Raw genomic sequence first — 61,089 nt, 5'->3', positions numbered from 1 at the left:
TACAAAATAAACCACAATTCATTCATAATACTGTAAATGTGTCTGTTTCACATTTTCATTTTTTTCTGGCTTGTGTAAAATCGTTAAGAATAATATAAAACCAGTCTGCACACCACCAAGGTGAATTGATTTAGTCTTGACTCTTGGTTGACAGTATTGGGGGGATGCGTAATGTATTGACGCTCGAGTGCCAAATCAACACAAACAGATAAGAAAAGGTCTAAGGCATCAGGTGCCCAGTTTAGGAAAAAAAGGAAAGAAGAAGAGGAGAAACGCGCAAAAGATAAAGGTATGCAGCTATGTCATCTCTTTATGAGTATAATATACTGCTCAAAAAAATAAAGGGAACACTTAAACAACACATCCTAGATCTGAATGAAAGAAAACATCTTATTAAATACTTTTTTCTTTACATAGTTGAATGTGCTGACAACAAAATCACACAAAAATAATCAATGGAAATCCAATTTATCAACCCATGGAGGTCTGGATTTGGAGTCACACTCAAAATTAAAGTGGAAAAAGAACACTACAGGCTGATCCAACTTTGATGTAATGTCCTTAAAACAAGTCAAAATGAGGCTCAGTAGTGTGTGTGGCCTCCACGTGCCTGTATGACCTCCCTACAACGCCTGGGCATGCTCCTGATGAGGTGGCGGATGGCCTCCTGAGGGATCTCCTTCCAGACCTGGACTAAAGCATCCGCCAACTCCTGGACAGTCTGTGGTGCAACGTGGCGTTGGTGGATGGAGCGAGACATGATGTCCCAGATGTGCTCAATTGGATTCAGGTCTGGGGAACGGGCGGGCCAGTCCATAGCATCAATGCCTTCCTCTTGCAGGAACTGCTGACACACTCCAGCCACATGAGGTCTAGCATTGTCTTGCATTAGGAGGAACCAAGGGCCAACCGCACCAGCATATGGTCTCACAAGGGGTCTGAGGATCTCATCTCGGTACCTAATGGCAGTCAGGCTACCTCTGGCGAGCACATGGAGGGCTGTGCGGCCCCCCAAAGAAATGCCACCCTACACCATGACTGACCCACCGCCAAACCGGTCATGGTGGAGGATGTTGCAGGCAGCAGAACGTTCTCCACGGCGTCTCCAGACTCTGTCACGTGCTCAGTGTGAACCTGCTTTCATCTGTGAAGAGCACAGGGCGCCAGTGGCGAATTTGCCAATCTTGGTGTTCTCTGGCAAATGCCAAACGTCCTGCACGGTGTTGGGCTGTAAGCACAACCCCCACCTGAGGACGTCGGGCCCTCATACCACCCTCATGGAGTCTGTTTCTGACAGTTTGAGCAGACACATGCACATTTGTGGCCTGCTGGAGGTCATTTTGCAGGGCTCTGGCAGTGCTCCTCCTTGCACAAAGGCGGAGGTAGGGGTCCTGCTGCTGGGTTGTTGCCCTCCTTACGGCCTCCTCCACGTCTCCTGATGTACTGGCCTGTGTCCTGGTAGGGCCTCCATGCTCTGGACACTACGCTGACAGACACAGCAAACCTTCTTGCAACAGCTCACATTGATGTGCCATCCTGGATGAGCTGCACTACCTGAGCCACTTGTTTGGGTTGTAGACTCCGTCTCGTGCTACCACTAGAGTGAAAGCACCGCCAGCATTCAAAAGTGACCAAAACATCAGCCAGGAAGCATAGGAACTGAGAAGTGGTCTGTGGTCACCAACTGCAGAACCACTCCTTTATTGGGGGTGTCTTGCTAATTGCCTATAATTTCCACCTGTTGTCTATTCCATTTGCACAACAGCATGTGAAATTTATTGTCAATCAGTGTTGCTTCCAAAGTGGACAGTTTGATTTCACAGAAGTGTGATTGACTTGGAGTTACATTGTGTTGTTTAAGTGTTCCCTTTATTTTTTTGAGCAGTGTATATAGAACTGAATACTTTTAGACAAGTAGTATTTTATTGGGTGATTTTTACTTTTACAAATTTCTATAAAGGTATCTATACTTTTACTCAAGTATGACAATTTGGTACTTTTTCCACCTCTGCTGGGTTGAACCAGGGTCTGTAGTGACATGTCTTGCACTGAAATGCAGTGCCTTAGACTGCTGTGCCACTAGGGAGGCCCTAGATGAATGCAATAATTGGAAGTCACTCTGGATAAGAGCGTCTGCTAAATGACTGAAATGTAAATGTAAAATGTGTGGTAAAAATAAATAAAAATGTCCTGGGTGTGGGGAAAATAAAGTTTGTTATCACAATCAACATCACATTGGATCACTTTTATTGGGGTTCAGTTGTATTCTTTCTATTCAGCCTGCCATCCATATGGTGGCAGTAACGCATCACAGTTGGAATGTCAAACGCTGCTGAAAGTCCAAAGCAAAGAAGACTACGAAGAAGAACTAGAAACGAATCCATTTACACGCTCTGGAGGGGGGCCCTGAACGACTCGTCTTCATCCGTCAACGAAACGAACCAAGGAAATATTTTTTAACCTTTCTATCAACCTGAAGTCAATTTTAGAGTTGCGCTAGGCCCCCTCCCAAATATTGACTGAAAATAGTAGATTTCTAGATTGAATCATGGCGGATTCGAGCAACAGTGCTGCGGTGGCTGGAGCCACAGGCTCGAATACTGGTGCCGCCGGGGCTGTTGCGCCGGAGGGAGCGACTGGAGCTGCGGGGATAAAGCCCGTGTTGGAGGTGGTAAAGGGGCAGAACTTTGACGTTGGCCCCCGCTATGTCAACCTCTCGTACATCGGGGAAGGGGCCTATGGAATGGTTTGGTAAGAGAAAATACACGATGTTCGCCGTAAAAACGTTGACTTCAGTATAAAAAAAAACAAGCCAGCTAAGCTTCGTCTGAAGGCGTTGGCTAGCTCACTGCCTCCTCATATCGCCTATTAATTGACATAATAACAACCATCTGGCTGTAAACGCACAATTATGCGCATACCCTTGTTGTGTATTCAATTGCACTTAACGTTACCACTGGTAGTGATAAACTATTTCTACGTAGTTAACTGGCTAGTTAGCAACAGATTGCCAGCGTTTGGCTCACTTAGCTAGCTAGCTACATTAGTTAGGTTAGTAGGTAATTCGCTACTAGCTAGCTACGCACTGTGGTTTTAGTATGTCCTGATGCCCACATATTGTATCCCAGTAATGTTCACAATAGCATAAAATGCAAAATCTAGTTTATACGTCATTTTGTAGCAAACAACGCTAGCTATCTAGCTGGTTTGCAAACTAACTAGCTATATTATAACCGCAGCTCAGGCTAACTTGCTAGCTAACAAACGTTATCTTACAATTAGCCACCTAACTAGCTAAGTCGCTAATAGGCGTGGTTATTATGAGGCTGCCAAAATCTTTTTCAATACAGGAAGTGGGAGGAAGTGATTGCGCAGGTCTTTGTAATCTTGATACAGTATAAACAGTTCATCGTTCACACCGCGTGAGTCGTTTTTTGATTGGCCAACTGTTACTAGCTAGTTAGTTACCGGTAGCGAACTATATAGTTCGTTGGTTAGTTAACCAACCTCACTGACGATACCACTTGTTTTCTTGTAGAAAATGTCTCGCGAGGTTTTCTGTGCAATGTTGCACTGTGCACAAGGTGCGCGTGAGAATTGTTTACGCAAGATCAAAGATTGCGTTTAGCTCAATTGCAGATGTTTTCATTGGTCCTTTTATGGTAAATGAAATCACACTTCACAGCTCCAGCTATATGCAGTATCAACAGTTTATCTACCACCTAGATGAACTGTTGATACTGCATGTCATGTCAGCGAAGCAAGTTTTGACTTGCGTGTCATGGCAAGCACTTCTTGCCTTATCCAAGTTATCTAAACAATGGCAAGGTAAAGTGTTACACCATTATTTCATACTTGACATTTGTGACCAAATGCACAACTACCTAGGGCACACCATAGCATACACACCACACTCTGAATGTAATCAAAATGGTGTATAGACGGAATATTTATTTTAACTTGTACATTTCCATGACAGTTATATTTGCTAAGTTGTTAAATATAGCCAAACTTCAATAATTCAATATGAGCCTCTCTTCTGCAATGGTTCCTCTTAGTTGGTTGTCTCATTGTGCTCATGCTCAAGTGTCAGTCAGCACTGTCACTATTATAAAGAACTGCCATGTCATGCAATGTGCTGGGCTTATTGTGCTGGTTGTAACTGGAGCCCTCTCTTCCCCATCACTCTCTACCCCCCCCCTCTTCCATCTCTCTCCCTCTATCTTCTCTCTCCTCCACCCCACCCAGCTCGGCCCATGACGGCATGACGGATTCTCGCGTGGCCATTAAGAAGATCAGTCCGTTTGAGCACCAGACGTACTGTCAGCGCACCCTGAGGGAGATCAAGATCCTGCTGCGGTTCCGCCATGAGAACATCATCGGCATCAACGACATCCTGAGGGCCCGCCGCATCGAGTGCATGAGGGACGTGTATTCTTTCACCCAGAAAAGGAGGGGAAAGGGGGGATACCTAGTCAGTTGTACATCTGAATGCATTCAACTGAAATGTGTCTTGTGCATTTAACCCAACCCATCTGAATCAGAGACGGAGGCTAATGGGGAAACTGGCTGGCTCACTGTGCGTGATCTCTGCGCATTATTAGTGGTGGGGTAGGCTAAATAAATACAACAGAATAGGCCTAATTTAAATAATAGTGATAAAGGAACCGAAATATGCTGGGTAGAGCATGCCCAGAGCTCAACAGTACCCGACTCGAAATTGGATTGGGAGAGAAGGCCAATGCTCATTTATTTAAAAAAAAATAAAAAATGTTGCATCCTTTCCACTCTGTAAAATTACGCAAGCATGGTTCCTCGCTCTACTCAGCTCATGCTCTGGTGTGGTATTAAAAAAATATTCTGCTTGTCTCCAGTCATGTAAAATGACTTGCATGGAATGGGTTTATCAAAGGCAATTTTTTTTTCTCAGACCTGCAAATACCATGATAGATTTATGCAATGCATTTATTATAAAGTAGGTATTTTCACCCCTACCCTTGTCTGCGAACCCACAGCCTTCTGGCCAGCATCAAAATTGCTACGTTGCTATATAATGCTTACGAAACAAAACTCTTTCAAAAACTGCATATCTAAGGCTCTGGTCTGTCTTAGGAGTGAGGGTAAACGGTATGCATTTCCTCTGCTATCCACTTTGTTTAATTATTATTTGGGGTATAGGGGAGGGTCGGGTGCAAATATATTTTACTGAAGGGAGTGCCATCCATTTTAATTTCAGTGGTCCGATTTTCTCCAAGTATCCCTCATTATAAATAATGTTCAGTCCCTAAATGTTTTGCATGAGTGCAGTATTTCCTTGTTCCTAGGTTGATGTATTAACCTTTGTTTTCAATGTTATAATTCCATGCTATGGAAAATAAACAAATTCATTGGACCTGCGCCGACGTGAATGTTAGCAATACGGGGGGGGGATGCGCGATATTACAATGGGTGTGTGAAGGCCTTTATGCTTTCTAAAACTCCGCCAGAAATTCACACTTAATACATGGAATTGGTTACGGTCATGTTCAAATGGATATGTGGTTGTTGGCCCGTAGTGCCCGTAACTGTCATATACCTCCTCATCCTCGTTTGTCCCTTTGAATGGCGCCCCCTGCTGGTTCCCAGCTATTTAGGGCTGAACCTCATGGAGACAGACCTTTACAAGCTATGATCTAACAGAATTACATGGGTTATGGTTTGGTCCCTCTCTGTTCGTTAGGCTCCTTAGCCCCTTGTTTCCCAGCTACATAGTGCAGGACCTGATGGAGACAGACCTGTACAAGCTCCTGAAGACCCAGATGTTGAGCAACGACCATACCTGCTACTTCCTGTACCAGATCCTGAGAGGCCTGAAGTACATCCACTCTGCCAACGTGCTGCACCGTGACCTCAAGCCCTCCAACCTGCTCATCAACACTACCTGTGACCTCAAGGTAATAATAACCAGAATACTACTACTAACCCTATATCTATAATACTACTACTGCTAACCCCAACACTATAACTGTAGTAGTACTACTACTTACTCCAACTGTGACCTCAAGACAGTTAGCTACCCCCTATCCATCGATCTAAGATCAGGGCCAATATTTATAAAGCGTTTCAGAGTACAAGTGCTGTTCTATGGTCATTTTTGCCTTGTCAATTAATAGACAGGAGGCTCCTGACTCTAGATCAGCACTTTTTCTCTGAGACACTTATTAATATGCCCATGGTATCACCCAATCATAACCATTAGGGAGTCGGGAAATCTAACCGTGGACCAATGGTTAGGGTCCATTGTGTGAAGAAAATGATCTACTCTGTAACCAGAAGAGGGCTTAGTGGGGATTTGCTGGCGTGAACAGGCCCGTATTTATTCAGATGATTCTTTTGGAAAACGTTTTGTATGTGTTTCTGCATGCTTCTCTGCGTATTTTAACGACCCTCCTCTGTCAGATCTGTGACTTTGGGCTGGCACGGATAGCTGACCCAGAGCATGACCACACAGGCTTCCTGACAGAGTACGTGGCTACGCGCTGGTACAGGGCCCCTGAGATCATGCTCAACTCCAAGGTGTGTGTGGACTGTGCATTGATTCTATGTCTGTGGACCATGTTTTCTCTGTCAGGCCTACTCCTAGTTCTTTGATAGTACTAACACATGAATTCACATTCACACTAACTCCGTGTGTGTTGTTCAGGGCTACTCCAAGTCCATTGATATCTGGTCAGTGGGCTGCATCCTGGCTGAGATGCTGTCCAACAGGCCCATCTTCCCTGGGAAGCATTACCTGGACCAGCTCAACCACATACTGGGTGAGAGAGACATGTTGCGACCCAAATGGCAGCCTAATCCCTAGCTAGTGCACTTCTTTTGACCAGAGCCTTATGGGCCCTAGTCAAAAGTAGTGCACTATAAATGGAGTAGGGTGCGACACTCGCTCAAACTTTTGCATGAGTTGCTGTATGCTCTTTTCCGAAATACCCTTTGGAACTATCCTTGACTTTGGCTTCTGTCTGTGAGAAGGGTGGACATGGCGAAACTTACCTGAACTGGCCATATACACTGAACAAAAATATAAACTCCACATGCAACAATTTCAAAGATTCTGAGTTAACTTTTGTATATTGAAATCAGTCATTTGAAATGCATTCAGTAAGCCCTAATCTATGGATTTCACATGACTGGGAATACAGATATGCATATGTTGATACCTTACAAAAAAGGTAGGGGCATAGATCAGAAAACCAGTCAGTATCTGGTGTGATCACTGTTTGCCTCATGCAGTGTGACATCTCCTTTGCATAAAGTTGATGAGGCTGTTGATTGTGGCCTGTGGAATGTTGTCCCACTGCTCTTCAATGGCTGTGCGAAGTTGCTGGATATTGGCAGGAACTGGAACACGCTGTGAGCATCCCTAACATGCTCAGTGGGTGACATGTCTGGTGAGCGTGCAGGCCGTGGAAGAGCTGGGACATTTTCAGCTTGTGTTCGTTGTGTGTAGCTTATGCCTGTCCATACCATAACCCCACCGCCACCATGGAGCGCTCTGTTGACATCCGCAAACCGCTCGCCCACACGACGCCATAGACTCTGTCTGCTGTCAGCCCGGTACAGTTGAAACCGGGATTCATCGGTGAAGAGCACACTTTTCCAGCGTGCCAGTGGCCATCAAAGGTGAGCATTTTCCCGCTGAACTCGGTTACGACGCTGAACTGCAGTCAGGTCAAGACCCTAGTGAGGACGCTTGATGAGCTTCCCTGAGAAGGTTTCTGACAGTTTGTGCAGAAATTCTTTGGTTGTGCAAACCCATAGTTTCATTGGGTGGCTGGTTTCAGACGATCGTGCAGGTGAGGAAGCGGAATTTGAATATCCTGCTTCCACATGGTCTGCGCTTGTGAGGCCGGTTGGACGTACTGTCAAATTCTCTAAAACGTCACGGTAGAGAAATGAACATTAAACTCTCCGGTAACAGCTCTGGTGGACATTCCTGCAGTCAGCATGCCAGTTACACGTTCCCTCAACATGAGACATCTGTGGCGTTGTGTTGTGTGACAAAACGTCACATTTTAGTTTCCATTTTCAAAGTATTTCCAACTGTTTGCTACGTTGTGTCCTACTGAACAGGACCCAGGTGTAAAGTGTGTGATTGGTTGTGCAGGCATCCTTGGCTCTCCCACTCCAGATGACCTGAACTGCATCATCAACATGAAGGCCAGGAACTACCTGCAGTCTCTGCCTGAGAAACCCAAGATCCCTTGGAACAAGCTGTTCCCCAAGGCGGACAGCAAGGGTAGAACACACACACACACACACACATTATTACATTATAGTCATTTATCTTACCCAGAGTGACTTAGTGGATTCATCTTAGGGTCACTAGGTAAGACCGTCATAGTAAGTGAAACTTCCTCAACAATGCAACAATCAGCAAAGTCAGTGCAGTGTTTAGTGCAAGAAAGGCAAGTAAAACAGGATTGTTAGTTTATTTCACACATGCTCACATGCATGTGCGCACACATTCACATGTTAACACACACAAATTGCAGACATTCAGATTTCAAATACATTTGCAAGTATTACATGCTTGTATCCCAGCTTCACTAGCGGTCCCTGTTCTCCTAGTCAGGTGTGAGCTTTGGTACACCGTGTAGACTTCAACCTAGTTAAAATGGTGACATTAGGTGTCTCCTTCCCTTTCATGTGGTATTTATGGATAATCCATTGATTTTGGAAAGAACTATCCGTTTAAAGGTCATGAACAGTAAAAATCATGTTTTTCATGAGTTGTTTTGTGTATCACAAAATGATCTTGAGATTATTTTACTGCGACACTGCTCACTGCATCCAAGTTGATTGACGTGTTTCAAAGAGCTGTCAGTCAAGGTGAGTTCATGAATGTAAGCTCCACACTCACTCAGCCTTTTTTCAAACTTCCTGGTAGTTAGCCATGAGGGGAAGTTACATTTTTCTCAAATGTTGAGTATTTCTATCCAAAACAAATATAGGTGTTATTTTAGTTACTCAAAAGGCTTTTACATGGAATCAGAATGACTGTTCAAGACATTTTAACAACGCCCCGTCTCTCCCTCCTCTCCTCCCTCCAGCTCTGGACCTGCTGGGCCGCATGTTGACCTTTAACCCTATCAAGCGCATCACGGTAGAGGAGGCCCTGGCTCATCCCTATCTGGAGCAGTACTACGACCCCACTGACGAGGTATGACCGCAGCAGCCCACCCTCACATACAGTAGTGCCCTCACATACTCAGGTGCCCTGTCCAGAAACCATCAAAGTCCTTTTTCACATGAAATTCTTTACCCTGGTTTGGTTTCCTGAAGCATTTTGAGAATACAATAAAATGTGTTTTGCTTTCACAACACCTAAAAATAGACCACATTTTACGTGACTGGGCACAGTGCGCAATTTGACTAGGCTACTGATAGGCGTGTAACAGTTCACAAAACCCACACTAGCACGGTACTTGTCATATCCCACTCTGGGCTAATGTGATGGGCTGTCACTGCTAGGTAGCTCTCTGTAGCCCTGGCAGTCCGTCCACACAGTATGTAGGAAGTGCAACAAGGTTCGTTGGATCATTCATTGACAACTTCGACTTCAGCTTGCTTATATAGAGTAGGTACTACTTGTTTGCTGAAATGGGTGCGAGAGGGCGAAGTTCATGATGTGGCGCAAGCACTTTCAAAAGGTGCTGAAACACCCTATTCTTCTCAACCACTGAGAATGGACTCACATCCGTGGCTATAAACGAACCTGTCGCTCTTGTCATGTCTTTGGCCCGGTCAGAATCAGCTGCGAAGGGCTGTTTCAATGCAGAGGGGAGACCAAGGTGGGTCTCGTTTCCGTCTTGCTCCAGTGGTAGGAATACTGGGGTGATATCGGCCTGTCAAAATCAAATCCAATTTTATTGGTGTCATACACATTTAGCAGATGTTATTTCAGGTGGAGTGAAATGCCAGTGTTCCTAGCTCCAACAGTGCAGTAATATCTAACAATACACACATCTAAAAGTAAAATTATATATATAAATATATATATATATATGCGAGCTGTGGCAAGAAGGTTTGCTGTGTCTGTCAGCGTAGTGTCCAGAGCATGGAGGCGCTACCAGGAGACAGGCCAGTACATCAGGAGACGTGGAGGAGGCCGTAGGAGGGCAACAACCCAGCAGCAGGACCGCTACCTCCGCCTTTGTGCAAGGAGGAGCAGGAGAAGCACTGCCAGAGCCCTGCAAAATGACCTCCAGCAGGCCACAAATGTGCATGTGTCTGCTCAAACGGTCAGAAACAGACTCCATGAGGGTGGTATGAGGGCCCGACGTCCTCAGGTGGGGGTTGTGCTTACAGCCCAACACCGTGCAGGACGTTTGGCATTTGCCAGAGAACACCAAGATTGGCAAATTCGCCACTGGCGCCCTGTGCTCTTCACAGATGAAAGCAGGTTCACACTGAGCACGTGACAGACGTGACAGAGTCTGGAGACGCCGTGGAGAACGTTCTGCTGCCTGCAACATCCTCCAGCATGACCGGTTTGGCGGTGGGTCAGTCATGGTGTGGGGTGGCATTTCTTTGGGGGGCCACACAGCCCTCCATGTGCTCGCCAGAGGTAGCCTGACTGCCATTAGGTACCGAGATGAGATCCTCAGACCCCTTGTGAGACCATATGCTGGTGCGGTTGGCCCTGGCTTAGTACCAGTGGCTTAGTACCAGGCGGTGATACAGTCCGACAGGATGCTCTCAATGGTGCATCTGTAAAAGTTTTGTTAAGGTCTTAGGGGCCAAGCCAAATTTCTTCAGCCTCCTGATGTTGAAGAGGCGATGTTGCGCCTTCTTCACCACACTGTTTGAGGTGTTGGCAGCTGCATAAGCTATTGTATTTGAGCAGTGGCAACATACTCTCTCTGTCCATTTGCCGTTATAATCTACTGGGAAGCCAACATTTTCCCAAACTGGAGATTTTAAACGATGGAGAATCCTTCTGGTTTATCGACCCCACCACTCGCCATTGTACAAAATTAGGTTCCAGCTGCGCATCACAAAAGGACAGTTTGAAATGCACCAATTTAAGATTTTATTTTTGATTACAATGTTCACATAGGATCTAGTTGTTTCAACGGAATAGCCTGAAATATTTTTTTTCAGCTCAGATTTTCTCGAGGCATACAACGCAACGTAGGCATAGCCTACAGGCCTAGTGTTTTAATTGTATTTTCTTTAATTGACTTATTTGGGTTCGCAGTGCGGACCAAACCGAGGTCCCTGTACTGAACGGTTCGGTATGAGTATGTGTACCGTTGCACCCCTCGCTACTGATATTCCCTAGGGTTGTTAGTTTGACACAGAAGAAGAGGACGCATCAGTCACAAAATTAGATTTTCAGAGGGTAGAAAGTAATATGAGCAACAACAAAACAATGTGAATTGGCAATTCTTAACGTTTGAAACGATTTTCTGACCGTTGCATGCTGCTTTTGGATCGGTTTGGGGTCCGTGGACCGATGCAGTTGTATCTTAAACATTTGAATCAGGGACTGATGCGTATCGGTGAATTGTTACATCCCTACGGATCAGGGTATCAAACGCTCCAGGATCAGATGTGAAAGCGCCCTAAGGTGTTTGTTAGGAGTTGTTGTATACTGTTATTACACTTAACAAAATATACTAAACAAAAATATAAATGCAACATGCAACAATTTCAATGACTTCAGTGAGTTACAGTTCGTATAAGGAAATCAGCCAAATTAAGAATGTATTAGGCCCTAATCTATGGATTTCACATGACTGGGAATACAGATATGCATCTGACACCCTAAAGAGAAAGGAGAGAAAAAAAGTAGGAGGGTGGATCAGAAAACCAGTCAGTATCTGGTGTGATCACCGTTTGCCTCATGCAGTGTGACATCTCCTTTGCATAAAGTTGATGAGGCTGTTGATTGTGGCCTGTGGAATGTTGTCCCACTGCTCTTCAATGGCTGTGCGAAGTTGCTGGACTTTGGCAGGAACTGGAACACGCTGTGAGCATCCCTAACATGCTCAATGGGTGACATGTCTGGTGAGTATGCAGGCTGTGGAAGAACTGGGACATTTTCAGCTTCCAGGAATTGTGTACAGATACACAATTATCATGCTGAAACATGAGGTGATGGTGGCACATGAATGGCACGACAATGGGCCTCAGGATCTCGGCACGGTATCTCTGTGCATTCAAATTGCCATCGATAAAATGCAATTGTGATCGTAGCTTTTGCTTGCCCATACCAAAACCCCACCGCCAACATGGGGCTCTCAGTTCACACGTTAAAATCAGCAAACCGCTTGCCCATACAACGCCATACTGTCTGCCATCTGCCCGGTACAGATGAAACCGGGATTCATTGGCACGGTGGAAGAGCACACTTTTCCACCGTGCCAGTGGCCATCGAAGGTGAGCAGTTGCCCACTCAGTTACTACGCCGAACTGCAGTGAGGTCAAGACACGGTTGAGGACAATGAGCACACAGAGGAGCTTCCCTGAGACTGTTTCTGACAATTTGTGCAGAAATTCTTCCCTTGTGCAAACCCACAGTTTCATCAGCTGCCCGGTTGGCTGGTTTCAGATGATTCCGCTGGTGAAGAAACCGGCTGTGGAGGTACTGGGCTGGCATGGTTACACGTGGTCTGGAGTTGAGGCCGGTTGGACATACTGCCATATTCTCTAAAATGATGTTGGAGGTGGCTTGTGGTAGAGAAATTAACATTAAATTCTCTGGCAACAGCTCTGATGGACATTACTACAGTCAGCACGCCAATTGCATAATCCCTCAACTTGAGACATCTGTGGCATTGTGTTGTGACAACTACACATTTTACAGGGGCCTTTTATTGTCCACATCACAAGGTGCTCCTGTGTAATGATCATGCTGTTTAATCAGCTTCTTAATATGCGACACCTGTCAGGTGGATGGCTTATCTTGGCAAAGGAGAAATGCTCACTAATAGGGATGTAAACATTTGAAAGAAATAAGCTTTTTGTGAGTATGAAAAATTCTGGGATTTTTCATTTCAGGTCATGAAGCACGGGACCAACTTTGTATGTTGCGTTTTTTAATATTTTTGATCAGTGTAGTATTTTCATTGTGTGTAGCCTGTAGCAGAGGAGCCGTTCACCTTCACCATGGAGCTGGATGACCTGCCTAAGGAGAAGCTGAAGGAGCTCATCTTTGAGGAGACGTTCCGCTTCCAGGCCACCTACCAGGGCTCCTGAGACATAGAGGTACACACACATACATACACTCGCATCACTCCATAACAATTACTAGATCTTTGAAAAAGATAGGTGGGCATTCTGCAACACTTTTAGATGTGATTTTTTTGTCTTGTCATTTTCATCTCCTGTTCATATCTGTTTCAGCTTTGAAGACGAGTGACAAAGCCACACGGAGACTCCAAATGACAAGATACAAACAAAAAAAAACATATATACAGCATACAAAAAAAAGGACCAGAAACATGTACATTTTTAAGTATTTTATTTCGCGGGGAAGCTGTTTTTTTGGTGGGGGGGACTGTTGTCTACTTAAAGGAAAGATTCACCCATTTTGAATGTTATTGTTTTTGTGCATCTCAGCAACGTTCTATTGATTCCTGGGTTTTTTTCATGTGAAATTTGGATGGTGTGTCGTAGCATTGCGATAAAGTCGCTCTCACGACACTGGAAGTTAATAGGAATTCGACTTTTAGATCGCAAAAACGTCTATCATACATGTCATATTTGTCTCGAATGAGCCATTGATCATATTTTTTGCGATATTCCCACCTTGATAAATGTGTAATTAAATAGAGGGTCCACCACATCTCCTATTTGTCTGCCTCTTTAGTCCATGGTGCATTTCATGGTGCTATTGCTTATGTCATATTAGGTTAAACATGGTGTGAGAGTGCAATTTTACAACTAACTATTTCACATGCTGGTATTGACTCTGGTATTATTGTCTAGCTAGCTAGCTTGCCAGCCAGTCCATAGAGAGAGCATTGCATTGTGGGTTTTGTTGTCGAATTGAGCTGCAACAGATTTCCCACAAGATTTTCACATGTTGCTACCAACCTTATTATTAAAAAAAAAAAAAAATTTGTTCACAGAAATATTGTCCTCACGTTAGTGTTATTTAACACTGTAAATTATAGGAATTCATGGTTTTGGGTGGATATTTCCTTTAAGTACTACTGCGCTCATTTTAACCACCATCAGGAGACTCTTCTCTCTTTCTCTTCTTTTACTGCTTTCTGCGAGGAGTGTGTACTGTTTGAAAAGCAAGAACTTCATCTGACCAACTCCATTTACCACTCTCGTCCCTGTGAGCCTTTTCTCTTTTTTCCCTCTCTGTAAATGTGTGTTCTTTCCATCTCTTTCTCACTAGTCACAGTATATGTTACTGTATTAACCTACACCCTTAACTGTCCGTCTTGCTCCATGGAATTATTGTTTGAGAAAGAAATAGACAGGCGCTAGTTAGATGTGTACATATAAATGGTTTTTGTTTGAGTGATCTCGTGGAGGTTTGGTTTGTACACCGTTATTTGAATGTTTATGAACAGTCAGGAGTCGTATTTGTATGTTTTGAAGTTTATATTTGAGTTTTTTTTTTTTTTTTTTTTTTTTTTTGGAACATTGATTTCTAGACATTCTTTACTTGCGAAACAAACATCCTATGTTTTAACGGCATGTTGGTGGTTTTATATTTTGTTCTCGTTTTCTTTTTTTGTTTAGAAATATGTATGTTGTTAATCTAAATGAACACGCATTCATTCTTGAAATGTACCAAAGTGGCAAAGGTAGAGTGGGATGGAGGCATGGAGAGATGAGGAATGGCTTGAATCGTCTTTGTACTGTAACCCACAGCTGGTTTATCTCCATCCTCACTTATTCAAAGAGGACGTCAGAGTTTTCAGATAGAAATACATGGCCTAGAACAGTGATTCTCTGTGCTAGTCTCTGACTACCTAACATCGATCAGCAACATGCCACAGACCCTCACCGGTCCTAAAATGGGAGGTTAAAGAAAAACGGCAATCTTTTTTGAAGAGGGGTGCCTATAGTATTTTTCTCTTCTCCCAAAACAAAATGTCACCAAATTCAACTTTAAATCTGCCACCATATTAGAAAATTCTAATTTCTCCTCTCTGCCTATTTGCCATTCCCCTCTCTCTCCTCCCTTCATGTGTCTGTTATTGTTTCAGGGAGGACAGTGATTTGTAAATACTCTATTCAGTTATTTAGTTGTGGAGGGTGGCAGGCAGAATCAGCAGATGTATATGACTGATATTTAATTTACGCTTGTGTTAAACTGATAATGGTTGCCACGGTTATGGTGTCTACGGTAATTAGTGGCTGATTTTGCTCTTTGTTTCCTTCTAATGTGCCGTGTTTCATGGTGGGCTTCGCTCAGAGCTTAACGCATCGCTGTCACATTTTCCACTCACATCTAACAGTGGACCGCTTCATTTTGCCATAGCACATCCTTAGCACCTCAGAAGCTATAAGCCTCTATTCATGGTAGAAGTGGCCCTACTTTCAGATCTGGGATCAGTTTAGCCTCTTCTAATCCTTATGTTTGGCCATTTAGAGGAGGCGGAGAGTAAGTATGAGTCCAGGGCTGTGTTCAGTAAGTTTTTACATTCAATTGAACGGACACAATGCTGTTGGAACGCTATCAGCATGGCTACTGCCCTTTTAAAAACGCTGTTAGTTATGAGCAAACGTACCTGTCTGTTCAAGAATATTTTTGGGAAACGTGTCGGTCAGTACAAACCGTTCCACAACGTAGCAAATGTTAAAGCGAACTGAACGCACCGCTGATCGATCAGTGCATATGGGCAGTATCATCCATTCCACACACCCCAATTACCAGCCATGCTTTACTCAAAGGGCTTTCCCCCTCAGGTCCCACCCACCACCCTTTTATCTCGCTTTTGATTGGCCGAAACCTACCAAACCACATCCCAGGTTGGCTGCCATTTGCTTACTCATTTAATTTTTCTCTTATTTCCTGCTGTAAATAGTTTTTGTTTCCTCCTCCTCCCCCCTCCCTCCCCAATCATGGCTAGAAATGAAAGCAGATCTGATTTTTAAAGTGGAGGAGCATTGCTTGAGTGACATCTGTCAGTCATGTTGGGGGAAGAGGGGTTACTTGCGTCAATCATGTTTCTCAATCAGCGCACCTGCACTTTGCCACGCTAACCAAACTTTTTCCCCTTTTTTGTTTTTTATTTTATTTTTTTCAACTGTTTTAGTCTTAAGTCAAGACATCAGCCTACTCTTTTGCGCTTACTTCAATTTGTTCTTTCCTCCCTCTTTAATCTGCTTGCTTTTCTGGGCAGATTTTTCATGGAAGCTCACTGGAGCCCGTCACACTGAGTGTGTGCGTGTCGAAAGTGTCTTAACACACATTTTGCAGTGGACCACCCTGGTCCGCTCTGTTTCATTGTGTGTCTGTATAGTCTGTGGTTGAAACACAGCAGACACTACTCCAATCGGCAGTATGTATGTGTCCCTCTGCGTCTGTGTTTTTTAAAATCTTTTTGAAACGCACTCCAGAGGCTTTCCCGTTATTTCTATCTGCATGTTTGGATACTTGTGACCTGTCTGTGGTTCTCTGACCAAAAGCTGCTTTACTATCCCCCAACCCCTTTTTACCCCCCCCCCCACCAGCAACACGACCCAACTGACCGCCAGTCTCAACGGAGAACCATGCGAATGAACCAACGGGACCATGTTTGCAATACGCAATCACTCACTTTTTTTCACAGACACGCGCATACACACATCCTTGCACACAAACACACCACATATGCACGCACGCACACAATACATGAAGAAAAACAATGCATAGTCAGGCCGGTTTCTAAATAATGTCCTTTTTTAAATGGCTGTTCTTATTATTGCTATCGTTGTTAGTGGTGGTCTTTTTTTTTAACACAAGGGAGTTGTATCTTTTTCTTTTGTATTAATGTTTTTGTTTCTCTTATGGGTGTGCTATAACTGGCAGTGTTTTCACTCTTTCTGGAATCTATTTTTCCCCATTTATTCTTTTAAATGAAGATGAAATGCCATATGAGTAGGTTGTCAGAGATATGAGCTATTGAGGGTTATTGTCGATGTATATTCTATGGGTATTATGAATTAAACAATTAACAAAGAAACAGAATTATATACATATAATAAATAAAATTCCTGATACTGGTAAACTGTGTATTGATTTTCTTGATGTCTTATGGTCTGTCCTTCTTTGTGGTACTGAATGGCAGTGTGGACAGCGTTTTTATAGAAACGTCTTAGGATAATAGTGAGATTACCAGTAATATTAGCTGTTAATGTGTCACAACATGCTTGTAAGCGCAACCTCCTCCCTCTAGTTCTCCTGTTCCAAACCAAGTTGTCTGTCGTGTTGGACGACTATTCCTGCTCCTTTTCCCTCCTTGGCATGTCTCTGCATGGGTTCGATATTCTCCCACAGGTCTCAGCCTCTTTACTTCATCAAGGTTTGGGAATAGGTAAAGCAAGGCTAGACTTTAGTTTAATAGCTAATGCAGGATTGAGTGACCGACTGCATTTGATATACTGGTTGGTTGCAAAAGGTAAAGGGCACCAGACTGTAACTTTTTTATTTCTTTTTTTAATAGTACCTGCTTAAACTGGACCATGTCAGTTGAGGAAGGAATGCTATACTGGGGAGTGAACGATTCTTTCTCTAGCATACAGGCTATGCTGTTGCTTCTCTGATTTTATCTAGTTCAGTCACTTGTTTGCTACCCTTCAGCATTTCTATTGATGTAAACAACGCTGCGGTATACAGTATTCTGCTGAAAGTGCATTTACATAGCTTTTGACACCTATTCTTTGTTAAGTACACTGTGTGTTTGTTCCTGTGTCTGATGAGTTTACATACACATCCTTTGTTAAATAAAAGGTGCCTGACGGCATCGAAACCCGCCATGTAGCAACGCTTGCTCACACACCCTTTACCAGCCTATACTGTTAGCTCTCTCTCATATCTGTTGCTAGAGGTAGCACCCATTCTGTTATCATTACATTCATATACCCACCCATAAATGCATGTTATTTGAGGTTTGCTTTTAATGCATTTAATAGCCGCACTTCATGCAGGATAGTTCCGTCATTTACATGATCACACACACAGGGAAATGGGGAGTTTGTGTAACAAAAGGCAGTAAAGCCTGAGAGAAGAACAATATATGCCACAGGGAAGGGAAAGCGAGAGAGAGGTGAGATAGAGGCCAGCTCCTACTGGCACTAGTATTTCATTAACTGATTTTACAGTTTTGTGTGGGTCCCAGTTACACGGTGACAGGGAGAAAGAGCGAGCGGTAAAAGAGGGAGAGGGCGAAAGGAGGTTAGGTTGACTACAAACAACCCATGGAGGGAAGAGAGTAGTGTTAGGCGAGGTTATGAGTAATAGTTTTTCTAGGCATTCGAGTGAATGGAGTGGGACCTTGTGAGACTTCCTTCAACTGCCTCCTTTGGCTGTACCAGTTTTTCAAGTCCTGTTTTTTTCATTCTTCACAACATGTCACAACAATCTGTTCTAGGCTGACAGGTGACCAATGGACTGACGGAGGAGAGAAACTCAGTGATCAGAATAAGAGGAAGAGCGAAGACATTTGTGTGAAAGAGACAGTCGAGTGAAGTTTAGAATAGGAGCAGGTCAATTGAGTGTCTTTAGATGCGCTCGAAGAGGTTTTGGAGTGGTTCCTTCATTGGTTGTTAGTTACCAGTGTTATGTAGGAGCTCGGTGGGGGATAGCTGAAAAACATTCAAAGTATTTTATTACAACTTGCAGACGAAGGGGACTCAACTCTGGCAGGTTTTTTTCCATCAGTACTCAGCCTGACACTTGTAGGTGTCCTATTCATTTGTTAGTGTCTAGGAGGATCCAAGGGCCTCTGCCTTTTGGTACTGCGCCTAATTGCCTTCGGACACTTTTGAGGACTGTTTTTGGAGGAGAAATGAATATGGCCAGTTCCCTGTACTTTATCCTTCCGGCCCTAGGGGGCTACACCCTGACGTCACTCTACCTGTTGAAGAACCCTCAGATCCTCCACAAGAAGAAACGGGCTGCCTTCCACTGCACCCACATCTCACACAGAGGAGGTAAGGAAGGAACGGTGGAGGGATGTAGTAGTCACCTTGCTTCTTCACCTTTCCTCTGTAACCATTGATGTGAATGGGCTGGACTAGTGAATGTTGAATGTTTGGAGCCTGTGGTGTAGCTGCAAGCAGGAGTGCTGAGTGACTTTATTGATTTGACCCAGAGTCACACTGCATCTTGATAAATATGTGGTTCTGATTTGAGCTATCCCCATTTCAAGTCAGTGGGGATCATGGAAAAGCAGGCTATCGAGCGAGAGTCTTGGAGCTGGATCGGACACTGATATTCTCTGCTTTTCTTCTGATCTGTGTTGGCAGGAAGTGGCGAGAGGCTAGAGAGCACCATGGAGGCCTTCACACAGTAAGTGACCAACCCTAACCAAACCTGACTTCAGATCAGTTACAGCGCTTATCATAAGTATTCACCCCATTCAATTTCTTCACATTTTATTGTGTTACAAAGTGGTATTCAAATGGATTCAATGTGTTTGTTTTTTTCCAACGATATACACAAAATACATTTCTTCGTATTTTTTATTAAACGAGTCAATGCATGTTAAACACCTTTGACAGCAATTACAGATGTGATTCTTTTTGGGTAAGTCTCTAAGAGCTTTGCACACCTGGATTGTGAAACATTTGCCCATTATTCTTTAAAAAAAAGACTTCAAGCTCTGTCAATTTGGTTGTTGATCATTGCTAGACACAGACAGCCATTTTCATGTCTCGCCATAGATTTTCAAGCAGATTTAAGTCAAAACCGTAAATTGACCACTCAGGAACATTCACTCCTTGGAGGCTGCTAGGGGGAGGATGGCTCATAATAATGGCTGGAATGGAGTGACATCAACCACATGCAAACCACGTCTTTAATGTGTTTGATACCATTCCATTTACTCCATTCCAGATATTATTATGAGCCGTCCTCCCCTCAGCAGCCTTTGCGATTCACTATCTTCTAGGTTATTGTCCGGCTGAAAAGTGACTTTGTGTTTGGTGAAAAGCAGACTTTACAAGGTTTCCATTCAGTCGATACTCTCTGTACAACACAACTGAATGTGAGTCACTCACGACTTTCGATTGAAGAACTAAAATCACGCCTGACAAGGCCAATGAAATCAACGCCTCGCTGAAAACCCTTCAATTCTTCCGCTCTTCACCTCGATGTCAGCAGGAATGATTCATGCCAAAAACAAACTCCTTTGGAACATGAGACTTGACTTTTTGCCAACTAAACTGTCACTTTGTGGTAGCGGGTGCTCACCCGTTGTGTGCAAACCAGTTAGTTATTCTATGGATTGCTTGGCCTGGCTGTAGCAATGAGTAAGATGGCTTACATGACCAACACGATGAAGGCTAACAAGCTGGGTCGGGACCATGCCCAAATTCATACAAAATATATTCACGTTTTGTTGTCTTGTATGTCTCAGCTCTGTACATTCTCTGGCTGCCCTCGCTCAAATCAGTTTGTGTGTGGGCCTAGGGGACGGTTTCACTAAGCTGGCACTGTTCTGCTAGTCCAAGCCGCAGGTTCTCTTGACAATTCGTGTAGCGTTCTTGAGGGTCTTTAGTTGGAGCAAATGTCTTGTCTGCCTGGGTGTGGTGTATGCGGTAGCTGCCTGCACCCAACCCGGCTCCTATGAGCTCTGTCGCCGGTTACTGGAGGCTGCTCAAAGAGAGAGGGCGGCCAGGTTCGGTGGGTGCCCCCCGCCGCCTGTGTCTGCCTTGGCCAAGCACTGCTTGCCTCTCTTCCCAGAATCTTTTTTTTGATGAAGGGTCCGGTCCCACCCTGGTGATCCGGTCCTACGTAGACTTTCGAGACCGGGCTAGCTAAACATGCGCTGCATCGTGTGCTAGCCACATTGGCTAACTCACCGCTGCGAGCTAGCTATTACTAGTTATTCCTGACGTCCCATGGTGGAGTTGCTTGGGTAGCTCCTCTCGTTTGGTATATGTAGAGTTAAGACACTAGGCTATTCTAAACGGACCATGCTGCAGTCAGAGGCTAGCTAGCTTAGACTAAAAAGCTTCCTGCCTATCGTCGGCTAGGATGCATAACTTCTGGCGAGTGAAACTTAGTAGATTTCCCCAAGCACCTCCGATGAGGAGCAGCCCCTGAGCACTTGGCTCAGGTAACGCCCAGAACGATGGTCCTTGGCACGGGTGTGAGCGACCAGTGCGCCCCTCCACAAAAACATTGACAACAGTGCCCCCACGTTTGGTTACTGTCCAGACGAGGTACTACATCAGCCCTAGCAGGAGCCGCCTTTGCCCTTTAAGTGGTTGTTGGTAGCAGAGTCAGGGGAGTTAGCAGGGTTGGACACAACCATGCTATTATCCCACACAAAGTCTCTTTGGCTGTCAAAAGTGGTGGAAATTGAAAAATAGATGGCATTCAGATTGCATTTCACGGGAGGCTCGCTGTCTGCACCGACCAATGGTGCGCATACATAGTGTCACCCTGGATCATGCCAATAGGAATGTCAGGGTACAGGCTACAATTTGTTGTGGCTTCCCCACACTTCTGCAGCGTCTTCACTTCGACTGTTCCCGAGTCCTCAGCGCCTGTTTTGAGCGAGGAAATATCCTCCTGTCTCCAGAAGCAGGTATTCTGAGCGGTTCCTATGTTGAAGATCCAGTATTTCCTGGTTCCGAAAAGGGACGGGACTGTACATCCCATTCGAGACCTACATGCCCTCAGCAAGCACCTCAAAGTCTATATATTCTGATTGTTCACGAGCCGCCGGCTATTACAGCAGATTGGTTGGTATTACACACATTCATGCTACTGTCCCATATTCAGTCTCTAGGCTTCATAAGAAACCAGAAAAGAGCCATCTGACTCCATCTCAGTGCATTCCGTTTCTGGGTCTCGCGCTAGACTCACTTGCGGATCACACTTTTCTATCCCCATGGAGGGTGGCTGGGTTCCAGTTGATGCGGCCCTTCCAGTGCTGAGTGCTAGCCACTCATCTTGATGCTTCTCACAGCCTAAGCTGTTGCTTCGGGTGTCCCTGTTAGGCCAATGGATTCAGGCCCGGTGGTGGGACCCTCTGCTATTGTCAGGGCTGAGTTGTACCCGCAAGGTGTTCACGACAGACGCATCCCCCCGAGGGTGGGGTGCGCTATACGAAGGCAACTCGATTCGAGGGGTATGGACAGTGGTGCAGAGCGCACTGCATATCAATTACCTGGAGCTCCTAACAGTGGATCTGGCGCTCAGGTGCTCCCCCCCCCATTTTGTCTCTCTCTCTCCTAACCTTGGCTCGCTCCCTTAACCCTTAATGCTAGAAAGCTCTCGCTTTGGGCGACACATTTCCCCAGTTGCCTCATTTTGGGTGCAGATCTTTTATCCAGGTGGGACCCTATTTCTCAGGAGTGGAGGCTACACATCTGGGTGGTCTCCCAGATATGGGCAAATGTTCAGCAGGGCCGAGTAGATATTTAAGCATCTCAAGAAAATGTGCATTGTCGACTGTTTTTCCCTCATTGAGGGACCCGAGCTCCCCATTGGGAACAGGCACACTGATGCACCAGTGGCCTTGGACCCTCCTTTACGCATTTCCCCCAGTGGAGCTGATTCAGTCCACATTGGAGATTTTGCGCCTGGGGGGCTTGTCATTGGTTCTTGTGGCTCCCCGTTGACCCAAGCAACCTTGGTTTGTGCAGATCAGTGGCCTGTTGGGTGTGGTCCTGTGGCAACTCCCGCTGTGCAGGGGAGTTATTTAAAGAAAGTTGGGGATATTTGTACTGCGGTGAGTTGGGCATCACCACACAGTTTTGTGAGGTTTTATTGCTTGGATGTCACTGCTCCCAGTTTTGCCCACAGCGTGCTTACAGCTCGGAGAGGAGATGGTCATTAGGCAGCAATACCCAGACCATTGGGTGGTCTGCCATGGGACATTTCCTTTGGTATCCATTGGGCCCGGCTTGGGTTCGGATTCTAGTTCCCCATATTGTGTAGTACGGAGAGTATTGACTGAAAGGGAACTTAACGTTATAACTAATAACTACTGTTCTCTGAAGGAGGGAAGCGAGGTACAACACCTGTTTGGCCCTGTGCTGCCCGGTTCTGGGCTCGGTGAAGAGCGAAACTGAATTGAAACCAAAAATGTGAAAAAATTTCCATTGGAATATGGTTGTACTTTTAGATTATTGAAAGGGGCAAGTATAACGCAAACGTCTAGCAACTCAAAGGTTGTGTGTTCAAATCTCATCATGGACAACTTGATCATTTTAGATAATTAGCAACTTTGCAACTACTTAATTTTTGTTTCAGCTACTTTGCAACAACTTAGCATGTTAGCTAACCCTTCCCATAACCCTAACCTTAACCCTTTTAGATAGCCCTTCCCCTAAACCTAATCCTAACCTTAATCCTTTAATTTAACTCCTAACCCTAATCTTAACCCCTAAGTAAAGTTAGCATTAGCCACTTAGCTAATGCTAGCCACAACAAATAACAGTTGTAATTCATAACATGCCATATGAAATGTAACGTGTCATACGTACAGAATCATATGAAATGCTCTGAGACCAGGGTGCAAATACACAATTTGAAGCAACCACATATTTAGCGATATGGCTATATTATTGGCCATATAAGGGCAAAGCCTCGACACACAAACAACTTGTTTATTAATCAAAACCCAGCCCTTTCGTGCCAACTGCAGCAACTGTACCGATAATTATTGTTGTGAAAATATCAAAAATATTTCTGACACAGCCCTGAACCTACAGTGCTACGGCCAACGCTTAGATGGACCATTGCGTTAGGTTTGTTAAAATAGAGCCCCGTGTATCAATACACCCAGTCACTACAAAGATGCAGGTGCCCTTCCTAACCCAGTTGCCAGAGAGGAAGGAAACCGCTCAGGGATTTCACCATGAGGCCAATGGTGACTTTAAAATAGTTAGAGTTTAATGGCTATGATAGGAGAAAACTGAGGATGGATTAACAACATTGTAGTTACTCCACAATACTAACCTAATTAACAGAGTGAAAAGAAGGAAGCCTTTACATAATAAAAATATTCCAAAACATGCATCCTGTTTGCAACAAGGCAATAAAGTAATACTGCAAACAATGTGGCAAAGCTATATACTTTTTTGTCCTGAATATGTTTGTGGCAAATCCAATACAACACATTACTGAGTACCACTCTCCATATTTTCAAGCATAGCGGTGGCTGCATTATGTCATGGCTATGCTTGTAATCGTGAAGGACAGGGGAGATTTCCAGGATAAAAAAACATACAGAATGGAGCTAAGCAAAGGCAAAACTTGCTTCAGTCTACTTTCCACCAGACACTGGGAGATGAATTCACCTTTCAGCAAGACAATAACCTAAAACACAATGCCAAATCTACACTGGAGTTGCTTTCCAAGAAGACAGTGAATGTTCCTACTTGAAAATCTATGGCAAAACTTGAAAAAGGTTGTCCAACAATGATCAACAACAAATTTGACCGTTTTGAAGAATTTTGAAAATAATAATGGGCAAATGTTGCACGATCCAGGTGTGGAAAGCTCTTAGAGACTTACCCAGAAAGACTCACAGCTGTAATCAATGACAAAGGTTCTTCTACAGTGTATTATCCAATGGGTGGGTCTAATATCTTATGTTTCACTGAGTCATGGCTGAACGACGACACAGATAATATAGAGCTGGCTGGGTTTTCCATGCATCGGCAGGACAGAAAAACTACGAGAGGTGTGTCTATTTGTCAATAATAGCTGGTGCGCGATGTCTAATATTAAAGAAGTCTCGAGGTATTGCTTGCCTGAGGTAGAGTACCTCATGATAAGCTGTAGACCACAGTTTCTACAAAGAGAGTTTGCATCTATATTATTCGTAGCTGTCTATTTACCACCACAAAATGCTCATCCATAAACTGCGCTAATTTCTACCAGCATATCACATGTGCAACCAGAGGGGAAAAAACTGTAGAGCACCTTTACTCCACACACAGAGACGCATAAAAAGCTCTCTCTCTTCCTCCATTTGGCAAATCTGACCATAATGCTATCCTCCTGATTCCTGCTTACAAGCAAACACTAAAGCAGGAAGTACCATTGACTCACTTAATACGGAAGTGGTCAGATGATGCGGATGCTACGCTACAGGACTGTTTTGCTAGCACAGACTGGAATATGTTCCGGGATTCATCCAATGGCATTGAGGAGCATACCACCTCAGTCACCGGCTTCATCAATAAGTGCATCCACAACATCATCCCCACAGTGACCGTACATACATATCCCCACCAGAAGCCATGGATTACAGGCAAGATCCGCACTGAGCTAAAGGCTAGAGCTTCCGCTTTTAAGGAGCGGGACACTAATCCGGACTATTATAAGAAATCCCGCTATGCATTCAGACGAACCATCAAACAGCCAAAGCATCAATACAGGACTAAGATTGAGTCCTACTACACTGGCTCTGAAGCTCCTAGGATTTGGCAGGCCTTAAAAACTAGTACAGACTACAAAGGGAAACCCAGCCGCTAGCTGCCCAGTGACGAGAGCCTACCATACAAGCTAAATGCTTTTTATTCTCGCTTCGAGGCAAACAACCCCGGAGCATGCATGAGAGCACTAGCTGTTCTGGACAACTATGTGATCACGCTCTCTGAGCAAGACCTTTAAACAGGTCAACATTCACAAAGCCGCGGGGCCTGACGGATTATCTGGACATTTTCAACCTCTCCCTGATCGAGTCTGTAATACCTACATGTTTCAAGCAGACCACCATAGTCCCTGTGCCCAAGAAAGCCAAGGTAACCTGCCTTGATGGCCATTAAGTGCTTTGAAAGGCTGGTCATGGCTCACATCAACACCATCATCCCGGAAAACGTAGACCCACTCCAATTTGCATACCACCCACAACAGATCCACTGATGACGCAATCTCAATCGCACTCACCACTGCCCTTTACCACCTAGACAAAAGGAACACCTATGTGAGAATACTGTTCATCGACTACAGCTCAGCGTTCAACACCATAGTACCCACAAAGCTGGGACTAAACACCTCCCTCTGCAACTGGATCCTGGATTAAGGGTAGGCAACAACACATCTGTCATGAGTCCCCTCCTGTACTCCATGTTCACTCACGACTGTGTGGCCAAGTACAACTCCAACACCCCCGTTAAGTTTGCTGATCACACAACAGTGGTAGGCCTGATCACCAACAACGATGAGACAGCCTATAGGGAGGAGGTAAGATACCTGGCAGTGTGGAGCCAGGACAACAATCTCTCCCTCAATGTGAGCTGATCGTGGACTACAGGAAAAGGACAGCCGAAACAGGCCCCCATTAACATCAACGGGTTGTAGTGGAGTGGGTCGAGAGTTTCAAGTTCCTTGGTGTCCACATCACCAACAAACTATCATCGTCCAAACACACCAAGACAGTTGTGAAGAGGGCATGACAACACCTTTTCCCCCTCAGGAGAATGAAAAGATTTGGCATGGGTTACCAGATCCTCAAAAATGTTCTACAGCTGCACCACCAGGAGCATCTTGACCGGTTGCATCACCGCCTGGTATGGCAACTGCTCGGCATCCGACCGTAAGGCACTACAGAGGGTAGTGCGTACAGCCCAGTACATCCCTGGTGCCAAGCTTCCTGCCATCCAGGACCTATTTACTAGGTGGTGTCAGAGGAAGGCCCAAAAAATTGTCAAAGACTCCAGTCACCCAACTTTTGTTTCTACACTGATGCTACTCGCTGTTAATTATCTATGCATAGTCACTTTAACCCTACCTACATGTACAAATTACCTTGACTAACCTGTACCCCCACACATTGACTCGGTACCAGTACCCCCTGCATATAGCCTCATTATTGTTATTTTATTGTGTATTTCATTTTTTACTTTAGCATATTGTTACGAGAATTATGTTCTCAATGTTAACTTCAATTAAAATACTCAGTCTGCCACCCAGAATGTGTAAGATTCTGGTTGAATGAAACAGACGGAGGCCCAGCTTACAAGAATTAGAAGTGTTTATTCACGAGAACGTTCTGAAGTCCATTTTACATAGACATCATTTTTATAGTTCATTCCTTCCTTCCTTCCGCACACACATACACACAAACATTAAGGCCCCAGATCTCTTAACACTGTAGATCATTACCCAGCCGACAGTTTCATTCCTCTGAGATTAGGGAAACCTTGAGGAGGACTCCCTCTCATATCTTAAACCCTCAGAGTTCAAGCTAGGGCAGGTCAACCACAGTTTAACAGTTCTCGGTGTTCTTCTCTTATCCTAGTCCAACCTCGTTAGACTTATGCTTAACCCTTTAGTTACTCATTCTACATGCTATATAGACCATATCCCTAATAGTTAAGTCTCAGGGTAGAATTATTTAATCATTACATTCAAACATATAAATCCCTTTACACTTATTTAGTAAATATTTTCTTAATTCTATTTCTTGAACTGCATTGTTGGTTAAGGGCTTGTAAGTAAGCATTTCGCTGTAAGGTACATGTTGTATTCGGCGCATGTGACATAACATTTGATTTGAATCCTGAATGCTGATTGGTTAAAACCTCATTCAAGCCAGTGTCTATTCCACAAGTTACCACCGGTTAAATCTATGACGTTAAAATGCCTATTTACTCTGTTCCATCTGGCTGCGCAATCCACTGTCTCATCAACTGGGCCATGCAATTTATAAACTTGATCTCCACTATAAAAAGCATCTAGACATGATCTCACATTTCTTTTAGATTAACATTTTGTTTTCAACAAATACAAATTAATGGCAATAGAAAGCAACTTAAACAAATGCAAATTAAGCTAATTTGCTGTTATTCTGTCTGCACTGTTTGACATGACTGTAAATTAGCCGTACTTTGCTAGCTAGAATGCATGGGATAAGAATGTTGCCAGCCAGTATGGTTATGGAACATTTAGAACGAACGACTAGAACAATTTAGAACAAAAAGACTGAACAACTGGGTGGAGTCTCTGGCAACCAAACCAATAGAACGAATGACCAGCCGGCTTGGGTAGCAACCCTAGATTTGTGTCGGGACTATATCTTGTGGAAGGATCAAATAGTATGAATAAATTCATCACAATAAAAAATTTTATGAAAATATGCCAGTCATTATTTGAATATGTTGGTAACCGGTGTTTGGAGGATACATTGACACAGTTTGCCGGCCCTCGACAAACACCCATGCCAATATATCCTCTTCGAGGGCATTATCACTTCATTGACTCAGGGGTGTGAATACAGTACTTATGTAAATGTTTTGGCGGTGTTTCAAATCGGTGAGCAGCTGCTCGTGTGGCCATTGTCACAAAGCCACACCCGTCCCACTCACGTTAGAAGTTCAGAACTAGAAGGTGGAGGCTGTATAGAAATAATCAAACTCATATTAAAAATTAAACAAAATATTTCAGCCTAATCGAAATGTAGACTGTATCACACATTCCAGTGTTGGAACTATACTAATGTGCCAATGTCCACAATATAATGATGCCAGCTCGAATGCAGTTCCACCTAAGACACCTCAGCATTTCATCCCCTCCCCCCTCAGTGCAGTGGAGCAGGGTACAGGAATGCTGGAACTGGACTGTCACCTGACCCGGGATGGTCATGTGGTCGTGTCACATGATGAAAACCTCCTGAGGCAGACCGGCCATGATGTCACCATCTCCTCCCTAAACCTAGAGGTCAGAGGTCAAATGTATATTAAAACCATAGAAATACAATGTAAAACTCCCCTTGATTGTTGCTTGAACGCTCTTTATGTTACCTTAGCTACTCTGACCTGAGTGTGTATGTATTATAATGTGTGTACATGTAGGCCCTCCTTTATAATCTGTTCCATACAACTTAAGTGTTTATGAGCTTTTATAAGCGGTTCCATACAACTTAAGCCAGTAATGAGACAGTTAATTCATTTTGTACTATAAAATACTAATTGTGTTTCTTTTCAGGAGTTACCCTTGCAAAAGGACAGACTGGAGGTCACGTTTTATGCAGGTATCCACTGTAACACATACACACACACACACACACACACACACACACTACATGGCCAAAATTATGTGGACACTTGGTCGTCAAACATCTCATTCCAAAATCATAGGCATTAATATGGAGTTAGTCCCCCCTTTGCTGCTATAACAGCCTCCACTCTTCTGGGAAGGCTTTCCACAAGATGTTGGAACATTGCAGCGGGGACTTGTTCCCAATCAGCCACAAAAGCATTAGTGAGATTGGGCACTGAAGTTGGGCGATTCCAATTAATCCCAAAGGTGTTCAATGGGGTTGAGGTCAGGGCTTAATGCAGGCCAGTCAAGTTCTTCCACACCGATCTCGAAAAACCCTTTCTGTATGGACCTCGCTTTGTGCATGGGGGCATTGTTATGCTGAAACATGAAAGTGCCTTCCCCAAACTGTTGCCACAATGTTGGAAGCACAGAATCATCTAGAATGTCATTGTATGTGAAAGCGTTAAGATTTCCCTTCACTGGAACTAAGGGGCTTAGCTCGAACCATGAAACAGCCCCAGGCCATTATTCCTCCTCCACCAAACTTTACAGTTGGCACTATGCATTGGGGCAGGTAGCATTCTCCTGGCATCCGCCAAACCCAGATTTGTCCGTCGGACGGCCAGATGGTGAATTGTGATTCATCACAATTGCTCCAGAGTCCAATGGCGGTGAGCTTTACACCACTCCAGCCGACGCTTGGCATTGCGCATGGTGATCTTAGGCTTGTGTGTGGTTGCTCGGCCATGGAAACCCATTTCCCGACGAACAGTTATTGTACTGATGTTGCTTCCAGAAGCAGTTTGAAACTTGGTAGTGAGTGTTGCAACCGAGGACAGATGATTATTACGCACTACGCGCTTCAGCCCTCGGCGATCCCGTTCTGTGAGCTTGTGTGGCCTACCACTTGGTGGCTGTGCCATTGTTGCTCCTAGACGTTTCCACTTCACAATAACAGCACTTACAGTTGACCAAGGCAGCTCTAACAGGGCCGAAATTTGACGAACTGACTTGTTGGAAAGGTGGCATCCTTTGGCGGTGCCACATTGAAAGTCACTTCAGTACGGGCCATTTTACTGCCATTGTTTGTCAAAGGAGATTGCATGGCTGTGTGCTTGATTTTATACACCTGTCAGCAATGTGTGTGGCAGAAATAACCAAATCCACTTACATTTACATTACATTACATTTAAGTCATTTAGCAGACGCTCTTATCCAGAGCGACTTACAAATTGGTGCATTCACCTATAATATCCAGTAGAACAACCACTTTACAATAGTGCATCTAAATCTTTTAAAGGGGGGGTTAGAAGGATTACTTTATCCTATCCCAGGTATTCCTTAAAGAGGTGGGGTTTCAGGTGTCTCCGGAAGGTGGTGATTGACTCCGCTGTCCTGGCATCGTGAGGGAGCTTGTTCCACCATTGGGGTGCCAGAGCAGCGAACAGTTTTGACTGGGCTGAGCGGGAACTGTGCTTCCTCAGAGGTAGGGAGGCGAGCAGGCCAGAGGTGGATGAACGCAGTGCCCTTGTTTGGGTGTAGGGCCTGATCAGAGCCTGAAGGTACGGAGGTGCCGTTCCCCTCACAGCTCCGTAGGCAAGCACCATGGTCTTGTAGCGGATGCGAGCTTCAACTGGAAGCCAGTGGAGAGAGCGGAGGAGCGGGGTGACGTGAGAGAACTTGGGAAGGTTGAACACCAGACGGGCTGCGGCGTTCTGGATGAGTTGTAGGGGTTTGATGGCACAGGCAGGGAGCCCAGCCAACAGCGAGTTGCAGTAATCCAGACGGGAGATGACAAGTGCCTGGATTAGGACCTGCGCCGCTTCCTGTGTGAGGCAGGGTCGTACTCTGCGAATGTTGTAGAGCATGAACCTACAGGATCGGGTCACCGCCTTGATGTTAGTGGAGAACGACAGGGTGTTGTCCAGGATCACGCCAAGGTTCTTAGCACTCTGGGAGGAGGACACAAGGGAGTTGTCAACCGTGATGGCGAGATCATGGAACGGGCACTTATTTGAAGGGTGTCCACATACTTTTGGTGATGCAGTGTATGTCTCGATCAGACCAACAGCGTCATTGCATCAGTGCTGCATAATAATTTCAATAGTCTTTTTTCCCCATTATGTAATCCAATGTTATTTGTGTGTGAGGCAGGGTCGTACTCTGCGAATGTTGTAGAGCATGAACCTACAGGATCGGGTCACCGCATGAACCTACAGGATCGGGTCACCGCCTTGATGTTAGTGGAGAACGACAGGGTGTTGTCCAGGATCACGCCAAGGTTCTTAGCACTCTGGGAGGAGGACACAAGGGAGTTGTCAACCGTGATGGCGAGATCATGGAACGGGCACTTATTTGAAGGGTGTCCACATACTTTTGGTGATGCAGTGTATGTCTCGATCAGACCAACAGCGTCATTGCATCAGTGCTGCATAATAATTTCAATAGTCTTTTTTCCCCATTATGTAATCCAATGTTATTTGTGGCTATGTGTGCAGCTAAAAGTTCAACGTTCACCTTTTGCTACTATTTCTTTCAAGCCGAAGCATACAATTTTATGCATACCTTGCACCACACAGAACACACTGCAACTGCCCCTGCAACACAATGCTGCAAGGCAAACGCAGCATTCCATTGGAAATGAATGTACTTCTGGTGTACCAAAATGCAATAACGCTGTCGGTCTAATCGAGGTAATACACACACACAGATACACACATTCATCCACCATACTTCTCTGACAGAAGTGGGTCGATGGCATAGACAAATGCTCCTTGTGAGGTTTCGCATCAATGTGTGCGTATATGCATCCGTGTGTGTGTGGATTATGATGACACTCACTACCTCACCCTTCTCCCTCCCATCCTCTCCCTTTTTTCCTTCCGTTCCCACACCAGGCCACTACAGCACCGGTACAGACAGGAAGTTCACCCTGTTGGAGGAAGTGTTCAGGAAGTTTCCTAAGATGCCAGTCAACATCGAGATCAAAGAGGACAACAGCTTGCTGATGGAGAAAGTACAGGACTAAGCTGAATTTAATCAAATCCAACTTTTTTAATCAAATTTCAACTTTACACTTTACATTGTTTTAAAGTGACCCTGCTGAGCTAAATCCAATCAAATTCAACTTTATTTACAGAAAATACTTTATAAATGTGTCTGTGAGCAACAATGAACGGGGTTCACAGGATGACAGAAAGGACACAAGACAGTTGGATAACAAAGCAAGCACTCTATCATGTAGGAACTATATTTATGTGCAAGCTCCCGAGTGGCGCAGCGGTCTAAGGCACTGCATCTCAGTACAAGAGGCGTCACTGCAGTCCCTGATTTGAATCCAGGCTGCATCACATCCGACCAAGATTGGGAGTCCCATAGGGCGGCGCACAATTGGCCCAGCGTCGTCCGGGTTTGGCAGGGGTAGGCCGTCATTGTAAATAAGAATTTGTTCTTAACTGACTTGCCTAGTTAAATAAAGGTTCAACGTTTTTTTTAAAAGTGCAGCATTACCATGGTTCATGAGAATAATATTTTTATCATTAGCATATGTGCTAACATGCATTTATAGGTACAGTGCAGCAATATATGAATACAGCAACTAAAACCATTAAAGACTGATGTAATGAGTCTAAATACAAAATCTGGACTGAATCTGACTTAAGGTTAATTTTTTTAACCCTTATTTTACCAGGTAAGTTGACTGAGAACATTCTCATCAACAACCTGGGGAATAATTACAGGGGAGAGGAATTAGCCAATTGTGAGCTGGGGATGATTAGGTGGCCAGATTTTGAATTTAGCCAGAACACCTAGGGTTAACACCCCTAAGTGCCATGGGATCTTTAGTGACCACAGAGTCAGGACACCCATTTAACGTCCCATCCGAAAGACAGCACCCTACACGGGAATGTCCACAATCACTTCCCTAGACCAGAGGAAAGAGTGCCTCCTACTGGCCCTTAACACCACTTCGGGCAGCATCTGGTTTCCCATCCAGGGACCAACCAGGACCAACCCTGCTTACCTTCAGAAGCAAGCCAGCAGGGGGATGCAGGGTGGGAAGCTGCTGGTTTTCATGAGGAGAAGATGATTGCAGATGATTTTGAGCATAAGTGTTACATATGAAAAGGAGGAGTTGTTAATAGTTGTTTTTGAGTAATCAATACCAAATTCGATGTGGTTCATCTTAGAGACGTCCATGATAGCAGTTTCAAGTTGATAGGCCACTGTGAAGTGGATTTACAAAGGATTTAAATGGACACGTGAAATCTGATTTTTGATTTGTCATTAACCAATCCTCTAGCTTGGCGTTATTTGGACTTATTGTTCATGACATAACATTTTTCAAAGGTTTTCCAAAATTCTGAAGATGGATGAAAAAAAATATCCTGACAGGCCTTATGGTTCCTTGTGGAAAATTTGTTCAGCATGAGGAAAGACACTTAGGTCAGCCGGGACAGTGGATATGGGGGTGTAAGTGAGACCGCTTATAACAGTACCATCTATAGGCCAATCAGTTTCCGTGTGCCAAATTAGAAAAAAAGTTACCAATCAATGCTTGAGTTCTTTGACCATGTCAGGGAAACAATTATCTAAGAATAACAATAGGTTTCACAGATTCGCTGAATGGCTAAGTCACAGACAACGAATAACTCAAATAACTCTCCTCACCCTCTCCCTTTCTGCCCCGGGTCTCCAAACATCTCTCTTCTGTCTCTCTCTTCCAACTCTCTCACTCTCACTCTCTCTCTCTATCTCTCTCTCTCTCTCCATACCTTCTTATGTCTCTCTCAGGTGTCCAACATGGTGAAACAGTATGATAGAGAGGACCTCACAGTGTGGGCGACTGTAGACTCGACCATTATGAAAAAGTGCCGCAGAACTGTAAGTGTCGTCTAGGGGAAGATGCAATAAACTGACGGGCAGGGTTCCTAACGTCCTGGTCCTAGGTGGGGGTTTTGGTCTTGCACTCTCTCAACCACCCTCTCTCTCTTTCCCTGTCCCTCCTGCTCTCTTGCTATCTCCCATTCCTTCCATCTCTCCCTCTCATCTCATCTCCTCTCTCCTTCCCCTCCCCTCACTCTACCTGCTCTCCCTCGCTCTCTCTGCTCTCCCTCCCTCCTCCTCTCTCTCTCTCTCTCTCTGCTCTCCTCTCATCATCTCCCCTCCCTCTCTCTCTCTCTGCTCGCCTCTCTCTCTCCTCCCACTCTGTCGCTCTCTGCTGCCTCTCGCCTCCCTCCCTCTCTCTCCTCCTCTCTCCTCCCCTCTCTCTCTGCTCTCCAATCTCTCCTCCCTCTCTCCCTCCCTCTCTCTCTGCTCTCCATCTCTCCTCCCTCTCTCTCCTCCCCTCTCTCTCCTCCCCCCCTCTCTCTCTGCTCTCCCTCTCTGCTCTCTATCTCTCGCTGCTCTCTCTCTCTGCTCTCCCTCTCTCCTCCCCCTCTCCTCCCCTCTCTCTGCTCTCCCTCTCTCCTCCCCTCTCTCTCTCTGCTCTCTCCCTCTCTGCTCTCCCTCTCTCCTCCCCTCTCTCTCTCTGCTCTCCCTCTCTCCCTCTCTGCTCTCCCTCTCTCCTCCCCTCTCTCTCTGCTCTCTCCCTCTCTGCTCTCCCTCTCTCCTCCCCCTCTCCTCCCCTCTCTCCCTCTCCTCCCTGCTCTCTCTCTCTGCTCTCCCTCTCTCCTCCCCACTCTCTCTCTGCTCTCCCTCTCTGCTCCCCTCTCTCTCTCTGCTCTCCCTCTCTCCTCCCCTCTCTCTCTCTCTCTCCTCCTCTCTCTCTCTCCTCCTCCTCCTCTCTCTCTCTCTCTCTCTCCTCCCCTCTCTCTCCCTCTCCTCCCCTCTCTCCCTCTGCTCTCTCCCTCTGCTCTCTCCCTCTGCTCTCCCTCTCTCCTCCCCTCTCTCTCTGCTCCCCCTCTCTCTCTGCTTTCCCTCTCTCCTCCCCTCTCTCTCTGCTCTCCCTCTCTCCTCCCCCTCTCTCCTTGCAGAACTCCACCATGCCCTATAGCTTCAGTATGAGACGAGGGCTGCAGCTGCTCCTCCTTTACTACAGCGGCCTGCTGCCCTTTGTACCGCTGGGAGAGAGCTTCCTGCAGTTCTACCTGCCCCGCATTATCAACAGGTTTGTTTGTGCGTGTGTGTGCGTGCATGCGTGCGTGTCATGTGTGTTTTTTTGCCTATTGGTTCCAAAGTTCATGTGCTGATACAATACCTATCTGCCTTCATCATCATCTGACTTCAGCATCATCTGTTATGTCTGTGCACGGATGTGTGTGGTCACATGTTTATCTTTGAGAATAGGTGCACACGGATGTGTGATGACAGAGAGCTTTCTATTGTTCTTTCTGTCTGGCAACCTTGTGTGTGTTGTAAGTTGTAACTGTATCTAATCTCATTCTATTTGGCGCAGGACATATATTCCTGAGGAGCGTATTCTGAAGAACCGAATGGTCATCTATCTGATAGAGAAGTGGGTACATTTACTCCAGTAACAAAGCAGTTTCGTTTCCCTACTCAAAGCAACAGGCCATATACAAGCTTTGATAAAAGATTAAACTACCTGAAAATGTTTCATGTTCCAGATTAACGATGAAGAAGAGTCTATTCAAACATCTGGCCAACAGAGGCATTCAGGTACAGAGCAACCATCATAATCATCATTACTGTTAGCGTCTTTATCATCATATTTGTTACTGCCATCACTTCCTAGCCCCTTCTGCTAACTTCTACCGCTTCAGTATGTCATGGCCTGTCAGTAGGCTCAGCAGAGCTCCTGTTACAGCCTACTTTCCCTTATCCAGCCCTTTAAGAACTGTAGACACTGAGTGTGTAGGGCAAGGGGCAAACCTAGAAGGGGGTTCAATCCAGCCCGATTTTAGTGGAGTTTCTCTGTTATACTGATCTATGATGGGCTTTTGGATGATCAGTGGGCAATGGCCCGGTTTCCTGATAGACTGAGGTCACGCAACCTCGCATTCAAAGTCAAACACGACATCGGCAAAGAGACCTGCTCCGACTCTGTCATCAGTTAGACAGCCAAGAACATGGGTTGTAAAAAAACGGAAAGGGTGCCTGTAAAGTTAGAAAGAACACATTCTACATTGTCACCTCACTCAAAACGTCCTATTTTTGGGGCGGCTAAAACCAGGATTTGGTCAAACAATAAAGTGCATTATACTCATGATTCCTGTAATGAAAGTGTCTGCCCTCCCAATGTGCCTGTGCCCTCGCCGGGGCCTGCTGCTGCAATGAGCGAGCCACTCTCCTCACTCCCCACGCGCTCGAGAGAAAAAGGATTTCTAAACGTACAACTAGCTTCCTCCCCTTGTCCCTGTCGAAGAGAGGAGGGTCTCAGCTTTCTGTAGGTATAATTACTTATTTCTCAACTCTCAATATTCAGCTCAAACGCAACTATTTTACAACCAAGATATTTGATATGGCTTTGAGATATGGAGATATGTTTTTTTAGCACATAACATTTAATGTTGGATGAATACTTAGCTACTAGCAGTGGGTAATATATTTAGAGTTAGAAATGTAGTTAATGTGCTTTTTCAGTAGTTTCCACTTCTACAAGTGTTGAACCCCACATTAACTAGCCTATGATATTAGTTACTGCGCATAAAGATGTATGTAATTCCTCTCTATTGAACAAAAATAAATCAGTAAATTCTGGAGTCTCAAAAATATAGCAACTATAGTCTAATTTTTAACCCAAAATTCATGATATTCACTGGATTAGCACATCAAAATATATTGAAACATGCATTACTGCTTTGACGTGAATACCTCAGTAGTCTATTTATTATACTTCTTAAGAAAGCACTACGAATGACTTTATAAGATGATTACACGGGATTTGAGTCCGACCAAATCATGGGCTGGTGCCACCAACTGTAAAAGTAAGTGGCACCAGTGAAAAATGATAGTCTGGAGGCCTGTAATAGAAATGAATAGGGTAGGTGTTGATTCAGGGGAACACGTATGATGGGTACTCATTTGAAATCTAGCTTAAGGCCTAGATTCAATCGGATCAAGCGTTAACTGGCGATCGCTGCATCGCTGGTGTTTTTGGCGGTGTCGGAGGTGTATCTACTTTGGAGCTGTCGAATCGGTGAGCAGCTGCTCTTGATCATTGTCACAAAGCCACACCCCTCCCACTCGCGTTAGAAGTTCAGAGTAAGAAAGTGTAGGCTGTATAGAAATAATGACGCTCATAGGTCCGCTTTAGGTATAATGCCAGGAGCTGCTCGTGGATTTCACAGTTCTAACACAGTTCCGACACCGCCAAAAACAACTGCTATGCGGGTGTTGGCTAAAGCAGAAGAAGCACAGAGTGACAGCAGAGAATATGATGAGACAGATCGACAGCACAACAGGGAGGCAAACAAAATGGCTAGAGCAGAGGAACAGTTAAAGTGGTGAGTTGTATCTCCAGTGGTGCTTTTACATATTGTATTTGTTTTAAAAATGAGCTGGTTAAAAAAAGAGGAGGAGGACCATTTCTCGTCAGTCACTGGTACAGAAATGGTTGAGAAACGCTGTACTTTACTGCCAATGTTATGTGTCAGCACTACTGCCTGTGTCTAGGTTTAACTTAGAGTGGATGCGAATGTCAGACAGAAGACTCGAGCCTGGTGTAGATGTAGGTCTGGGCAGCGGCTGATAGGGTCTGGGCCCCACTTCCCCTGTGGTGGGGGGGTGAGTTGGCGACACGAGGTGTGGGCTGGTATAGATAAAATGCCAGGGTCTAATTGTTGTCCCAGTCCACCCCTGCGGCCCAGGTCACTAATAATCACCTATTGTTTGCACATTTTGACAGCGAGTACATATAACCAATTTTCAGTGCAGCGCTCTTGACCTCGAAGAGCGAATGCGCCCCCAGGTCAAAATGAGATTGACGCTCCTGAGTCTATACTTAGCTTGTAGGTTTCTCACTTACAGTGCATTCATTATTCACACCCCTTCACTTTTTCCACATTTTGTTATGTTATAGCCTTATTCTAAAATTGATTACAAAAAAAATAATCCTTATCAATCTACACACAATACACCATGATGACAAAGCAAAAACAGGTTTTTAGAATGTTTTCAAATAAATAAAAAACGGAAATATCACACTTCCATATTCAGACCCTTTGCAATGAGACATGAAATTGAGCTCAGGTGCATCCTGTTTCCATTGATAATCCTTGATGTTTCTACAACTTGATTGGAGTCCACCTGTGGAAAATTCAATTGATTGGACATGGTCTGGAAAGGCACACGCCTGTCTATATAAGGTCCCACAGTTGATAGTGCATGTCAGAGCAAAAACCAAAAAAGTGAAGGGGACTGAATACTTTCTAAATGCACTGTACGGGTGGCACAAAATGGGATATGGGTGAGGGCAATGGGCAGGGTATATGCAAATTGAATACTGTAGTTCCTCATCATTTCTTTGAGTCACGTAGATCACATCATTACGCTCTTTGTTTACCAAGCCCTGCTCCAGAAACTTCCGACTTCCCTAACATCACTGTTAAGATTTAAAATGACAAGTTATCAAACTCGTTCACAGGGTTGGTTAACTCAGGAGACTCTTTTGGTATCCAGAGAGTTCGGTAAATCAGCCTTTAATTACCTTGCACCTTACTTGTGGAATGATCTACAATACATTAAAAATGTTGAGGAATTGGTGCCGCTATGGCATTTCAGACGGTTGTTTGTTAGGGGACATTTTTACTGAAGAATGCGTCTGTTTTTTTGTTTTGCTTTTCGTGTATTGTTGTGTATTTTATTGTGTATATGAATGTGTAGTTTAATGTGTTTAGATGTGTATTGTGGTGCTTATACAGGGGTCGTCTGGAAAAGTGACTTTGGTCTCAACATTGACTGCTTGTCAAAATGAAGGTTAAATACAAAAATTGTATTTACTATAGTTAAAAAAGTGTCGTGTTTTTGCGGACTGTAGTGTTTTTGCGGACATTACTGTAATATTTACTACAGTGCTTATTTTTGTGGATAATTCTGTGGTATTCGCTATAGTATTCTACACTATACTACAACATTATAAAGTAAAGGTACTACACATGATCGAGGGATACGACAGTGTGTAGTACAGTATTCTACAGTAAACAAAAGTTTACTATAGAGTTCTATAGTAAGTACTGTAGTATTTTGTAGTAATCTGTAGTATGTGGGATAACTGACGTCTGGCCCTCTCTGTCCTCAGGTGCACCTGTTTGTCTGCAATGAGGATCCGGACATCGAGGCGGCGTTCGAAGTAGGAGCCACGGGCGTCATGACGGACTACCCCACCCTCCTGACTGACTACCTACACACACACAGGAGTCAAGACTGACAGCCTAAACCTCCAATCACACTACTGATTCACAAACAGGGTTCTTAACGGACAGCTCGAGCTACCTAACAAGAGACCACCACTGGTACGTTGTTTATCACTGAAAGAATCACACTTAAAATCGCAATTTTCCTTCACAACTCCAGTCTGCACCAATGAGCAAAAGGACAGCTCTGTAAGGAAGTTGCCCGAAAATCACAGATCCAAGACCAGCGTACCTTTCCCAAATCCCAACCTTAACCAATAGAGGGGAAAACACAAAACCCAATCTCTGATCAATGTCTTTAGGCGACTTCATTCCATCTACACAAAAAGATGTCACTTACACTTACTGTCTTTTGGTTAATGGATTGTGGTCATATATTGACACTGTTCACCTCTCTGCAACCTCTCTGCAACCTTCCCAAACCCTAATGGATCTAATGGATCAGATCCTAATGGATCAGACAGTGGCTGCCTGGATGTTGTTGGGGGAAAAGTGATTTATTTAAGTCTATATCCTTGACGTTTTCCTATGGTATTATGACATTTACATAATGGAACTGACTTTTGGGGTCTTTATGACAGGCTATACAAATTGTATGTTTATCAATGCAAAGATGATTGAAATAAATACTTGTATAGTTTTGTGTTCTCAAGACCAGCCTCCATTTGTTTATACCACTGGAAAATAACTGCTTCCAAAACACATACACACACACAGTATTTATGTATTTACTTGCTTCACTTCCTCATTCTCTCGGCCCAGGAAATGATTAAAGTCCGCTCACATTTCTTAACAATAATCTACCAGCCAGTCAGGTCCCAGTGGGAAACAAAGGCTGCACTTTCCTGACCTGGTTCTCTGTGTGTTGCGTGCAGTATAACAAATAGGTTAATGGAATAAGTGGATAAATTCAAACGCAACTCTTTAGAGACATGGTAAAAGATTATGAAGACCTTATCCTTTAGACTTCGGAGAAATAGGGCTTCTGTGACGCACACAGCAGCCACAATTAATTAGAGCTGGAAAGACATCACACTGGACTGGTTCAACTAAATCTAGATAAGAATATCAGACTTGAGAGTTGAGTACAAGTCAGACCTTTAGCTAATGTCATTTTCTAATAATGCAACAAAGTTTAAGATATACACTACCTGTCCAAAGTTTTAGAACACCTACTCATTCAAGGGTTTTTCTTTATTTTTACTATTTTCTACATCGTAGAATAATAGTGAAGACATCAGAACTATGAAATAACACGTATGGAAGCATGTAGTAACCAAAAAAGTGTTAAACAAATCAAAATATATTTGAGATTTAAGGTTCTTCAAATAGCCACCCTTTGCCTTGATGACAGCTTTCCACACTCTTGGCATTCTCTCAACCAGCTTCATGAGGTAGTCACCTGGAATGGATTTCAATTAACAGGTGTGCCTTCTTAAAAGTTAGTTTGTGGAATTTATTTCCTTCCTAATGAGTTTGAGCCAATCAGTTGTGTTGTGATAAGGTAAAGGGGTATACAAAAGATAGCCCTATTTGGTAAAAGACTAAGTCCATATTATGGCAAGAACAGCTCAAATAAGCAAAGAGAAAGGACTGTCCATAATCTTATTTCTTTTTTAACATTTATTTTTAGGGGGTAGATCAGCTTTAATATTAGATTGATAGATTGTAGCTTCCATCAATGTAATTGTCTGCATCACTTCCAATCCCCCATATATCTTTTTGCAAATATATACAGCAAGGGAAAAAAGTATTTGATCCCCTGCTGATTTTGTACATTTGCCCACTGACAAAGAAATGATCAGTCTATAATTTTAATGGTAGGTTTATTTGAACATTGAGAGACAGAATAACAACAACAAAAATCCAGAAAAACGCATGTCAAAAATGTTATAAATTGATTTGCATTTTAATGAGAGAAATAAGTATTTGACCCCCTCTCAATCAGAAAGATTTCTGGCTCCCAGGTGTCGTTTATACAGGTAACGAGCTGAGATTAGGAGCACACTCTTAAAGGGAGTGCTCCTAAGCTCAGTTTGTTACCTGTATAAAAGACACCTGTCCACAGAAGCAATCAATCAGATTCCAAACTCTCCACCATGGCCAAGACCAAAGAGCTCTCCAAGGATGTCAGGGACAAGATTGTAGACCTACACAAGGCTGGAATGGGCTACAAGACCATCGCCAAGCAGCTTGGTGAGAAGGTGACAACAGTTGGTGCGATTATTCGCAAATGGAAGAAACACAAAATAACTGTCAATCTCCCTCGGCCTGGGGCTCCATGCAAGATCTCACCTCGTGGAGTTGCAATGATCATGAGAACGGTGAGAAATCAGCCCAGAACTACACGGGAGGATCTTGTCAATGATCTCAAGGCAGCTGGGACCATAGTCACCAAGAAAACAATTGGTAACACACTATGCCGTGAAGGACAGGAATCCTGCAGCGCCCGCAAGGTCCCCCTGCTCAAGAAAGCACATATACATGCCCGTCTGAAGTTTGCCAATGAACATCTGAATGATTCAGAGGACAACTGGGTGAAAGTGTTGTGGTCAGATGAGACCAAAATTGACCTCAACTCAACTCGCCGTGTTTGGAGGAGGAATGCTGCCTATGACCCCAAGAATACCATCCCCACCGTCAAACATGGAGGTGGAAACAATATGCTTTGGGGGTGTTATTCTGCTAAGGGGACAGGACAACTTCACCGCATCAAAGGGACGATGGACGGGGCCATGTACCGTCAAATCTTGGGTGAGAACCTCCTTCCCTCAGCCAGGGCATTGAAAATGGGTCGTGGATGGGTATTCCAGCATGACAATGACCCAAAACACACGGCCAAGGCAACAAAGGAGAGGCTCAAGAAGAAGCACATTAAGGTCCTGGAGTGGCCTAGCCAGTCTCCATACCTTAATCCCATAGAAAATCTGTGGAGGGAGCTGAAGGTTCGAGTTGCCAAACGTCAGCCTCAACCTTAATGACTTGGAGAAGATCTGCAAAGAGGAGTGGGACAAAATCCCTTCTGAGATGTGTGCAAACCTGGTAGCCAACTACAAGAAACGTCTGACCTCTGTGATTGCCAACAAGGGTTTTGCCACCAAGTACTAAATCATGTTTTGCAGAGGGGTCAAATACTTATTTCCCCCATAGAAATGCAAATCAATTTAGAACATTTTTGACATGCGTTTTTCTGGATTTTTTTGTTGTTATTCTGTCTCTCACTGTTCAAATTAACCTACCATTAAAATTATAGACTGATCATTTCTTTGTCAGTGGGCAAACGTACAAAATCAGTAGGGGATCAAATACTTTTTTCCCTCACTGTATATACATACACAGACATACATACATACATACATATAAATACATATACATATATATATACACACACATCTTTAAAAATATATATATATTTTGTTTATTACCCTCCACCCCTACCACCCCTTCCCCAATTGGAGCAAACAAGTGAACAACAACGACCTGTATTTCCTGCTTATACATTCTATATACATTTCAAGGACACAGTCTATTTTACAATAGTTTTATTTTGTTTGTTTTTAACTCGTCATTCCTCTACCCTTAACCTCTCCCATATATTTATAATGTCCATCCGGTTTGAAGGTCAGTCAATATGGGACATTTCAAGAACTTTGAATGTTTCTTGAAGTGCAGTCTCAAAAAACATCAAGCGCTATTATGAAACTGGCTCTCATGAGGTCCGCCATAGGAAAGGAAGACCCAGAGTGTCACGCCCTGACCATAGAGAGCCCTTGGTTCTCTATGGTATAGCAGGTCAGGGCGTGACTCGGGGGTGTTCTAGGTTCATTATTTCTATGTTGGTGTGCTTGGTATGGCTCCCAATCAGAGGCAGCTGTTTAGCGTTGTCTCTGATTGGGGATCATATTTAGGCAGCCATTTCCCCACTGTGTTTTGTGGGATCTTGTTTTGGTTTTGTGTAGTTGCCTGTGAGCAATCCAGAACGTCACGTTTCCTTTGTTTGTTTATTGTTTTGTATTTGCTGAAGTCTCACTTTATAATAAAGATATGGAACGCTATGTACGCTGCGCCTTGGTCCAGTTCTTACGACGATCGTGACACAGAGTTATCTCTGCTGCAGAGGATAAGTAACAGACACATTTCAACATCAACTGTTCAGAGGAGACTGTGTGAATCAGGCCTCATGGTCAAATTGCTGCAAAGAAACCACTACTGAAGGACACCAATAATAAGAAGAGACTTGCTTGGGCCAAGAAACACAAACAATGGACATTAGATTGGAAATTTGTCCTTTGGTCTGGAGTCCAAATTGTAGATTTTTGGTTCCAACTGCAGTGTCTTTGTGAGACGCGGTGTGAGTGAACGGATGATCTCCACATGTGTATTTCCCACCATAAAGCATGGAGGAGGAGGTGTGATGGTGTGGGGGTGCTTTGCTGGTGACACTATCTGTGATTTCTTTAGAATTCAAAGCACACTTAACCAGCATGGCTACCACAGAACTCTGCAGCTATACACCATCCCATCTGGTTTGGTCTTAGTGGGACTGTCGTTTGTTTTTCAACAGGACAATGACCCAACACACCTCCAGGCTGTGTAAGGGCTATTTTAACAAGAAGGAGAGTGATGGAGTGCTGCATCAGATGACCTGGCCTCCACAATCCCCTGACCTCAACCCAATTGAGATGGTTTGTGATGAGTCGGACCGCAGAGTGAAGGAAAAGCAGCCTACAAGTGCTCAGCATATGTGTGAACTCCTTCAAGACTGTTGGAAAAGCATTCCAGGTGAAGTTGGTTGAGAGAATGCCAAGAATGTGCAAAGCTGTCATCAAGGCAAAGGGTGGCTATTTGAAGAATCTCAAATTTAAAATATATTTTGATTTGTTTAACACTTTTTTGGTTACTACATGATTCCATATGTGTTATTTCATAGTATTGTCTTCACTATTATTCTACAATGTAGAAAATAGTAAGAATAAAGAAAAACCCTTGAATGAGTAGGTGTTCTAAAACTTTTGACCGGTAGTGTACATGGTGGGATAAATATGTATTTTTATTATGGAGGGTAAATAATGGCAGTGGCAACATGAGTTATATAAATAAATATTGTTACCAACAAGGTTTCATTTAGTTGTTCATGTATAATGATTTCATTCTGTTTTTAGAACAATAATTTCCCCCTGAGTTGCATTTGCTCCCTTGTTTTCATTTATGTTGGTGGCTTTATGATGGTATGACCATCTAACAGGGGCTTTATTAGTAGGCCTACAGTTAATAGTCCTACAGTTATTAGTTATTATGTTATTAGTTTCTATGTAATGTAGCAAGTAAACTGTAGCTAGTATACTGTCTTGAGCTACAGTATCATAGAATTAGGAATTAGAATCAAATCAAATTCAAATCAAATGTATTTATATAGCCCTTCTTACATCAGCTGATATCTCAAAGTGCTGTACAGAAACCCAGCCTAAAACCCCAAACAGCAAGCAATGCAGGTGTAGAAGCACGGTGGCTAGGAAAAACTCCCTAGAAAGGCCAAAACCTAGGAAGAAACCTAGAGAGGAACCAGGCTATGAGGGGTGGCCAGTCCTCTTCTGGCTGTGCCGGGTGGAGATTATAACAGCACATGGCCTAGATGTTCAAATGTTCATAAATGACCAGCATGGTCAAATAATAATAATCATGGTAGTTGTCGAGGGTGCAACAAGTCAGTAACACAAGAGTAAGTGTCAGTTGGCTTTTCATAATTTAATAGGATCTCTATGATCTTTCTCTTGCGTGACCAAGAACAACATGGACAGGATTCAGATGACTTATACATTGTTAACATCCAAAAGAGGAAGTTGAGTCACAGGCTCTCTTTCCATTTCCACTGAAAACCGGAACATCCGGCAGAGATACTTAGAAAGTAGGAGATAGGAATCCCGGTGGCCTATGAATGGTGAAACGTCTAATGCACAACTAGAAGACTGTCGACCAATCGCATTCACATTGCCATGCTGCGTCATGCGGTTGCTAAACTAATCGTCACGCAATCCCTTATAAAAAAAAGGGTATGACACCACATTCATGTGCTAGTTGGACCTAAGAAACTCGGAAAACTACAACTACTTGTTGTAATTATACACGTGCCACAATCAACGAATCCGCAAATTGAACACTTCACAGTTTCCTAGTTCCGAATAGCTTATGAACGCAGCATATACAGTACCACCATATGAGGTATAATACCCATAAAACCTTGCAGTGAAACAAGGGAATGGTTCCAATCGTTTTCCACCATACATTTTTTTCCCATAGGGAATTTAAAAAATACTCAAATGAGGGCTGTGTAGGCTTACCCTGCCGTGACGTTTTGATAACCTGTGTCAATCTCTCTAGGACAAGATTATTTTTTATCAATATATTGCACATAGCCTGTCTACTCTTGAGAGCCAGGTCTGCCTTCGAAGGCCTTTCTCAATAGCAAGGCTATGCTCTCTGAGTCTGTACATAGTCAAAGATTTTCTAAATTTTGGGTCAGTCACAATGGTCGGTTATTCTGCCACTGTGTTCACTCTCATTAGGGCCAAATAGCATTCTAGTTTGCTCCGTTTTTCTGTAGATTCTTTCCCATTTGTCTAGAAATTAACTTTTTATTTTCTCATGATTTTGTTGGGTCTAATTGTGTTGCTGTCCTGAGGCTCTGTGGGGTCTGTTTGTGTTTGTAAACAGAGCCCCAGGACGAGCTTGCTTAGGGTGCTTTTCTCCAGGTTTCAAGAGACCTGGGAACTCGGAAAAGAAAAAAATATATCTTGAAAGGTCATCCAATTCGGAAATTCGGGCATCTTTCTAGAGCTCCGACTTTCCGACCTTCAGATCACTGACGTCATGATTTGAACAGTTATTTTTTTCGTGTTCCCAGTTGTCTTGAAAGAACCATAACTGTGGCAGAGTTCTAATAAACTGGCCCGGGTTCAACCGGTCCACTGTGGCCGTCACGTGACTGGGTGAAATCGGTGAGGGAGGAGCGCACTGTTCAAATCAAACAAATCTGCGCCGCTTGGTTATTTTGCCAACAAGGCAGCAGTATCCAAGCTCCAGAAACATGCCCGGGAATCGAATGCAGTAAACGTTCAGCCAGTGCAAAACACGCTACATTGGCGCCCGGATACGAGTCTATTTGGACTCCTGCGGGGCGCAGCGGTCTAAGGCACTGCATCTCAGTGCTCGAGGCGTCACTACAGACCCTGGTTCAATCCCGGTCTGTATCACAACCGGCCATGATCGGGAGTCCAGTACAATTGGCCCAGCGTTAGATGGAGGGTTTGGCCGGTATAGGCCGTCATTGTAAATAAGAATTATCTCATAACTGACTTGCTTAGTTAAATAAAGGTTAAACAAGTTACAATTCAACCTAATTGGCTGACCTACATTCCCCCAGTCAATCTGACGATTCTCATTGGTCGTCGGGGATTTGTTTTGTCGCTGGTGACGTGTTGGTACCGCCTCCTTAACCAGCGTTGTAAACAAACCCTGGATAATATTGGAAGTTTGTCGCCGCACCACGAAAATATCCTATCCTTAAAGAAATTCGGAGTAGCAAAAGTTATTTAAAAATTTTAAACTACAAAATACACGAAACGGTTTTATTTCAGAGAAAAACTTGTTCCTGTTGTCAAGTGTGAGAGACCGGGAGAGAACAGCTGCAAGACGATTTGTGTTTGTTTGGTTTGGATCCGTCCGATGGTTTCTTGCTGAAAAAGTGACAAAACAAGCTATCCCCTAGACGATTGAGCAATTTACCGATGCATCTCAGTTGACCTATCCAACGGTAGCTTTCTGGTCACATATTCGTTAAAATTAGGTCTTCCATTGAACATCCGATAACTACGTTAGGTGAGTGAGCTATTTTCTATTGGGCTTGTATTTCCTTCCATGTTGCTAGCTGAGCCTGACATGGCGGGTTTACAGTAAACATATTAAACGCCTCCTGTAAACCCAGAATATGGTTCAGTATATAGCTACTAAACTAATGTCAACATGTTAGCTAATCTCTCACGATAGCTGGTTAAAATGCATAGCTTGGTAGCGAGGAAGACTGTCGGTCAATAATTCACTGTATGAATCGTTTTGGGGAATTCTTGGCTAGCTGGTTGCTTTGTCAGAATGTGGAGCGAGTCAGCTACGTTAACGTTAGCAGGCCAGGACCATTGCAAGGATCAGTGATGTTTTGCTTGTTGTTGTGTATGCCGTGACATTAATACTGCCCGTTATTTGGACCCACGGACATTTTAACCGTTTTAAATGACCCAAGACTTTTGAGTAAAAAAAAAAGTTACATTTTCCCCATCCATTTATAGAGCGCTACTCACTCTGACCATACATAGTCGGTTTTAGCTGGTACAATAAAGTAGGTCACTGCATGTTGTGTTTTGTCTGGTGCAATGGTCAGCGTTATCGGGATCCTTGCGACGTCCTTACCCAAAACTTAACCCCTAACCCTTACTTAACTTTTAAAATGTAAACTTCAACGGTGTAGGGACGTTCCAAGGATCGCTTGATAGCACGGACCCTGCTGTAATTGTACCAGGAAGTGAGCTGCGAATTAGACAACAGAGGTAACGTTGGTTTTATATTCACACGTTCGGACATTCGCCAAAAGCCATTTAAAACTGTATAAATCAATAACTAATTCACTGTTTGTTACAGAAACATCAAACTAGGCATGACTTATTCTATAAATATCTAGCATACTTTAACAACTTTTGTTTTGAGGAAAGATTCCAGTTTTGATTTGATAGAGGGCATGTAGTCCGTCTAGGAGGGCGTGTGTTCAAAGTTCTAAAGAGTCTGTTATACCCTATTAGAAGGGGCCTGGCAGAAAATTCTGCATCTTCAGTCATATTAAATTAGATTACAGGAAAAAAACTACTGGATGAAGGGGTCAGGCCTGACTAACAAAGATGACCGGTGGATGGATCAAGAGGACCAAGACAACCAAGAGGATCAACATGGACATTCCACAGTGGAAAGTGAACCATAACATACACTACCTTTCAAAAGTTTGGGGTCACTTAGAAATGTTCTTGCACATTTTTTTGTCCTATAAAATAACATCAAAATGATCAGAAATACAGTGTAGACTTTTTTTAATGTTGTAAATGACTATTGTAGCTGGAAACGACAGATTTTTTTTTAATGGAATATCTACATTGGCGTATAGAGGCCCATTATCAGCAACCATCACTCCTGTGTTCCAATGGCACGTTGTGTTAGCTAATCCAAGTTTATCATTTTAAACGGCTAATTGATCATTAGAAAACCCTTTTGCAATTGTTTGCACAGCTGAAAACTGTTGTTCTGATTAAATAAGCAATAAAACTGGCCTTTAGACTAGTTGGTGCATTAGCATTTGTGGGTTCAATTACAGGCTCAAAATGGCCAGAAACAAATGACTTTCTTCTGAAACTCGTCAGTCTATTCTTGTTCTGAGAAATGAAGGCTATTCCATGTGAGAAATTGCCATGAAACTGAAGATCTCGTACAACGCTGTGTACTACTCCCTTCACAGAACAGCGCAAACCGGTCTAACCAGAATAGAAAGAGAAGTGGGAGGCCCTGGCCCACAACTGAGCAAGAGGACAAGTATATTAGAGTGTCTAGTTTGAGAAACGGATGCCTCACAAGTCCTCAATTGGCAGCTTCATTAAATAGTACCTGCAAAACACCAGTCTCAATGTCAACAGTGAAAAGGCGACTCCGGGATGTTGGCCTTCTAGGCAGATTTGCAAAGAAAAAGCCATATCTCAGACTGGCCAATAAAAGATTAAGATGGGCAAAAGATGACAGACACTGGACAGAGGAAGATTGGAAAAAAGTGTTGTGGGCAGACGAATCTAAGTTTGAGTTGTTCGGATCACAAAGAACATTTTTGAGACGCAAAAAAAATGAAAAGGTGCTGGAGGAGTGCTTGATGCTGTCTGTCAAGCATGGTGGAGGCAATGTGATGGTCTGGGGGTGCTTTGGTGGTGGTAAAGTTGGAGATTTGTACAGGGTAAAAGAGAGCCTTCCTTCTTGAAGATATCACTCCATTTTGCAACATCATGCCATACCCTGTGGACAGCACTTAATTGGAGCCAATTTCCTGCTACAACAGGACAACGACCCAAAGCACAGCTCCAAACTATGTAAGAACTATTTAGGGAAGAAGCAGTCAGCTGGTATTCTGTCTAAAATGGAGTGGCCAGCACAGTCACTGGATCTCAACCCTATTGAGCTGTTGTGGGAGCAGCTTGACCGTATGGTACGTAAGAAGTGCCCATCAAGCCAATCCAACTTGTGGGAGGTGCTTCAGGAAGCATGGGGTGAAATCTCTTCAGATCACCTCAACAAATTAACAACTAGAATGCCAAAGGTCTGCAAGGCTGTAGTTGCTACAAATGGAGGATTCTTTGATGAAAGCAAAGGACACAATTATTATTTCAATTAAAAATCATTATTTATAACCTTGTCAACATCTTGACTATATTTCCTATTCATTTTGCAAGTAATTTCATGTACGTTTTCATGGAAAACAAGGACATTTCTAAGTGACCCCAAACTTTTGAACGGTAGTGTATATATACAGCTCTGGAAAAAAATTAAGAGACCAATGCAAAATGATCAGTTTCTCTGATTTAAAAAAAAATTATTTATAGGTATGTGTTTGGGTAAAATGAACATTTTTGTTTTATTCTATAAACTACTGACAACGTTTCTCCCATATTCCAAATAAAAATATTGTAATTTAGAGCGTTTATTTGCAGAAAATTGTCAAAATTACAAAAAATATGCAGTGTTGTCAGATCTGAAATAATACTAAGAAAATAACTTCATATTCATTTTTGAACAACACAATACAATTTTTAAAAACTTTTTAACAGAATATTTGGTGGAATAACCCAGATTTTCAATCACAGCTTTCATGCGTCTTGGCATGTTCTCCACCAGTCTTTCACATTGATTTTGGGTGACTTTGTGCCACTCCCCAGATTTTCACTGATCTTCCACCAAATTTCACAGTTGGTGCGAGACACTGTGGCTTGTAGGCCTCTCCAGGTCTCACACCCACTGTGAAATTTGGTACATGTTTGGTTTTTGGGCTAAATGTATACATTATGATTTGCCTCTGAACTGTATGTGAACCCCTCTGCAATATTTTTTTCCCCAGTCTTCAATACGAAGCAAGACTGTTGAATGTGTGCTTTGCATCATCCAGAGAAAAATGATCTGACCAACTGAATTTGTCTTGGTGTAATACAACAGTAGGCTATGAAAACTCATGTAGTTTCATCTTTCAAGACATTTAGAAGTATGAAACTTTGTCTTGAAACTTTTTTTATCGGGGTTATCCTTGTATTATTGCTTCTATTATCATAACTCTATGTTATTATTCTACTATGAGAGCTACTAGATACATACTATGATATGAATTCACTGTAATAGGTACACACGTTGTATCTGGCACAAGTGACGATTAAACTGAATTCAAATATTGCATTTATTGTAATGTTTGATATTATAACATTGATGTGTGATACCTTTTTTTTTTATCAACGCATACTTTTTTTGCAAATATATGCCTTTATTACTATATGATTTACAGTTGAAGTCGGAAGTTTGCATACACTTAGGTTTGAGTCATTAAAACATGTTTTTTAACCACTCCACAAATTTCTTGTCAACAAACTATTGTTTTGGAAAGTCTGTATTCACATCTACTTTGCATGACAAAAATAATTTTTCCAACAATTGTTTACAGACAGATTATTTCAATTACAATTCACTGTATCACAATTCCAGTGGGTCAGAAGTTTACATACACTAAGTTGACTGTGCCTTTTAAACAGCTTGGAAAATTCCAGAAAATTATGTCATGGCTTTAGAAGCTTCTGATAGGCTAATTGACATCATTTGATTCAATTGGAGGTGTACCTGTGGATGTATTTCAAGGCCTACCTTCAAACTCAGTGCCTCTTTGCTTAACATGGGAAAATCAAAAGAAATCCGCCAAGACCTCAGAAAAAAAGTTGTCTCCATAAGTCTGGTTCGTCATTGGGAGCAATTTCCAAACGCCTAAAGGTACCACGTTCATCTGTACAAACAATAGTACGCAAGTATGAACACCATGGGACCACACAGCCGTCATACCGCTCAGGAAGGAGATGCTTTCTGTCTCCGAGAGATGAACGTACTTTGGTGCGAAAAGTGCAAATCAATCCCAGAACAACAGCAAAGGACCTTGTGAAGATGCTGGAGGAAACGGGTACAAAAGTATCTATATCCACAGTAAAACAAGTTCTATATTGACATAACCTGAAAGGCCGCTCAGCACGGAAAAAGCCACTGCTCCAAAACAACCATAAAAATGCAAGACTACAGTTTGCAACTGCACATGGGGACAAAGATCGTACTTTTTGGAGAAATGTCCTCTGGCCTGATGAAACAAAAATAGAACTGTTTGGCCATAATGACCATCGTTATGTTTGGAGGAAAAAGGGAGAGGCTTGCAAGCCGAAGAACACCATCCCAACCGTGAAGCACGGGGGTTGCAGCATCATGTTGTGGGGGTGCTTTGCTGCAGGAGGGACTGGTGCACTTCACAAAATAGATGGCATCATGAGGGAGGACAATTATGTGGATATATTGAAGCACCATCTCAAGACATCAGTCAGGAAGTTAAAGCTTGGTTGCAAATGGGTCTTCCAAATGGACAATGACCCCAAGCATACTTCCAAAGTTGTGGCAAAATGGCTTAAGGACAACAAAGTCAAGGTATTGGAGTGGCCATCACAAAGCCCTGACCTCAATCCCATAGAAAATATGTGGGCAGAAGTGAAAAAGCGTGTGTGAGCAAGGAGGCCTACAAACCTGACTCAGTTGCACCAGCTCTGTCAGGAGGAATGGGCCAAAATTCACCCAACTTATTGTGGGACGATTGTGGAAGACTACCCAAAACATTTGACCCAAGTTAAACAATTTAAAGGCGATACTACCAAATACTAATTGAGTGTATGTACTCTTCTGACCCACTGGGAATGTGATGAAAGAAATAAAAGCTGAACTAAATAATTCTCTCTACTATTATTCTGACATTTCACATTCTTAAAATAAAGTGGTGATCCTAACTGACCTAAGACAGATAATTTTTACTATGATTAAATGTCAGGAATTGTGAAAAACTGAGTTTAAATGTATTTGGATAAGGTATATGTAAACTTCCGACTTCAATTGTATATTGCCTGAATACTCATTGATTAACACCAGTTATGTGTGCTTCTGTCAGTTTGTGGTCAAATGCATGTCATTTTAGCAATTGAACAAAAATCCAATTAAATATAAAATGTTCCTAATTGCAAAAGCATGTAGCAGAATGTGGGTATTCCAGAACTGTAATTTACATGTAAATAAACATAACCCTGTTTTATGTTTTGAATACTGCAGATAGAATGCTCAGTGTGCCAGAGATGGTACCATTCAGATTGTCTGGGGATGACAAAGAAGGACTTCAACAAAGCCAAAATAGAAAATGATTGGAAAAGGTGCCTCTTTGCTGTTAAGTTAGAAGTATAAAAAAGGAATGTTGTGCCTTGTAACTACTTTAACGTGGATCTGTTGCACTAAAATGCAAACATTGATTTTATGGTAACATTGTCTAACTTCACATAGAACGAATTGCGCTTGACATTAACATTTCTTTAAAGTTATTGCAAATAAATGCATATTTTCACTTTTTTCTGAAACAATCACTGAATTAGTTATAGATTTCTTAATCTTTAAATGCAATATTTGAGATTTTATGTATTTCTATCAAATAAAAACTGGAATTTCTACTCAAAGCAAAGGTTGTAATAGTAGACTAGACATTTATAGAATAAATCATACCTAGTTTGATGATTCTGTCATAATCAGTGAAAACATTATTGATTTTTACAATTTTAAATTGCTTTTGGATAATGTCTGATGAATGTCTGTTGAATGTCCAAATGTGTGAATATAAAACCAACTTTACCTTGGTAATTAGACATGCATATGGCTTGAAATATAATCACTAATATGTCCCCAGACCTGTTTCCCACTCCTAATAATACAGTTAGTTCCTTATTGTGTGATTCATATTCCTTCTGACATTTTTTGTGACACTCCTGTATCATCACAAGGTGTGACCTGTCATGCGTAAATAGAGAGGAAATTAATATTTGAGTGCATACGTTTCTACAATGCTGGCATTACTTTTTTGCAATGTTCAACAGGACATAGGACAGACAGCCAAAAGTTATTGAACTTGTTGCGTATACTTTCATTTTCTTTTTCCAGTTTTTATTTGAAAGCCATGGGAATCATATGTTGCTCTTTGTGTGTTTGTTGTTTACCCAACTTTGCCTAACCCTATTTGTCAAATACGCTTACAAAATAGAATTTTCTCATAGTTACTGCACGACACAAATAGTGAAGTTTAGGGTTTACTACAATCACATTTAGGTGTAGACTAGCATTATGAGTCCCTGTAATTCCCAATATCCTCTCTGTCTCCTCTCCTGTTTTCCTGTTAAACGCTAAGTCACTCTGTTTCCCCTCCCCTATCTCCGCAGACATGGTGAAGCTGACAAAGGCTAAGACGTTCCAAGCGTACCTAGACTCGTGCCACCGCAGGTACAGCTGTGTTCACTGCCGAGCACACCTGGCCAACCATGATGACCTCATCTCCAAGGTGAGACTACAGGGACCATTTATGGCTAGTGGGTTAAATTCCATATAATTGAATAATAAGCCTATGTGTTGGTTGCAGGGGTTGGAACCTGTTCAGGGAACAGAACCGAAAACCGGAAAATAATGGTATTTTTCAAGGAACAGAAACGGAACTGGGAACGAAAGTGATCCATACTGTTCCAGGACAGAACCGTTATTTTAAAAGCATGGAAACCGGTTAACGTTATTTTACGTTTTTTTCTAGTCCCACAAAAAACGCAACAAAGCGCCAATGCAAAACCCTCTCTATCACTCAAACTTATTCCAACATCTGGCTGCAAGCTGAGAATCTTTGCCTGTGCGTGTTGAGGCTACTTGTGGTTTTCTTTAGAACAAAACGATAGGAAAATAATTTTGGTTCCAACCCCTGGTTGGCTGTGTGAAATGATTTTACATTTCAATAACAAGTAATAACATTGGAATAACGAGAAACAACAGCCACAGCCCTCTGTTGCAGTGTAAGCTGGGAAACATTACCTCAATGTCCCACTTTCCTTAAAACCACAGATTTTTTGTTTATTTTTACATTTGATTTTGCATTGTCTCTCTCGCTCTCTCTCCCTGTCTTTTTGGCACATTTGAGTTCATTCTCTTTTTTTCTGTCATCCAGTCTTTTCAGGGTAGCCAGGGTCGTGCCTACCTCTTCAACTCTGTGTGAGTATCTTTACTTGTCATCCAGTGTATGATCATATAGCCTACACAGTGTACCCATAATTTAATGAACAAAATAGTATCCCTTTTAGGTCCCTAAAACACAGTCCTACCTTAGTTACCGCTCAAGCTTCAGTACACTGTCATTATCATGCATCTGCCAGGTTCTCCTTATACCACTTCAGTGTGTTTACGCTAGTCCTGTAAGCCATACAATGCACCCTGAAGCCAGTTCACTATCCTAGCAGTGGAGGTCACGTTCTGTTTGCTGTAGTTTGCATTTAGTAGTTAGCATGTTGTTTCTCAACTGGTGCATAGAAAACTCCCCCTGATGTGGGGCTAAATATTAGTTTCTGGATAGAATTATCACTTTTCTTGTTAAAAAATAATATAAATGCTTATCTGGTGGGTCACCGGAAAATCTGATAAGCTTAGGTCAGGTCACAAAACGGACATTTGTGGCGGGGAACCATGTCGGTAATTGACCTGTGGTTCTTGTTCCTGGTGTTTTCAGGGTGAACGTGGGCTGTGGTCCTGCCGAGGAGAGGCTGCTGCTCACCGGGCTCCACGCTGTGGCAGACATCTACTGCGAGAACTGCCACACCACACTGGGCTGGAAATACGTAAGGACAAACACACACACACACACACATACTATGCTACTGCTCTATGTCTACACGCTGTAAATAATGAAGAACTGAAATAATATCCGCAATCCCCATCCGCAGAAAATGTAGATGTCTTTTAAGCTTGTCTACCATGCACCCCCCCACCCTCTCTATCCCTCTCCCTACAGGAGCAGGCCTTTGAGTTGAGTCAGAAGTACAAGGAGGGGAAGTTCATCATTGAGCTGTCCCACATGATAAAGGACAACGGCTGGGACTGAGAGGTGAAGGGAGATGTTTTCATTGATGTTTCGTCCCTCATCCGTTGTTCTTCCTGGCCTGAATGTGTGTCCCCTCACCCTGCGTAAGGGCCATCACCTCTGCCACTCCGTCACTTCATACAGCTTTGCCAAGAATAGCATGTGATGTTTGTTTTTATATATATATATCTATATACACACGGAGTATTCCAAACATTAGGAACACCTTCTTAATATTGAGTTGCACCCCTCCTTTTTGCCCTCAGAACAGCCTCAATTCATCAGGGCATGGGCTCTACAAGGTGTTGAAAGCGTTTCACAGGGATGCTGGCCCATGTTGACTCCAATGCTTCCCACAGTTGTCAAGTTGGCTGGATGTCCTTTGGGTGGTCGACCATTCTTGATACACACAAGAAACTGTTGGGAGTGAAAAATCCAGCAGCGTTGCAGTTCTTGACACAAACCGGTGCGCCTGGCATCTACTACCATACCCCATTCAAAGGCACTTAAATATTTTGTCTTGCCCATTTACCCTCTGAATGGCACACATACACAATCCATGGCTCAATTATCTCAAATCCTTCTTCAACCTGTCTAATCGCCTTCATCTACACTGATTGAAGTGGATTGAACAAGTGACATCAATAAGGGATCATAGATTCACCTGGTCAGTCTATGTCATGGAAAGAGCAGGTGTTCTTAATGTTTTTGTGTACTCTGTGTGTGTGTGATACATGTATATTTAACTATACACACACACACACTCGTAGGTTTTACGAGTTTTATATCAAATCTACCCCACTATTACGGGAGCACCTTTGTCAATATCGATATATCCCAATGTTTAGTTCTATCGTGGTAGAGAATGAGCGAGTAAAGGCTGTGTGAGTGCCAGTGAGTGTGTGTGAGTGCGAGCAAGAGTTTGAATACACCCAGGCATGTGTGAGTTGTGTGTGTGTTGCAGTGCGACCCCATCCTTAGCAACCTCACTAAATCCTACTCATGTAATCCGTGCATCTGTGTGGGATCGTAGTCAACAAAAAACGAAATTCTCTCTCATTAAGTGCAATTCACAGGGTTGAGACAATTAGACCGTTATGCAAAAACCTAGTTCCCTCAAGGCTGTTCCCTTTTTTTAGTTTTTAGGTGAATGTGTGTGAAAGCAAGTTACCTTGCTTTGTGTGTGTGTTTTTAAGACTTCATACTTAATGTTTGGTGGTACAAGCAGAGTTGAAAAAAAGTCATTACGTTTAGTGCCGTGTCATGTTACCATTTATCTCAAATGGAGTATTAAGTGCAATACAGTAGGGTGTGAGTGCACGTGGTTAAAGTGTCAGCAATATAACATTGGTCATGTTTTTTTCTCCTTTAAATGACAGTCAATGTATTCAGTTGTTAATGATGTTAAAGGCTGCAGCATTACACAGTTTGTAAGTGTTTCTGTGCGATTGGCCCGTGTGAGTTTGAATACCGTGTGTGTAAATGTTTGGCGTATGGGTATTTTCTCTGTGTTCTGCCTGTGGGTATACATTTTATGGTTTGTGTGTGAGTGTTTATACTGTGTGAGTGTACAGTGTAAGTTTGTATGATCAGATACAGTACTTGCTAGACTGTTAGCAAATGCTTTAGTTTGGGGGTAAAATCTATTGTTTCTGATGTGTAATTGGATATCCCTTTTAATGTTATTTCCTTTTGAGATCAATCTTGTAAATACAGCTTAACATTGAGCAGCATGTACATAAGCATTTATTTGATAATATAAGAGAGCAATGTGTAATATCAAAAAGGATGAATATATCTATAATTATGTAGCAGATTGTGACTATGTAAGCTTTTCCATTAAAGTGTTTTATTTTAACCTGAACTCTCAAATTAAAGTATGTGGTAAATATATCTGCCTGTTGTTTCTATTACAGTAGCTAGGTTTCCATCCAGTTGGCCACAGATTTTCACGCGAATATTCCAAAATCTGCATAAACAAAATATGCGCTTTTTTCCACCAGTGGTGTTTCCACAAAATGGACCAGTTGCAGATAAAAAGCAGTGCGTGATGACGTAGTGCACTTAAAATGTACTTTTTCGCGTAAATTGTAATGTTCAGAATAAAATCGAAAGTTCAATGTGTTTTCAACTTGTTCTTTCAACTCTACCAATAATTGTGTCACAACTGTCTAATTAAATAGCAAATGTGCCCACTCTGGCACGTACGCTCTAGACAACAGCTTGCAGATATAGAGCGGGGATAGATAGCTGTCTGAAACCACGCAGTGCGCCTTGTCGGATTTTGAAGATAGTTAGGCAGGCTCCGCCAGTCTTTAATTTTGGTGTTGGTGAAGCACGCCTCTGTTTCAAACAGCGCATCTGAGCAGTTCTTCAACCTTCGGGAGAAATGGAAACTTCCTTGTCCTGGAGCAGCTCAAACTGTGCATGTCTCAATGAGATGCCATCTTCATCTTAACCGACTTCATTTGGCTTCAATGAGCTATTGGGTCTTCAAATAGGAATGAATGGTGTCACGTGATCGCTGGCTTTGTCCATTCATATACAGTACCAGTCAAAGGTTTGGACACACCTACTCATTCCAAGGTTTTTCTTTATTGTACTATTTTCTACATTGTATAATAATAGTGAAGACATCAAAACTATGAAATAACACATGGAATCATGTAGTAACCAAAAAAGTGTTAAATCAAAATATATGTTATTTTTGAGATTCTTCAAAGTAGCCACCCTTTGCCTTGATGACAGCTTTGCACACTTGGTATTCTCTCAACCAGATTCATGAGGTAGTCACCTGGAATGCATTTCAATTAACAGGTGTGCCTTGTTAAAAGTGAATTTGTGGAATTTATTTCCTTAATGCATTTGAGCCAATCCGTTGTATTGTGACAAGGTAAGGGTTGGATACAGAAGATAGCTCTATTTGATAAAAGACCAAGCTCTATTTGATAAAAGACCAAGCCCATATTATGTTCAGAACAGCTCACATAAGCAAAGAGAAACGACAGTCCATCATTACTTTAAGACATGAAGGTCAGTCAATTCAGAAAATGTCAAGAACTTTGAAAGTTTCTAAAAGTGCAGTTGCAAAAACCATCAAGCGCTATGATGATGAAACTGGCTCTCATGAGAACCGCCACAGGAAAGGAAGACCCAGAGTTACCTCTGCTGCAGAGGATAAGTTCATTGGAGTTACCAGCTTCAGAATTTGCAGCCCAAATAAATGCTTCTCAGAGTTCAAGTAACAGACATATCTCAACATCAACTATTCAGAGGAGACTGTGTGAATCAGGCCTTCGTGGTCGAATTGCTGCAAAGAAACTACTACTAAAGGACACCAATAAGAAAAAGACACTTGCTTGGGCCAAGAAACACAAGCAATGGACATTAGACCGGTGGAAATCTGTCCTTTGGTCTGATGAGCGGTTGGAATGCAGAATAGGTGAACGGATGATCTCCTCGTGTTGTTCCTACCGTGAAGCATGGAGGAGGAGGTGTGATGGTGTGGGGATGCTTTGCAGGTGACACTGTCAGTAATTTATTTAGAATTCAAAGCACACTTAACCAGCATGGATACCACAGCATTCTGTAGCAATACGCCATCCCATCTGGTTTGCCGTTAGTGGGACTATAATTTGTTTTTCAACAGAACAGTGACCCAACACACCTCCAGGCTGTGTAAGGGATATTTGACCAATAAGGAGAGTGATGGAGTGCTGCATCAGATGATCTGGCCTCCACAATCACCCAACCTCAACCCAATTGAGATGGTTTGGTTTGGACCGCAGACTGAAGGAAAAGAAGCCAACAAGTGTTCAGCAAGACTGTTGGAAAAGCATTCTAGGTGAAGCTGGTTGAGAGAATGCCAAGAGTGTGCAAAGCTGTCATCAAGGCAAAGGGTGGCTCCTTTGAAGATTCTAAAATAATAAATATATTTGATTTGTTTAACACTATTTTGGTTACTACATGATTCCATATGTGTTATTTCATAGTTTTGATGTCTTCACTATTATTCTACAATATAGAAAATAGTAAAAAATAAAGAAAAACCCTTGAATGAGTAGGTGTTTCCAAACTTTTGAATGGTACTGTATATACACACAAAAGAATGTGGACACCTTCAAATGAATGGATTCTGCTATTTCAGCCACACCCGTTGCCTACAGGTGTATAAAATCTAGAACTCAGCCATGCAATCTCCATAGACAAACATTGGCAATAGAATGGCCTTACTGTAGAGCTCAGTGACTTTCAATGTGGCATCGTCATAGGATGCCACCTTTCCATCAAGTCAGTTCGTCAAATTTCTGCCCTGCACGAGTTTCCCCGGTCAACTGTAAGTGCTGTTATTGTGAAGTGGAAATGTCAAGGAGCAACAACGGCTCAGCCCCAAAGTGGTAGGCCACACAAGCTCACAGAACGGGACCGCCGAGTACTGAAGCGTGTAGCGCGTAAAAATCATCTGTCCTCGGTTGCAAAACTCACTACCGAGTTCCAAACTGCCTCTGGAAGTAACATAAGCACAAAAACTGTTCGTCGGGAGCTTCATTAAATGGGTTTTCCATGGCCGAGCAGCCGCACACAAACCTAGTATCACCATGCACAATGCCAAGCGTCAGAGTTGTGTAAAGCTCACCGTCATTGGACTCTGGAGCAGTGGAAACACGTTCTCTGGAGTGATGAATCACGCTTCACTATCTGGCAGTCTGACGTACAAATCTGGGTTTGGCGGATGCCAGGAGAATGCTACCTACCCGAATGCATAGTGCCAACTGTAAAGTTTGCTGGAGGAGGAATAATGGTCTGGGGCTGGTTTTCATGGTTCAGGCTCCTTAGTTCCAGTGAAGAAATATCTTAACGCTACAGCATACAATGACATTCTAGATTATTCTGTGCTTCCAACTTTGTGGCAACAGTTTGAGGAAGTCACTTTCATGTTTCAGCATAACAATGCCCCCGTGAACAAAGCGAGGACCATACAGAAATGGTTTGTCAACATCGGTGTAGACTTGACTGGCCTGTACAGACCCCTGACCTCAACCCCATTGAACACCTTTGGGATGTATTGGAACATTCATGCCCGACATCACTAATGCTGTTGTGGCTGAATGGAAGCAAGTCCCTGCAGCAATGTTCCAACATCTAGTGGAAAGCATTCCCAGAAGAGTGGAGGCTGTTATAGCACCAAAGGGGGGACCAATTCCATATTTTGGAATGAGATGTTCGACCAGCAGGTTTCCACATACTTTTGGCCATGTAGTGTGTATATATATATACAGTGCATTCGTATGTCAAACCACTTGACAAAGAAATGAGTAAAGGGTCTG

The 61,089-nt window shown here is 43.1% G+C and overlaps 3 protein-coding genes across 5 annotated transcripts; all 3 read left to right on the top strand.

Annotated features, from left to right (window-relative positions):
• Positions 1 to 2,352: 2,352 nt before the first annotated feature.
• Positions 2,353 to 17,222, top strand: LOC115170800 (mitogen-activated protein kinase 1-like). Its single transcript, XM_029727105.1, has 9 exons — positions 2,353 to 2,751; positions 4,249 to 4,431; positions 5,744 to 5,933; positions 6,439 to 6,555; positions 6,683 to 6,797; positions 8,144 to 8,275; positions 9,090 to 9,199; positions 13,123 to 13,251; positions 13,390 to 17,222. The coding sequence occupies exons 1-8, from the start codon at positions 2,549 to 2,551 to the stop codon at positions 13,240 to 13,242; spliced, it is 1,170 nt and encodes a 389-aa protein (XP_029582965.1). The 5' UTR covers positions 2,353 to 2,548; the 3' UTR covers positions 13,243 to 13,251; positions 13,390 to 17,222.
• A 231-nt stretch (positions 17,223 to 17,453) lies between these two features.
• Positions 17,454 to 40,132, top strand: LOC115170801 (lysophospholipase D GDPD3). The gene is made up of 10 exons (XM_029727106.1): positions 17,454 to 19,146; positions 19,462 to 19,504; positions 28,705 to 28,840; positions 29,108 to 29,153; positions 32,062 to 32,180; positions 33,959 to 34,048; positions 35,140 to 35,273; positions 35,562 to 35,621; positions 35,734 to 35,785; positions 39,366 to 40,132. Exons 1-10 carry the CDS (start codon positions 19,002 to 19,004, stop codon positions 39,492 to 39,494), a joined length of 954 nt encoding a protein of 317 aa, XP_029582966.1. The 5' UTR covers positions 17,454 to 19,001; the 3' UTR covers positions 39,495 to 40,132.
• Positions 40,133 to 46,912: 6,780 nt separating this feature from the next.
• On the top strand, positions 46,913 to 56,067 carry LOC115170799 (protein yippee-like 3). Of its 3 annotated transcripts, XM_029727103.1 has the most exons (7): positions 46,934 to 47,355; positions 52,942 to 53,039; positions 54,090 to 54,208; positions 54,857 to 54,900; positions 55,412 to 55,520; positions 55,694 to 55,786; positions 56,029 to 56,067. In XM_029727103.1, exons 2-6 carry the CDS (start codon positions 53,027 to 53,029, stop codon positions 55,781 to 55,783), a joined length of 375 nt encoding a protein of 124 aa, XP_029582963.1. In that variant the 5' UTR covers positions 46,934 to 47,355; positions 52,942 to 53,026; the 3' UTR covers positions 55,784 to 55,786; positions 56,029 to 56,067. The 3 variants fall into 3 exon arrangements, with proteins under 3 accessions (XP_029582964.1, XP_029582963.1, XP_029582962.1); XM_029727102.1 differs by lacking the exon at positions 56,029 to 56,067 and having other exon boundaries at positions 46,936 to 47,355; positions 55,694 to 55,915; XM_029727104.1 differs by lacking the exons at positions 52,942 to 53,039; positions 56,029 to 56,067 and having other exon boundaries at positions 46,913 to 47,355; positions 55,694 to 55,915.
• Positions 56,068 to 61,089: the final 5,022 nt, after the last annotated feature.

This window comes from Salmo trutta, chromosome 32 (assembly GCF_901001165.1).
Source record: "Salmo trutta chromosome 32, fSalTru1.1, whole genome shotgun sequence".
Lineage (NCBI taxonomy): Eukaryota > Metazoa > Chordata > Actinopteri > Salmoniformes > Salmonidae > Salmo > Salmo trutta.
The sequence above is the reverse complement of the archived record's forward strand: the minus strand, read 5'-3'. Positions and strand labels throughout refer to the sequence as shown.

Excerpts from the sequence above, each read along its gene's own strand:
- LOC115170800 (XM_029727105.1), top strand. The coding sequence starts at position 2,549 with ATGGCGGATTCGAGCAACAGTGCTGCGGTGGCTGGAGCCACAGGCTCG. Across the intron at positions 2,752-4,248 it reads GGGGCCTATGGAATGGTTTG|CTCGGCCCATGACGGCATGA; the intron begins GTAAGAGAAAAT and ends CACCCCACCCAG. Across the intron at positions 8,276-9,089 it reads CCCCAAGGCGGACAGCAAGG|CTCTGGACCTGCTGGGCCGC; the intron begins GTAGAACACACA and ends TCCTCCCTCCAG.
- LOC115170801 (XM_029727106.1), top strand. The coding sequence starts at position 19,002 with ATGAATATGGCCAGTTCCCTGTACTTTATCCTTCCGGCCCTAGGGGGC. Across the intron at positions 29,154-32,061 it reads GGAGGTCACGTTTTATGCAG|GCCACTACAGCACCGGTACA; the intron begins GTATCCACTGTA and ends TTCCCACACCAG. Across the intron at positions 34,049-35,139 it reads TGAAAAAGTGCCGCAGAACT|AACTCCACCATGCCCTATAG; the intron begins GTAAGTGTCGTC and ends CTCTCCTTGCAG.
- LOC115170799 (XM_029727103.1), top strand. Across the intron at positions 54,901-55,411 it reads GCCTACCTCTTCAACTCTGT|GGTGAACGTGGGCTGTGGTC; the intron begins GTGAGTATCTTT and ends TGGTGTTTTCAG. Across the intron at positions 55,521-55,693 it reads CCACACTGGGCTGGAAATAC|GAGCAGGCCTTTGAGTTGAG; the intron begins GTAAGGACAAAC and ends CTCTCCCTACAG.